This window comes from Oncorhynchus nerka, linkage group LG23 (assembly GCF_034236695.1).
Source record: "Oncorhynchus nerka isolate Pitt River linkage group LG23, Oner_Uvic_2.0, whole genome shotgun sequence".
Taxonomy (NCBI): Eukaryota; Metazoa; Chordata; class Actinopteri; order Salmoniformes; family Salmonidae; genus Oncorhynchus; species Oncorhynchus nerka.
In genome coordinates, this window is record NC_088418.1 from 44,482,978 (window position 1) to 44,535,968 (window position 52,991).

The window sequence follows — 52,991 nt, forward strand, 5'->3', positions numbered from 1 at the left end:
TCTGACCAAACCTTATTGGACTTAAGTTTATCATTCTAATTCATTATATCTGTTACATAATCTTAGAATTACGTTTCAGGGTGGAATAGTTTAGTCATTACCTTAAACATCTAAATTCCCTCATCAGGAAGGCCCTTTCCTGTTTCAGCATGACAATTCACCCCGTGTATAAAGCAAGGTCCATACATAAATGGATTGTCGAGAACTTGACTGGCCTGCACCTCAACCCTATCGAACACCTCTGGGATGAATTGGGACACTAAAGTGCGAGCCAGGCCTAGTCACCCAACAGCCGTGCCCAACCCCACTAATGCTCTTGTGGCTGAATGGAAGCAAGTCCCCACATGTTCCAACATAAAGTAGAACGACTTACCAGAAGAGTTAAGGCTGTTAAAGGAGCAAAGGGAAGACCATCTCCATATTAATGGCCTTGATTTTGGAATGAAATGTTCGATGAGCAGGTGTCAACATACTGTTGGTCATGTAGTGTACTTACACCCATGAAGCATGCCTATAGTGCCAGGTGTTTTTCTAACCATGTGACTTGACCAGGAATGTTTCCTTTGCATCAGGTTACTCTCCTGCAGTGCAACTATTGACAACTACTTGGAGGAAGCAAATCTGTAATGAGCCACATTTAAATGTGTTAACCCTCATAAGGCTACTGGCCCAGACGGCATCCCTAGCCGCGGCCTCAGAGCATGTGCAGACCAGCTGGCTGGTGTGTTTATGGACATATTTAATCACTCCCTATCCCAGTCTGTTGTCCCCATATGCTTCAAGATGGCTAGCATTGGTCCTGTACCCAAGAAGGCAAAGATGACTTAACTAAATGACTACAGCCCCGTAGCACTCACTTCTGTCATCATGAAGTGCTTTGAGAGGCTAGACAAGGATCATATCACCACCACCTTACGGGCCACCCTAGACCCACTTCAGTTTGCAGACCGCCCCAACAGGTCCACAGATGACGGAATTGCCATCGCACTGCACACTGCATTATCCCATCTGGACAAAAAATAATACCCATGTAAGAATGCTGTTCATTGACTACAGCTCAGCATTCAACAACATAGTACCCTCCAAGCTCATCATCAAGCTGGAGGGCCTGGGTCTCAACCCCTCTCTGTGCAACTGGGTCCTGGACTTCCTGACGGAACGCCCCCAGGTGGTGAAGGTAGGAAACAACATCTCCACTTTGCTGACCCTCAACACTGGGGCCCCACAGGGGTGTGTGCTCAGCCCTCTCCTGTACTCCCTGTTCACCCACGACTGCGTGGCCATGCACGCCTCCAACTCAATCATCAAGTTTGCAGACGACACAACAGTAGTGGGCTTGATCACCAACAACAACGAGACAGCCTACAGGGAGGAGGTGAGGGCACTCGGAGTGTGGTGTCAGGAAAACAACCTCTCACTCAACGTCAGCAAAACAAAGGAGATGATGGTGGACTTCAGGAAACAGCAGAGGGAGCACCCCCCTATCCACATCGAAGGGACAGCAGTGGAGAAGATGGAAAAGTTTTAAGTTCCTGGGTGTACACATCACAGACAAACTGAAATGGTCCACCAACACAGACAGTGTGGTGAATTAGGCTCAACAGCGCCTCTTCAACCTCAGGAGGCTGAAGAAATTTGGCTTGTCATCCAAAATCCTGACAAACTTTTACAGATGCACAATCGAGAGCATCCTGTCGGGCTGTATCACATCCTGGTACGGTAACTGCACCGCCCTCAACCACAAGGCCAACCAGAGGGAGGTGTGGTCTGCACAACGCATCACCGGGGGCAAACTACCTGCCCTCCATGACACCTACAGTACCCGATGTCACAGGAAGGCCAAAAGATCATCAAGGACAACAACCACCCAAGCCACTGCCTGTTCACCCCACTATCATCCAGAAGGCGAGGTCAGAACAGGTGCATCAAAGCTGTGACCGAGAGATTGAGAAACAGCTTCTATCTCAAGGCCACCAGACTGCTAAACAGCAATCACTAACTCAGAGAGGCTACTGCCTACATTGAGACACAATCACTGGACACTTTAATAAATGGATTACTAGTCACTTTTAACAATGCCACTTTAATAATGTTTACATATCTTACATTACTCATACCACATGTATATACTGTATTTTATACCATCTACTGCACCTTGCCTATGCCGCTCGGCCATCGCTCATCCATATACTTATATGTACATATTCTCATTCACCCCTTTAGATTTGTGTGTATTAGGCAGTTGTTGGGGAATTGTTAGATTACTTGTTAGATATTACTGCACTGTTGGAACTAGAAGCACAAGCATTTTTCTACACTCGCATTAACATCTGCTCACCATGTGTATGTGACCAATAACATTAGATTTGATGTATCTGGTTCATTGCTGTAAGTAGTTTTCAACCTTTTTTTGGTTACTATAACCACATTTCACTCAGTCTGAACTGAAGTACCCCCTCATGTCCATCTGATAGTTAAGCAAATGTCATCATGCATATTCCCAAACACCTCCTGTGGATAGACCAGGTAGGTACTCCTAGCACAGATTAATAGGTATTTTTACTACATGTACCCCAGTTTGAGAACAACTATTGTAAATCATGCGCTTTGCTGACATCTAGTGGTCTTTCAGTGTATATTGGGGTTCTCTTACAAAATAAATATACATACCGCCTAGCTACATAGTTATACATTGTAACTATGAACTATGAATTCAATTACATTGATATGGTGTTTCTCGTTTTTACTACTTGTTTTACAATAACAGTAAAAGAGACCCATTGTGTCCCCCGAATATGTGAAGTATAGCTTTTAGTTCCTGTAACTGTATTTCTAGACGGGGGCGTTTGTCGGTGACACACACGGGGAACCTGTGTGCGATTGAGATGGCGGTCGGAACAGCGAGCACAACTAACGAATAAATATTACCCCGTCTGAACATAAACTGTGGAACTTGTAGCGCCTTCGCATTTACCCTAAACTGTAACCCGGAACGTAGCATAGCGCTATGGAGAAACCGACAGTCGCACTTGTGTATCAAGCTGTTCAGGCTCTTTATCATGATCCGGACCCCGCCGGCAAAGAGCGAGCCTCTGTGTGGCTGGGGGAGCTACAGAGATCGGTAAGTAAACTTGAGAAATGGGGAGGGGAGGGGGGGGACTTGGAATGGGCCTAGAACAAGACATTGCTAGGCAGGTCGTGTGAGGCCGAAAACAAAACATTGCATCAGAATGCGTAATACCGTGGTGATATAAAACCATTTGATTTGTGTATGCTAACCCAACAGCGAATGAATGAGCATAGATTCACACGCTAGCTAGCAACACATTGCATAGCATTAGCTAGTTAGCTTAGTCAAGCTAGTTTGTTAGATTACCAACTAGTTAGCATTAGCCACACAGTTCCCCTTTCTACTGCTAGCCTGCTAGTAACTGTCAAATGGAAACGGGGATAAATCTATGGGGATTTCTCGGTGCAACGAAGATAATGAAGGCAAACAGTAGCCAGCTTTTTCTCGCGTGTAGTCAAACGATCCATAGTGTTAGAAAATGCTAGCTAGTTAGCCACACACAGCAGATAACTAGTTAACATCCAGTTTTTGCTAGCTAGTTGTTTAGTTAACCCTAGCCAACTACAGTAGCTGTCTTTTACAGAATATGTAGCTCGCGCTAATGACAGCGCCGTTATCCGGTCAAAGCACAGGAAGAGCGCGAGGCGAGGGTGGCTACCATGATAGCGTCCAATACTTGCAAGCAAACTTGCAGTTCTAGCCACATATGGCTAAATTGCTAAGTGGAGGGGCGTGTTGTCTCGCTAGATAACGTTAGCTAAATTAGCGGGTTAACGATATTGCCATGGAGGCTTTTGCTTTGAGTCAGTCAGCGAACGTTAACTTGGCTAGTTACACTAACAACTTCCATTTGTGTTGATACTGTTGGGTAAATGGTAGTGCCGCTGGTTAACGTTAGCCGTCTTTATTATTTCCGCATCTGTTTGTTTTTTTTCTTCCTCCCATGGCGCTGCCATCGGTCTGGTTTCCGCATATTCATTGGTTACTGCCTCGGCTCCTGCAGGAAATGCAATCATTGTCTGTCATCGGACAATCGGTGATTGAAATACGGCCCACCTACATGTTGCTGCTACGTATTCCGACCAACTTTAATTTATTACTGTGATAATTTATATAACAATGACCTGCCAGCAGGTTGCATTGAGAGTAACTGGATTCAAAAACGCAATTTCCCCCCCACTGTCATCCAGTTCCCACAGAAAGGCCTCACAAAGTCAAATATTGATTCTCTAAGAAAAAAATGCAATGTTGCTGAACACGTTTTTAAACCCGTTAGACTGTGACACCAGCAACTTCCTGAGTTTGCTGGCACTTGGGGATCTGAACGGTCTAATTTGGGAGAGCAGGAGCCATCTGAGTGATGAGCACTGTATGTGGTCTGTGCTGTCAGCAGCTTTTTTACCCTGGCTGCCAGGACATACTGGACACTGGGGACAAATGGGGAAGGGGCTTGGCTGTTAAACTTTGCAATATAAATTCTCATACACATTTGACCAGGTTATACTTTACAGTCCTTATACCATACTCCAGAATATCTAACAGCTGACCAACTGTTGGTTAAGGCAACAAGAGCTCTATGAAGGCAGCTAGCTAAAGACACCTGATGGTGAACTCATAGGAAGGGTATCCGATTTGGCCTACTGTATTTGTAAATAGGCCTACTCCCTTTGGGTCTTTGCATGATTAGAGTTTAGACATATTTTTGTGTCTGTAGGGACGCAGAATTGAGCAAGTAAGCATAGTGAGCCATTTACTAGGATTTTGACTGTTCGAGTACTCGCGTTATTGTTTGGGGAGTTCTTGAATGGGGAAAAATATTCATTTTTTAAAAATGCAATAAATACAATGTTCACATTTTTCCTGTAGGCCTATGCCGACATTGCTCAACAATGCCTAATTTATCATAACATTACAGATAACAAATCCTAATTGCTAATTTGCCCCGTGTATATATATATTGTCAATTTATAGCAAGTTAACGAAACCTTAATATCAACTGATTTATATTATATTGTGGAACAGTCTTCAAAAAGGCAGTAACCTCAGCAGTGGCACTTTCTTGTAGAAGCCTATGGCTGTGCAATTGCATAGCCTTGCTTTGTTAATTTAGCAGACAATGCTTATTTCTCGAGACCTTATCACAGTCTACGCTTATTTTATAGTAAAAAAATCATGATGTAACATAACAGAAGTGACGCGCATCTCAAGTCTGCAACAGTTATTCTCAGTGATCATTTGAAACTGGGCTCAATGTGGCTAGTTGAAATGCCTTTTTTTTTTTCGGGGTTACAAACCAAAATCTGTCATTTTGATATACAGATGTTCGATTTAGTTTATTCTGCCTGTTCTTTGTAATTTTCTGAACGGATGAACAATTCCACATTGAACACTGCATGGTGTTGAATTACAGCCATTACATATGTTTTGTGAGTAGGCCTATGCTTAATTATTCTGATGAAAATATGCTCTTTGTCAAACTGTTTTGTGTATTTTTCAGTGTGGATCGTGTCTGTTTAGGGGGTCATAGCCTAGGCTAATGGAGTGGATGAACAGGGACTTTTTGTTGTGACACTTTTTTGACAATGTGTCTTGCTGACAAAAATACCTTTTTTGTAGAAAGAAATGTCGGGACACTTGAAATGGGCCTGAAATTACGGGACTGTCCTGGGATGACAAGTGTGTGTGTGGGGGGTTAAACAAACAATTATGGGTGGGGGTTAAACAAACAATGATGGGTGGGGGTTAAACAAACAATGATGAGGTGGGGGTTAAACAAACAATGATGGGGGGGGTTAAACAAACAATGATGGGGGGGATGGGGGGGTTAAACAAACAATGATGGGGGGGGTTAAACAAACAATGATGGGGGTAAACAAACAATGAGGTGGGGGTTTGTTTTATTTTGGAATAAGATTTGATTTTCATATTTGCCACTGTAGCAGTTATTACAGAAAGGAATGTTATAACTATTTTATTACAAGTCCTACAAGCAGCAATGTGTGTCCTTTCCACCCTGTTTAGTCAGTTGATTGTTCCTGGGTATCCTTTACAGACCATTTAGCTGTGTAGGCCGGTGTGTGTAAAACTGGCGGGTATACCAGTATCCTGTTTTTTGACTTGTTTCGGTAACCTTCAAATCATATTCATTTGTCACATACACATGGTTAGCAGATGTTAATGTGAGTGTAGCGAAATGCTTGACCATGCAATAATATCTAACAAGTAATATAACCTAACAATTTCACAACTACCTGATACACACAAGTGTATCAGATAGTACTGTCTGAATAAAGTTGGTGGAGCTAACTTTTCTCCCCGTCTCCCCTCCCCGCAGATGTACGCTTGGGAGTTGGCAGACCAGCTCCTCCAGCTGAAACAGGATGTGGAATCTTGTTACTTTGCCGCCCAGACCATGAAGATGAAGATCCAGATGTCGTTCTTTGAGCTTCCCCCAGAGACCCATATCGCCCTCCGAGACTCCCTGCTCTCGCACATACAGAGCCTCAAAGACCTCTCCCCCATCATCGTCACCCAGGTAATGGCCGCCTCGCCCGTTGATGTAACTTGGGGTAACGCCCTTCCCATCCAATTATTGTCCACCCTGTCACAGTGACCACTGAAACTCCAGGATGACTTGGATTTCTGTCTGCAGACTTTATGCTCCTAGAATGCTCCCAGGGAATGTCCCACTGCCCATCTAAATGTCCCAAAAGGCATAGCAATGCACAATAGAAATCTAGCATTTACCCCAATGTACCACTACAGAGGAGTAGCTGTGGTACAATTGAACAAGTACAAGATTACGTGGCATTAAGATACTCTAATCCTTGCAAGTTCTTCCTGGTTGCTTGTCTCATTTCTCTCCTCCCTCTCTCAGCTCGCTCTGGCCATTGCAGACCTCGCACTACAGATGGCCTCCTGGAAGGGCTGTGTCCACACCCTCATTGAAAAGTAAGACCCCTCCCATTAGCGCTCAACCACCCATCTCGGATCACAGCTGTGGATAACAGAATGCAAGATTTACGGGATATTAGACCGCTGTAGGGAGTTCCATAAAGTTTAATTCTATTGAAAACAGTTGATGAGGTGGTATGTTTGAGGTGACATTAAGCTTAAAATACATCTCCTTCATGCTCATAACCGACTGCTGCCGTCTCTCCTCCCACTCTCCTTGCCCCTCTTTCTCTCATCGTCTCTCTCTTTTTCCTCAGGTATAGCAATGACGTCAGCTCCATGACGTTTCTGATAGAGATCCTTACAGTGCTCCCCGAGGAGGTCCACAGCCGCTCCCTACGCATCGGAGCCAATCGCAGGACAGAGATCATCGAGGACCTGGCCTATTACTCCAGTACTGTGGTCACCCTACTGGTGAGAGTTCTATCCATTCCTCTTTCTCTTGCCAACACTCTCACATACTAGCCTATTTTACCCTCCTGATTAAGCTGGTCTAAACTAGAGCACCCGCCACCACTCCCCCTTACTGGATAAGCAGACCTCCCATGGGTTCATCATCTCAATTTAAAACCCTGGGGTGTACAGCCTCATTATCACAAAGCTATTCAACTACTACCTTAAGAGGGACAAACTGAACCGCTCACTTTGTAGTATATCTTTCTCTGCAGAATGTCCAAGATTGCCTGTAGATGTTTGTGAGGATTAAGTGTAAGAATGTAGGAGTTGTCCTCCTAAAACAAACAGAACTATACTGTTTCTGTTGAGGGTTACATCAATCAACAATTTGCCTGGAGTCAATATTGATTACACCTGTCGTGACTGTTTTGTTGGGTGAACTTTCTTGTGCATTTGGCTTTGCGGTTTTGATAAGGGTCTGTGTTAGCGCGTGTGTGTGTTGTCACTCTGTCTACAGATGACGTGTGTGGAGAAGTCTGGCAGCAATGAGAAAATGCTGATCAAGGTTTTCCGCTGTCTGGGCAGCTGGTTCAACCTGGGAGTCCTGGACAGCAACTTTATGGCTAACAACCAGCTCCTCATGGTCCTTTTCCAAGTGCTGGTATGTCTGTGTCTCGGTCTCTTTCTTTCTCTCCCTGTTTGTCTGGCTTTCTCTCGCTCTCTCTCTCTCATCACATTTTGGAATCACAAATTAACAGTGCTAGTGACACACTCCCGAAAACAAACAACTTTTAGGATACTCCCAAAGTCTATTGAAAACACTAGCGGTATTTGTTCCTAACCCTTATTTATGCAACAACCATGGGGGGATTGGGGGGGAATAATTTATGCTGGTTTAGAATGCTTGTATGCACAGTGCATATGGTTTATGTTTTTCAGCCGGAACATCTCTTTGATGGACTGTTCTCTCTCTTTTTTTTTTGTCTGTTTGTTTGGCAGCAGAGAGATGAGACGTCCACTAACCTGCACGAGGCCGCGTCCGACTGTGTGTGTTCAGCGCTGTACGCCATCGAGAACGTGGACACGCACATGCCCCTGGCCCAGCAGCTCTTCCAGGGCGTCCTCACGCTGGAGACAGCCTACCACATGGCCGTGGCACGGAGGACCTCGACAAGTACGAACGCGCTACTCTCCTTTTCATACGTACACCAAGATCAGCTATCCAATCACCACACCCCTTCCTGCGCCAAATCTATCCCTCCTCTCCATTGCTCTTGATGTTGAGCTCTTCTGTCTCTTCTCTGCTGTCCTCTGTGTGGAAGAAAAGAGTGATCACTTTTATCCACAAGTCTCTTCTCCTTTTGTTCTCAGAGTGTTGAATTACTGTAGGATCTTCACTGAGTTGTGTGAGACGTTTCTGGAGACGACAGTCAGGAGTCCAGGCCAGGGCATGGGAGACCTGCGGACGCTTGAGCTACTGCTCATCTGTGCAGGACACCCTCAATATGAGGTACACACACACACACACACAAGCGCACACACACTCTGTTGCTTTGGGTGGATTTCAAGTTCTCTTCTGGTTCATCTCAGGTCGTGGAGATCTCCTTTAACTTCTGGTATCGTCTGGGAGAGAACCTGTATAAGACCAACGACCCTGCCCTCCACGGCATCTTCAGACCCTATATCCAGAGACTGCTGCACGGCCTGGCCCGCCACTGCCAACTAGACCCCGACCACGTAAGGACCACCCACCACATGACAAGGAGTCCTTAACCAACTCCAGTGATGCCGACCGTACTCCCCAATACTCTTCTGGTGTCATATCTGATTTGTAGAATCCCATAACCATGTGCGTCTCATTAAGTAGTTCAGTACATCATTTAACTTTGTCGGCACTATATCATTCATTCCCTTTTCTCTATTTTTGTGTTGATCCACAGGAGGGCATCCCAGAAGATACTGATGACTTTGGGGAGTTCAGGATGAGGGTGTCTGATCTTGTGAAGGATGTCATTTTCCTTGTGGGCTCCATGGAATGTTTCTCCCAGGTAGCAACCTTTTGGAAATTACAAGTTCAAATGACGTTATTAAGACAAATGACAAACTATACCGACTTCCTTCTTTTTTTCCCCCCTCTCTCTCTCTCTCTCCTTTCCTCCCTCTTGCTCTATCAGTTGTACTCCACTCTAAAAGAAGGGAACCCTCCCTGGGAGGTGACTGAGGCTGTTCTCTTCATCATGGCCGCCATCGCCAAGAGTGTAGACCCGTGAGTGTCCTCTTCGTTCTGTTAATGAGTAATGATGTGCTATGACTAAATCGCTTCCCCCACCGTGTAGAATGTGTACAGCTACTTGTTGATTTGTATATCCTTCCCCCAAGGTGTTTGTGTGTAACGTGTTAATGCTTCACCCCTGTCAGTGAGAACAACCCCACCCTGACAGAGGTGTTAGAGCAGGTGGTGCTGCTGCCAGAGACTGTCCATATCGCCGTGCGCTACACCAGCATTGAGCTGGTGGGGGAGATGAGCGAGGTCGTTGACCGCAACCCGCGGTTCCTAGGTAGGCTCAGTCGTCACGCTACGGTCAATATCTTAGCTCGGGTCCTGAGTGATTGAGTTCATCAATTTAGAGGTTCATCTTCATGTGTGTGTGTGCCCCTTGTTTTGAACTCGTCTCTATTTCCTTGTCATTTTTCTTTGTTATTTTTCAATTCCTTGTTCCTTCCTGTGTCAAATGCCTGTCACTCTGTTTTGTTATGTCCCTGCTGTGTTACGAATGTGCGCCTCTGTCTGTGCGCCTCTGTTGGCTGCGTACTCTGGATGTGTGCATGACCTTAGCCCCGCTCTATGTCACAGACCCCGTGCTGAACTACCTGATGAAGGGCCTGAGGGAGAAGACCCTGGCTTCCGTGGCGGCCAAGGCCATCCATAACATCTGCTCTGTGTGTCGGGACCACATGGCCCAGCACTTCCAGGGCCTGCTGGACATCGCCCGTGCCCTCGACTCCTTCGCCCTGACGACCGAAGCCGCCGTAGGCCTCCTCAAAGGTAACCTTATGCCACACTTAAGGTGTAGATCAGATCTAATATTGCAGATAGAAGCCACAATCTATCTGTGTAATTGTCTGTCTTTTCAATCCCCCACTTTATTTTGTATGTATATTTTCCCCTAACCCTACCACCCCTCCCCTAATTGTAGTAAATTAATGGACAACGATACTTAGGCTTCTACTTCCAGCTTATACACAGTGTTAACCTTTTACGGACACAATATATTTTACATGACCTTTCTTTTGTTTGTCTTTTAGTCCCATCCTTCAGCTACCCTCAACCCCTCCCATCTATCTCTGAAGATCATCCCGTTTTGACTTCTAGTTGCCATATATACACTTACATACAGTACCAGTCAAAAGTTTGGACACCTACTCGTTCAAGGGTTTTTCTTTATTTTGACTATTTTCTACATTGTAGAATAATAGTGAAGACATCAAAACAATGAAATATTTGTTCTGTCTTTTCTGGTGGATTAAACCGAAATTGAAACCAGCTTTCTATGTCTTGTTTTAAAAATATCCGAAAGTGTGAAGTTGTAATCTGAATGAAGATAAAAAAAAAAGGTCATTCTTGAACACTGGGTGAGCCATTCTTACTAATCTGTTAGAGAACCAGTTCGGGTATAAGTATAGATTTTGTATGCCGAAAGTGAGAGGTCCAATGCTTTAATATATGGTCATTTCTGCCTTCCTAATTCGTATTTATTTATACAAATAGGCCCGTTCCAAATGAAAATAAAAAATAAAATAAAAAGTAATTGAATGTAGGTAGGGCCATGAGTAAAAAGGTCAACTGGGATATGACTAAATAATTAATCGGGTGTTTTTATACATACTTTTTTTCTCCTCAAATAGACAGGTGTTGTCCTTTCCATGGTAGCAAGATCTTCTCTAATTTGGGTAACTTTCTATTGTAGTGAGAATTTATTTATTTTGGGATATGAATACAGAGTATTTCCACTTCACTGTCGGACCATTTTATCGGTAAAATACCCAGTAATGTTAAAGATGCATTTCATTTTTTAATATGATGCATTTATCATAATTCGAGGTTCGAAAATTTTCGAAAAAGGATCTATATCCCGAGGCTGTGCAGGGATCAAAAATCGAATCAAATTTTATTTTTTACATGCGCCGAATACAACGGGTGTGAAATGCTTACTTTACAAGCCCTTATCAAACAATGTAGTTTAAGAAAAAATAGCAATATAACAAATTTAAGGAGCAACAATAAAATAACAGTAATGAGACTATATATTGGGGGTTGTGGTACAGAGTCAATGTGCAGGGGCACCGGTTAGTCGAGGTAATATGTAGGTAGGGGTAAAGTGACACTGCAGGGATAGAGTAGCAGCCGTGTAAAGATGGGGTGGGGAAAAGTCAAATAGTCCGGGTAGACATTTGATTAGATGTTAAGGTGTCTAGAAGCTGTTTAGAAGCCTTTTTGACCTAGGCTTGGAGCTCCGGTACCGCCTGCCGTGCGGTAGCAGAGCAAACAGTCTATGACTAGGATGGCTGGAGCCCTTGGCAATTTATTTTTTTATGGCCTTCCTCTGACACCGCCTGGTATAGAGATCCTGGATGGCAGGAAGCTTGTCCCCAGTGATGTACCCTCTGTAGTGCCTTGTGGTTGGAGGTTGTGCAGGTGATACAACCAGTGCTTTCTGGTGCAGCTGTAGAACCTTTTGCCAAATCTTCCCAGTCTCCTGAGGGGTAAAAGGTGTTTTATGTGCCCTCTTCACAACTGTCTTGGTGTGTTTTGGATCGTTTGTTTGTGATGTGGACGCCAAGAAACCTGAAGCTCTCAACCTGCTCCACTACAGCCCCATCGGCGAGAATTGCAGATTTAAACGAACATGAATCGTCAGCGTACCACGACAACCTTTCTGCTCCACTCCTTCTCTATTCTGTCTCTCACTTTCAATCTCTTGTTTTTACGAATGTCTCTCAATTGCTGGTCCATATCTGTCGGCAATTTGTTCTCTTTGGACTGTGGCTCGACGTTCCGGTTTGTCTTTTTGTTTGATTGCCTACTGAGGTTGATTTGTATTAAACGGTGGTGTTGCTCTGTCACCGTGGTAATGCTGGTTGTTTTACCTTGCAGGTACAGCCCTGGTCCTGGCTCGCCTGCCCCTGGAGAAGATCGCTGAGTGTTTGAGTGACCTGTGTGCTGTGCAGGTCATGGCCCTCAAAAAGGTGTGTGTTGTTCTGCCGTTTGGTTGTGTGTATGAGGTACCTTAGTAGAATTGTGTAACACTAATTGTAGTGTAACAGTTTTGTGGATTGGGTTTTTGTGTGATACCAACAGGTTTGCTTGTTTGTCTCTTATCCTCAGCTTCTCTCTCAGGACCCCAGGAATGGGAAAGCTGCTGACCCCACTGTCTGGCTGGACAGACTAGCCGTCATCTTCCGGTACGCTCAACCCATTTATAACACATTTATACTATATATACATATCCTGGTTGCACAGGTCATGTCTTATGTAGCTATATGGCCGCTATACAGATATGATGATTTGGGTTGGTTGTTTAATATTTTAAGCAGAAATGTTCATCTTAATGTTTTTTTTCCCCCCCAGACACACAAACCCCATCGTAGAGAATGGACAGACACACCCATGTCAGAAAGTTATCCAGGAGGTAAAGCAACTGTCTGTTTTTTTTCACCCTCTAGATTTTTATAGCAATTTTTTTGGTGTTTGGACAAAGCTACCATTGCATACAACCTGCTTTGTTCAACCCATTAATTTGACTTGGGGCTATTCTGGCGCTCAACTACCCTGATGCTTCTCTCCCTTGCAGATTTTAACTTCAACTTGAGGCCATGATTGAGTACAGTCATTCCCGCAGCTTCTCATGCTAAATCTACATTGGGTGTTTCCTTGGTTCTCTGTAGATCTGGCCGGTCCTATCAGAGACTCTGAACACACACCAGGCTGATAACCGCATCGTGGAGCGCTGTTGTCGCTGCCTGCGGTTTGCTGTGCGCTGCGTGGGCAAGGGCTCTGCCTCTCTACTACAGCCACTCGTCACACAGGTGCGCGTCCCTGTGTTTGGTTCACGATACGCCCCATATACAGATGGATAAATCTTGGTTGGCGTCTGTTATTTGTGTATACAAAATCCTTTGCCACCGGGTGCTTGTTGAGCCCAGGGCAGCCGGTGACTGACAGTTAGGCTGAATGTACAGTATAGGGTTTTAACTTTTCCAAACTCCTGGGTTGATGGGATTCCCTGGCTTTCTGATGATTCTCTCTTGAATCTAGATTTCTGGGAATTTACTGGAATTTTTTACTCTAGTATAGGTCCTTAATATAATGTGTGCGTTTTCAGATGGTCAGCGGAATTTAACATTAACGCTTGTCTGCTTGCTCGGGGGAAAGTAAAAAAAATGTTTTTTAAACATTCGGACGAGTGGATTTAAAATGGTCTGAATTGACGAGTGAAAACAATTACTATGAAACAATTGGGTTACTTCGATCATAATTTGATTACTGTCCTCCGGATACCATGTTTTGCTCACTGTCCTCCCAATCTCTGCAGAGACGTCGGAGAACTCTATAATTATTGTAGGCCTGCACCGACAGGCAAAGTGGTCTTTCAGTCATGCAGTCGCGAGGTGTGTTTTTGAGGTCAAAGCGAGCCGCGTTAGAACACTTGTTGATAATAGCTACTGAGCTATTTGCCCAGTTATAGCAAATGTTTGGTCAGTAACAAGAATCCTGGTAAAGTAATGGTGTCTGTCAGCTGTGTGCCAGTTTCCGGATGAGGGAGGGAGGGAGGGAGAGCGAGACGGAGAGTGACATTTTGCGCCGCAGGTAAATAATGATATGCAAAAGACAGTCTAGATAACCAGCCAAACCTCACACAATGTTTTTAATTTGAATCTCGCTCGTTAACTATATTAACTATTAGCATGCATCAAATGTCATGTCTGACGTCCTAAAATAACTTTCCACTGGCAATTCGCTATAACGGCAAATGGCCAACATGCAGTTGATGAAACCAATACTGCATTCTCTAGTTGTAAAACCGTCTCACTCGCTCAAAATTGTCTAGGATTCTCCCCTGGTCAATACTAACAAATATTCTTAGAATAGCCTAATGGACAAGTAACTCCTGTGCTGTCAAGATCTCCCCTGAACACTAAATCATTTAACCTTTACAAATAGATTAACTTCTAAATTGGCGACCTCGCCCACCATAACCATTTAATCCCTGGTTCATTGAATGAAGATAATTATTTTATAAAGACAAAGTATTTGGTTGTAATTGTTATGTTGCAGGGTGGCCAACCCTCATCTGGGAGAGCTACTGGGTGTGCAGGATTTAGCTCCTTCCCTGTTCGAACACACCACATTGCTCAACAGGTCCTTGATAAGCTGACTGGTGTGTTTTGAGCAGGGTTGTATCAAAATCCTGCACCCCCAGTAGTTCTCCAGATGGAGGGTTGACGAACCACGTGTTTTATCCAGTAGCTCATCAGTGCAGTATTTCTACTTTGTGGGGGATGCTCAAGGCCCAACGGTAGGACATATAATGCATGGGATCAGAGACCAGCAGCCTTCCATTGTCAACACCAGGGATTTACAATGCATGTTATTTTGTGAAGCGGTTCCTTGCATGATATAACACAATTTTCAGGAAACTTTTTGGCCTTGGTGTTATATTTTTTTTGTGGGGGAGGGGGGGGGGCGCACACAGACGGAGCTTTTGGACCGGTACAAATTCAGTCACAAAAGTTCATGTCAAGCCCTGGTCAGTGTGTACCAGGTGTAAAGATGTGTGTATCAGGTGTGAAGATGTTGTGTTTCAGATGGTCAGTGTGTATCAGGTGTATCCCCACTCCTGCTTCCTGTATCTGGGCAGCATCCTGGTGGATGAGTACGGCATGGAGGAGGGCTGCAGACAAGGTCTACTGGACATGCTGCAGGTAGGGGAGGCATAGTTCACTAGAGTGGCGGTGGAACTCTGGTTGTTATTGGTTTTGAACTGACTTTGTCCCTTCTCTCTACCCGTAGGCTCTTTGTATGCCCACCTTCCAGCTATTGGAGCAGACCAACGGCCTCCGTAACCACCCAGACACAGTAGATGACCTCTTCAGACTCGCTACCAGGTATGATCAACTGGAACACAGTTCAAACTGTTGCTCCTCTCCCTTCAAAATAATTAGTTCACTTACTTTCAATGGGTCTCGTCTGAGTGGCAGGAATGAAACCTAACCATTGCTGGGGACCTGACATTGGCATTCTTGTTTTACGGCATTCGGGTTATAAAGAAGATTCTCTCTCTCTCTGACATGTCTGTCTTCCCATCTCTCTCTCTCTCTCTCTCGCTTCTTCTCTCTGCAGGTTTGTCCAGCGTAGTCCCATCACCCTGCTCAGCAGTGGCATCATCGTCCACATCATCCAGTGTGCCATCGCGGCCACGACACTGGACCACCGGGATGCCAACTGCAGCGTCATGAAGTTTGTCAGAGACCTCATCCACACGGGCGTCAGCAACGACGTGAGTCAGTCCCAACAGTCAATATATTTCAAGTCCGTTTGTTTGACGTCTCTGTTGCAGAATGCACAGAATCCCTGATCTATAAATTATATTTGTATCCCAAATGATTCCTTATGTCATCAAGATGAGCAAATATGTGCCTTGCCTTGCTCAAACATGTCCCATCAAACACGGGGATTCACTGTTTGACGATCAATCAAGTCTCCTCTGAATAACAATAGTCAGTCAGATTGTCATGTTTCCCCCCCCCCCATTTCAGCACGAGGATGACTTTGAGCTGCGGAAGCAGCTAATAGGCCAGGCCATGGGGCAGCACGGGCAGCAGTTGGTCACCCAGCTCATGCACACATGCTGCTTCTGCCTGCCACCTTACACACTCCCCGATGTGGCTGAGGTGCTCTGGGAGATCATGGTGTTCGACAGGCCGGTGAGTCTCTCACACGTACATTGACACACACACACACACACTTAGCTCTTTCGGTTCTGACAGTACTTGTACAATACATATGCAGTTGAATGTACACATACACTGGTGTCTTCAGCAGGTGCTCGCTGTCATACCACAAGATGGCGATAAGAGAACATCTTTCAACAGGGACCACAATTCATATTCACACACACTTCCAATGACATTGGCATGACTCACGAGATAAGTGTTGTAGTGCTTCAATTGCATTGCTTTTAACGTTGCGGACATGTTTTCTAGACGTTCTGCCGCTGGCTGGAGAATGCGCTGAAGGGGCTTCCTAAAGAGACGTCAGGCGGGGCGGTGACCGTCACACACAAACAGCTCACAGACTTCCACAAGCAGGTCACCAGGTGAGCATATCACAGCCACGCCCCTTCCATGCTTCTCAAGTGTCATCTGGTGCAGTTGTACCCATCAGGTGCATTCCTTCCAGAAATGATCTAACTAGCCTCATAGGTTCAGGAGTTATGTCAGGTGAAACTCTGCGTAGTAGTTGACTCCCTGTCAGCTGTTGATGTTCTGACTCTGGGAAGAGCTCGTGTCACTGGGCGTGCTCAAACAAGCTGCTCCAGTGGAACGCTGGGAAACCGGAGTAGGGAAACCTCATGGATTCCCTGCCACAAGTTCAAGCTCGCCTAGAAGCGTCCCTTCCCTGCCCCAGTTTTCCAGCGCTCCACCCTCCCTCCCACGCAGTGTCTGAGGGAATGGGCGCTTCAGATGACAGCTAAAATCCAATCTGATTTGTCACATGCGCCGTATACAACGGGTGTAGACCTTACACTGAAATGCTTACTTACGACCCCTAACCGACAGTGCAGTTGAAAAGAAATATGGATAAGAATAAGAGAAAAGTAACATGTAATTAAAGAGGAGCACATTTTTTTAACATTTTTTTTTTACAATATATATAGGAGGGTGCCGGTACAGAGTCAATGTTGGGGGCACCGGTTAGTTGAGGTAGTATGTACATGTAGGTAGAGTTAGTGACTATGCATAGATAATAACAGAGAGTGGCAGTGGAGAGAGGAGGGCATGTTCAGGAGGCTTGTGGGTAGAAGCTGTTCAGAAGCATCTTGGACCTAGACTTGGCGCTCCGGTACCGCTTGCCGTGTGGTAGCAGAGGGAACAGTCTATGACAAGGGTGGCCGGAGTCTTTGACAATTTTCAGGGCCTTCCTCTGACACCGCCTGGTATAGAGGTCCTGGATGGCAGGAAGCTTGGCCCCAGTGATGTACTGCCCTCAGTAGTGCCTTGTGGTCGGAGGCCGAGCAGTTACCATACCAGGCAGTAATGGTGCAGCTGGAGAACCTTTTGAGGATCTGAAGACTCATGCCAAATCTTTTCAGTCTTCTGGGGGGGGGTAGGTTTTGTTGCGCTCGCTTCACGGCTGTCTTGGTGTGCTTGGACCATGTTAGTTTGATGATGTGGACACCAAGGAACTTGCAGCTCTCAACCTGCTCCACTGCAGCCCCGTCGATGAGAATGGGGGCGTGCTCGGTCCTCATTTTCCTGTAGTCTACAATCATCTCCTTTGTCTTGATCAAGTTGAAGGAGAGGTCGTCCTTGCACCACACGGCCAGGTCACTGACCTCCTCCCTATTGCCTGTCTCGTTGTCAGTGATCAGGCCTACCACTGTTGTCATCTGTAAATTTAATGATGGTGTTGGAGTCTTGCCTGGCCGGGCAGTCATGGTCAGCGCATGCTCGCAGTACACGTCCTGGTAATCCGCCTGGGCCTGCGGCCTTGTGAATCAAGTCTTCCTGGAACAGCTGGTGCTCTCATGCATGTTTCAGTATTATTTGCCTCGAAGCGAGCATACAATTAGTTCAGCTCGTCCGGTAGGCTGTGCTTCTGTTTTGTAGTCTGTAATGGTTTGCAGGCCCTGCCACATCCGACGAGTGTCCGAGACTGTGCAGAACGACCCGATCTTAGTCTTGTATTGATGCTTTGCCTGTTTCATGGTTTGTCGGAGGGCAAAGCGGGATATCTCTTAAGCTTCCAGTTTAGAGTCCCGCTCCTTGAATGCGGCAGCTCTAGCCTTTAGCTCAGTGCGGATGCTGCCTGTAATCCATGGTTTCTGGTTGGGGTATATATGTGTACGGTCACTGTGAGGACGACGTCATTGAAGCCAATGACAGATGTGGTGTACTACTCAATGCCATTAAAGGAATTCTGGAACATATTCCAGTCTGTGCTAGCAAAACAGTCCTGTAGCTGAGGATCTGCTTCATCTGACCTCTCTTTTATTGATATAGTCACTGGTGCTTCCTGCTTTAATTTAGCTTGTAAGCAGGAATCCGATAGTATTTCTGAGGGAGCACCTTGTTCACAGTAGGAGTCTTGTGAGACAAACTGCAGGCTAGACATGGGTTCATTTCAGTTCAGATTAATATAAAGTGACCTTGACTAAATGGCAAGCCTGAATGTTCAATGACCTTTTCTTTTAAAATTTCATTTGAAATAACCTTTAACATGTAAATGTACCAAATGAATAACGTTGCTCTTTCTCAATCTGTCCATCGATCCAGTGCAGAGGAGTGTAAGCAGGTGTGCTGGGCTATCCGGGAGTTCACCAGATTGTTCCGATAGCCACGCCCAAAGAGCTCTGCCAGAACACCAGGTACAGCATCAACCCAAACAGCCCCCACACTGGGATCGACAGACTCCTCTGGTGCCATGTCTTTAGATGGTTCCAAAAAAAACCATCTGATCGTATTTACGTTGGTAGTGTCAGTAAGATCGCCTTTGTTTTTCTTCCTCAGGTTAAATATTTTGGCGAACATTCAGAGGTGACGGCAAAGAGGCTGAAGACCGCAGCAGACGAGAATCTAAAGGGATCTCCTACTGGACAGATGGGCGGGACTTGGCACTGTGGAAAGCCAATCAAGACGCATCGCAAGGATTGGAGTGACAGGGTGAACACGTAAACGAAACGCGCCTTCGACTTTGGCTGTGTGAGAAGAGACGCCCCCCTTCCGCCCCCCTGCCTCACTGTCGCCACAGTAACAGGTGGCATGAGGGTTGAAAGGGGGCAGGGCAGGAGGGCATGTCCAAGGAGGAACGAGAATTCACCGACTCAAAGAAATGGAATGGGATTAGTTCTGGATCCATCTTCAAAAAGAACAAGAGAAGGAAGGGAAAAAACAAAGAAAAAAAACAAAGGATGTGCCTGGTTGCAAATCATAATGCATCAAAAAAAGACTTGTACGTTTTTAAATTGAGAAATGATTTATTTTCATGGATGTGTCTTTAGAACTTTAACATGGTCTTGCTGTCGGTGCCATATAGAAAAATAAATAGCAAACCCACGATGCCCTTCACAAATTGGCCACCACTGCCTTGTGGAGGAATTTAGGAAATGGTTGAAGGGAATGCTGGGAGATTTGGCGTCACCTTTGACCTTTTTAAACGTGTTGGCTGGAGTTTTACTGTTCTCTATTGCCAGGGAAGGGGAGTTGTGACAGGTCGAGTGGGACTCTGGCAAATAGTATATTCTTTTTTTTTTTTTTTTTTTTCACCTCTGGCATCGTCCATTCTTGGATAGGCAGACACCGTCATGTTGTGAACAACAATAAAAACGACAGTGAGGAACAAACGTGCCCTTGTCTATCATGTTTTAGAGTTTAGACATTTGTTCATCCCAGACCCACAACCCCACTCATCCTCTGGCAGAAACCAGTTAGCCAAGGTGTCATTTGTTGCAGAGCCACTGCTGTCCGTCAGACACGCGTACACACACTGTTTTAGGTGTTGTGTTCTACTTAAATGTCCAGACAGATGCCGACATGCATGTTGCTGTAACATATCCAGAGACATTTCAACAAGCCCCTACTTTTCGATCCCATTCACAATCAACATTTCCAGTGACTACATGTAGAAGTCCATGTCACTCACCACCCTTCCAAGGGTAATTTGCTGACTGGTTCACCCTCATTGCCAAGTCCATGTTTTGGATCATGTCCACAATACAACCTGGTCTGTGTTCAAGTCAAACAGGTTCCCTTCCAGCTGTAAAGTGAACATGGAGGTAGTTGTTTCACTGTTCTGGAATTCCCCCCCCCTAGAATCTGAGGGTGAAGTGACAATACCAGTAGATGCTTTCACCCATTCACAACCTTGATATAAACCCCATTCACAGCAAAAAGTACTAAATTGTCACTTTGCTGATTAATGTAGTCGTTTATTAGTTTATTAAAAAAACATTCCAATACTTTTTACATTGCATGTATGGCTTGAGTCCCATTTTTGGCACAATAGCACCAGTGTCCATTCTCAAGAAAGCCAGTTACGTTCTAGTACAGTAGATTAAGGTGGCTGCGAAAGAAAATGGATAGAAATTAAAGTGACAATTGAGTAATACCTGCCACCATTAAAAAAAATACTGCAATGGTATTTTATTGAAATTCCAAAAAATAATTTAAGGGACCAAAAAAAGAGAGCAGTTTGGGTTTTGACGATGTACAAGTAGTTCTGCCCAAGATGCAGTTAAGATTAGATACAAGGCTCTGGCTGGATGAAGATTCTATAGAATGAGGGAGGCTCAGGGTTGAAAGAAGGCTAATATCCCCACACACGACGTTGAATAAGGTTGTTAATCCAAGTGCAGTGTGCTATTAATAGTCCATGAGCAGTCGAGGCCTTGATCCAGGACAGGCCCTGTTGAAGACCCAGCGAGAGGCCCCTGACTCAGGGTCCGTTGGTGGCCCAGGGCCCCAGGCCGTGCTGACTCTGGAGAAGCCTCTGGAGCTCCTTGAACTGCTCCACCGTCTGGTCCTTCAGGTCTGGGTTGGAGATCTGCAGTCGGATGCTGTCTGTGGACCAGGACAGATCTCCAGAAAACATCTCTGTTAGGATCCGCGCCACCACCGGGACCACCTGGACATAAAATGGATGGACGGGAGGGTCAATGTGATCATTTCGTGTGTATACTGTATCTGTGAAGGGTATGTGGTCAATTCATTCTGCTCACCTGCACAACGATGAGCTTCTTCTCCTTGGGTTTCCGTTGGTCTGGCCAGTCCTCCCCGAAGCAGAAGCAGAGCTCAAACGGGGGTGGGGTGGGAGTTTCACCTTTCTGGAACAAGATGAGCCCTGTTGTTGGTGTGCACGAGAGGGAGAAAGAAAGAATCTCCTGTAATGTGATATCTGTTCTACAGCTAATCCATGTAGATGCCTGGGCTGTGCAACAATAGCAGTACGAGCAATAAGTACTACTCAAGAGCTTACTCACAGAAAGGGCCTGTGACTGAAATATTCAGGGATCAATTGAAACTCAAGAGCCTCAAGTGAACTGAAAAATCATGACAATAGTGTCAGATAACGTTGGACTCCATCATTTGGTGTTGTGATTAATTGATGTCAGATGGGGATTCAAACATGATGAAACTGCCGCCTTAAGATGACTAAAATACCAAGGAATAAAATGGGTTGACCGACTCACCGTGCAGGAAGTTATTGAGGCTGAACACTTTGTACTTCCTCTCCCTCTCCATAGGGTTGGGAGGCCCCTGCTCGTCAACGCCCGGCCCAGACCAATACACCTTGCACTGACACAACCTGATAGCGTATATATCCTGCTCCCAGATCTCCAGGATCAGGCCTCGGTCCATCACATCCAGCAGGTGCTCTGTGTAGAACCGCTGCTTCTCGTTCTGGATGTCGGCCGAGCCAGGGAAGAGAACTTGGTTGAGGTTGACAGGGCCGAACAGGTCCACCTGCTCCGGGGTGGGCTCCAAGTGGCCGTAGTACAGCCGGCAGCCCTGGGGGTTACTCACTGTCAGGGAGCCAATCTTGCGACCCCGATACTGGAATTTCATGTCTAGGTCAGTCACTGAAACCAGAGTCAAATAATGTAGTGTTGGAAGAATTGTAAGCACTTCAACAATAGTGTACATTTAATATAGCTCTTTCTAATCATGCCTAACAGTATTCTGACACCAAGTTATCATAAGACTGAAAAAGGAGTGTTTATCAATGAATGACACATTAGCGCTTTAGCTACAAAAGGGTAAAACTCGATTTTGCCTATTCCAATTAACTACAGAACCTGTCTTACCATCCCCCACACAGCTGCCAGTGTGTTTCATTTGATGGGTGTGACAGGCAGACAGCTATTCCAGACAACTACACTAATGCCTGATAGCCTATAATCCATCGAATGAGGCAACAGTCTTGAGTGAATGGATTACAATGTTGGCATTGTGTTGCATGCAGCAAAACCAAATAAAGTTGACGCCCTGTTTTCATGGTTAGGGGAATTACAATGAATATTTTTTGGGGATAACATGCAAGGAACTATTGCAGAAGTGCCTGACTGCCAAAGTACATAAAGCAGTATTCTCCTCAACAAGGCATGGGTGCTACTCCACTCACACGGCAGGCTGTTCAGCAGGTCATATTTGTAGGGTGGCACCGCCTGCCCTTCTTCCTGGTTCTGGACTCCGGACATGGCCTCCATTGGGGCGACACCTGGGTGAGGGGCAACCGGAGCCGCAGATGCAGCAGAAGGAACCATGGTGGCCATCTCAGTGACCATAGGAGGCTGCATGCTCCCTCCACCCATCCCCAGGCCGTTGGAGGGTTCTGCGGGTCCATGGTGCACAAAGACCCCATGTTCCAACTTCACCACCAATGGAACGTGGGAAGAAAACTCTGGGGGAGCCATGGTTGGCTGAGGGAGATCCGCTGCCATGGTATTGGCCCCGTTGCGATTGGAGTGCATGTTGGGACTGGGGTACATAGGGGTGTGGTGGGAGGTGCCATATCTGTCATTGAGGGGGGAGCTGAAGGGAACGTCTATCCCATGTGAGGTAGGGAATGCCTGATAACTGCGTGGGTCACTAATTCTGGGGTCTGGGAGAGACAAGAGGACAAACACAAACACATAAGACCTTGCATAATGTCAATAGTGACACATTTCAAAAAGGTTTTCTGCCTAATTCACAGATGGCTCAGTAGCAAAGGTGTATTGACACTTACCAATGGAGAGGTCAACAATATTCGGCATCTGAAAACAAAGACAAGATTGAATGTTTATGTAACAAAGCTGATACATGGGTATTGTTCTCAGATTGTTCTGAGATAATGGAAAAAGTCATTGTCTACTTTTCTACACTTACCTCCTCCTCCTCATCTTCATCAACTGTGTCTGAAACCAAATGAAAAAGGAATATGCCATCAACATGAATATCTGAGGGAATTTGACAAGTTCAACAAAGCTATTCTAAAGAACTCAATTAAATTTGAAGACAGACAATCAGATAAGACTTGCAAAGCTGCCAATGAGCCTGCATGCTTATGCACGCACTCTTACCTCCATTGCAGGGCTGGTCACAGACCTCGTAGATCTTGTAGGGCTGGACGGGTGTCTCCTTGGTGCCGTCGTATTTCAGTTTGAACTCCCGGCTCTTGTTGAGGGCACAGCGCAGGTTGGCCTTCCACTTGGCAGGGTCCGGCTCATCCAGACCCTCCTGGTACTTCCCTGTCTCCAGAGCCCAGGCCTGGGGGAAGAGAGGGGGAGGCAAGGAAGAGGTTACATTTGAATGAATCAGAGAAGGAGTCACATCTGGATGGAATCAAATGGGTGAGGGTTAAATTAACTTCAAATCAATTAGTCACAACTAGGGTGCATTCAGAAAGTCCTCAGACCCTTTGAATTTTCCCACATTTTGTTACATTACAGCCTTAAATTGTTTTTTTCCCCCTCATCAATACACACACACCCCATAATGACAAACCAAACAAGCCACTCCTGCGCTGTCTTGGCTGTGTTCTTAGGTTCATTGTCCTGTTGGAAGGTGAACCTTTGCCTCAGTCTGAGGTGCTGAGTGCTTTGGAGCAGGTTTTCATCAAGGATGTCTATGTACTTTGCTCCGTTCATCTTTCCCTCAAGCCTGACTAGTCTCCCAGTCCCTGCCGCTGAAAAACATCCCCACAGCATGATGCTGCCACCACCATGCTTCACCATAGGGATAGTGCCATAGGCATATCCCCCATAGGGATATGTGACACTTGGCATTCAGGTCAAAGAACTCAAACTTGTTTCTCATGGTCTGAGAGTCCTTTAGGTGTCTTTTGGCAAACTCCAAGCGGGCAGTCATGTGCCTTTTACTGAGGAGTGGCTTCCGTCTGGCTACTCTACCATAAAAGCCAGATTGGTGGAGTTCTGCAGAGATTGTAGTCATCCTGGAAGGTTCTCCCATTTCCACAAAGGAACTCTGGAGCTCTGTCAGAGTGATCATCGAGTTCTTGGTCACCGCTCTAACTAAGGCTCTTCTCCCCTGATTGCTCAGTTTGGCTGGGCGGACAGCTCTAGGAAGAGTCTTGGTGACTTCTTCCATTTAAGAATCATGGAGGCCAATGTGTTCTTGGGGACCTTCAATGCTGCAGACATTTTTTGGTACACTTCCCCAGATCTGTGTCTCGGCACTCTACAGACAATTCCTTCGACCTCATGGCTTGGTTTTTACTCTGGCATGCCGTGTCAACTGTGGGATCTTATATCGAAAGGCGTGTGCCTTTCCAAATCATGTCCAATCAATTCGATTTACCACAGGTGGACTCCAACCAAGTTGTAGAAACATCTCAATGATGATCAATGGAAATAGGATGCACCTGAGATCAATTTAAAGTCTCATAGCAAAGGGTCTGAATACTTATGTAATTAAGGTACGTTTTTAAAATGTTTATACATTTGCACATAAAAAACGGGTTCGCTTCGTCATTATGGGGTACTGGTGTAGATTGACGAGGCAAAAAAGTAATTTAATACTTTTTAGAATAAAGCTGTAATGTAATAAAATGTGCAAAAAGTCAAGGGGTCTGAATACTTTCTGAATGTACTGTAAAGGAAGAACAGGGTAATGGCTAATGAGGAAATGACTAGTCAAAAGAGGCAGAGAGTAGGCTATTGCTGCTGTTACTGCAGTGGATATCATGTGGACATCCTTACACATGAGATCAAAAAACACAGAGAGGTTTGACACTAGAGATTCAGTGGAAATGAAACTAAGGCTATTTCAGTTCACTAAAACAGTTGATACATTTATCGCTGAATGGGATAAGGAAGTGTGTGGGTGACATAGTAACTGAGTACCTTAGAAATACTCTTGAAATGTGCTACTTCCTAGAAAAAGTTGATCTAAGTAGACAAAGTAAGCAGAACTTTGGTCTAACTACATTGTGATATCAGAATGACGACATAGAGTTGAAGTATCCAGATCTGTCATGCCATTCTCAACATGGATCCCCCCCCCCTCACCTTGAAGATGGTGTTCTCTTCCTCAGAGGTGGGCAAGTGTCTTGTGGCGTGCCTCCAGGGGATCTGGAAGATCCGGTGGTCCGGGCTGAGCCACTGCAAGCCGGGGTACCTCCCGCTGTTCACCTGGGCTAACAGCCAGGGCTTCAGGCGGATCCTCCGAGGCTGCACACTCATCATTGGGCAGAGCACCACGCAGGGAGGAGAAAGGGGCTTCAGAGGGGGTGAGTGAAGGGGCTGGAAAAGCGAAGGGAAAAGTCACGGTTAAGATGGGTGACTGGGCACTGGGGGTAGGGGAGAGAGTGGGCACTGAGGGATTGTCTTGAAGCGTGATACGATAGTAATGGTTCAGATGGGCGATGAGGCAATGGGGGTAGGGGAATGTGGGGGAGGGTTGAAAGATAAGATACTCCCTACCATCTGCAGGAAGAAGGCTGGGGAAAATGGAGAGAGGATGGGTGGGGAAAAGAGAGGTACGAAGGTGGAGAGAGTAGTCAACAAGTCAGATTTACCGTTTTGATTTATGATGGCAACAGGCCTGTTTAGGAAATGATCTGCGGGGAAACAAAAAGTGTTCTGTGGCTGAAGAATACAGAACAAACACACTTTCAAGGCAATAAAAAAAATAAAAAAACATCACAGAGTTAGGTGAATTAACATACACAACATGCAACAGTTGTAGGCTATTCCTTAATCCTTTACTCTATTTCATGACAGTCCCAAATTTGCTTTTGTCATCCTAAAAATGATGGATTTGATACTAGGACAACAAGCCTAGGACCTCCGGGCACAGATGCAGAGTCCACTGTCACACAATGAGATCACAGAGGATCATATGAACACAGAGGTCTACAGGTAACTCCTTTACAGCCAAAGACCAACTTCTGTCTCAAGCAGCACAGAGTCAAATATAAGACCAACTTCTGTCTCAAGCAGCACAGAGTCAAATATAAGACCAACTTCTGTCTCAAGCAGCACAGAGTCAAATATAAGACCAACTTCTGTCTCAAGCAGCACAGAGTCAAATATAAGGCCAACTTCTGTCTCAAGCAGCACAGAGTCAAATATAAGGCCAACTTCTGTCTCAAGCAGCACAGAGTCAAATATAAGGCCAACTTCTGTCTCAAGCAGCACAGAGTCAAATATAAGGCCAACTTGTATTTGCCACTGGACACGCTGAGACAAACTAATGCATCTAGATAGAATATGTCCTGTTCCAGAGGCTGCCACAAATGTCCTTCTGAGCCCTTGTACCAACACACACACACACACACACACACACGAGTTGAAAAGGGCACGGTAACTTGAATTAGTATGCAACACAGAATAACAACTGGGTGCAGAGGCATCATGGCCATAGGGGGCAAGGGGGCATGTGTTTATTTTTGGCATTAACTAGTCCAGATAGGTTTGCCTTTTTTTCAACTTCATAACTAGCTACCAAGAAGTTATTTCAGGCTATCAATCAAGTTAAGAGTAGCTAGCTTGTCTTTCTCTTAGTTGGCATGCCTGCTGGCAAGGTTGTTAAAGTTTCGAAATGCAAGCAATTACTAAATAAGACTCACATTCCTTTTAATCTTTCATACAGATTGTTGCAGAAATCCAGAGAAGCATATTTCTTAAAATAAATAAAAACAACAGGGGGACACAGGCAGCTCAAAATACTGTACATGCTTTTTAATTTTTTTACATATAATTAAGAATAATGATTATGGCTCTAGATTGCAGGTGAAGGCTGTTTCGGGTATTTGAAACATGCTAAATTGTCCAACTTGCGGACAAGGGGGAGGAGAGAGAGGACTAGCCCCCCTCATTCTTCAAGCTTTGTCAAGTTGGTTGTTGATCATTGCTAGACAATCATTTTGAAGTCTTGACATAGATTTACAAGCCGATTTAAGTCAAAACGGTAACTAGGTCTCTCGGAAAAACATTCAATGTTGCCTTGATAAGCAACTCCAGTGCATATTTGACCTTGTATTTTAGGTTATTGTGATGCTGAAAGGTGCAATTGTCTCTCAGTGTTTGATGGAGAGCAGACTGAACCAGGTCTTCTTCCAGGATTTTGCCTGTACTTAGCTCTATTCTGGGTCTTTCTATCCTAAAAAACACTCCCTTGTCTTTGCTGATGACAAGCATACCCATACATAATGCAGCCACCACCATGCTTGAAAATATGAAGAGTGGTACTCAGTGATGTTGTATTTGCCCCAAACACAATACTTTCAATACATAGCTTTTTAGTGCAGTGTTATTTTAGTTCTTTGTTGCAAACAGGATGCATATTTTGGATTTCTTTTATTATGTACAAGCTTCCTTCTTTTCACTGTCATTTAGGTTAGTATTGTGGAGTAACTACAATGTTGGTGGGGACATGGTGTGCTTTAAAAAGGGGACTTTCCAATAATTTTAAGAACTTAACAATAATTGCACAAGTCTGGATTACATTGTCTAAACTCTAGTTACATTTTTTTAACATATTAAAACAGGAATAGCTTCACTAGGTTTCATTCAGGGTGTGCAGAAGACAGGTTGATTTAAAAAGAAAACCTATACCGACAACAAAAGCTGAAAATAGGCCGCCTGCCTGACACTGACTGATCATGTAAACAATCTTCAAATAACAAAAAAAATGAGTAATCGGTCTGAGAAAAAAAATCTCAATAGGCTACTATAGTTGTTTTAGGAAACAAGTACAACTTTAAGCGGCACCCACCTTTTAACGATATGTCTTCTCCACAAAATGATTTCGTTCCCTTGTATCGAAGAGTTCAAGAACGCTGACTGTAGTGATCCCTCCTTCCACAAACAGAAACAGGCCAGGCAGAGTATGCGCGCCGCCACAGGTAAGCTTTTTACTTGGTAGTCTAATTGCCACAAACCTTGCCCAACACCGTCACAAGTTCAAAGGAGTGTGTGGGAGAATGACAGAAAGTCCCAGGCTTATTCAGAAAACTTTCCACAAACAGCGGCCAAACATGATTTGACTTTAAACATGAACAAACGTAGTGCCTGTGTGTTTGCTGAACCTGCCCAGATACCACCCTTCCGGTTGACAGACAGAAGTAATATGCAAATATTGTTTCATTTTCGATAGGCTACTAGTACTACCCTAGTGGTTGAAAATGAAAAAGACATTTTCAGTGGTGTAAAAAGTACCCAATTGTCATACTTGAGTAAAAGTAAAAATACCTCTAATAGAAAAGTGAAAGTCACCCAGATAAAATACTATTTAAGTAAAAGTCTAAGAGTATTTGGTTTTAAATATACCTACGTTTCAAAAGTAAATGTAATTGCTAAAATATACTCAAGTATCAAAAGTAAAAGTATAAATAATTTCAAATTCCTTATTGTAGGCAAACCAGACGGTACATTTTTTATTTTGTATTTACAGATAGCCAAGGGCACACTACACCACTCAGACATCATTTACAAATTATGTATGTTTTGTGAGTCTGCCAAATCAGAGGTCAGGTGAGAGAAAGTTCCAGACATCATTATGTTTTCCCAGCAGTTAGATTATTGTTTTAGCCAAGGTCAGTGTTGTTGATATGTAAGTACATATTTCATCTTTCAGATGTTTTTTTGTATGAAGACACACTCTGCGACAATAATGTGATATTTATGGTTAAGCTAATTATAGATTCTACTGCAAGCTACAAGTAGTTATTGTGAGCTGGCGAGCTCTGTTTTGGTTGTCATATCATTTCGGGACATTTAACCCTGTATTTGTATAGGATGTTGTCCCCCAGTGCCTCGTTATATGCCCTGTAATTGTATAGGTGTATGTATGGTACATCATTAGATCAGTATTACATTGTATTTCACTGTTTAGAGGTATTCAAATTAATTGTGCAATGAAGATGGTGGTGCTATCCATACTACGTACATTGTGCGTTGCTGTTCCATGCCTGTGCATCTTCAGCGTAATTAAACCACCTCAACTGGAATCCTACCTGCCTGTCATCTGTGCCCTTACCAGCACACGGGATCGAACACCTAAAGTAAAATCTAACCGAAGGAATATACAGTCCACCAAGTCCTCATTTACATAGGGGTCCGTTCGAGCCGGATAAAGGTGTTTACTCCCGGTTCTAGGTGCAGCATGTTACCGGTGAAGCCTGGGCCTGGTCTGATCATCAAAGGTACCAAGCCTCACCTTATCCAAGTTATACTAGCACAGCACAGTATGTCCATTGGCAAGAAGATGACCTTCAGCCTCGCATGGAGGAAGCTGCCAAGGTGACACCCCTCACTCCACCCAGTCCCTTCCTATCCAGCCAGGCCAGATGGGACACAACTCCAGATGAGTGGGAGACATTCAGAGAGTACAGGTCTGTCCTAAACCCCCATCTGACCCACGGGAGCAGAAGGATGAGCCACAGTAAGCAGAGGAAGGAGAAACAGAGGTCTGTCCATGGTCTACAACAGTCACTGGGAACACAGGAAGCCACCTACAGAGCGCAAGCTAGTGAGAGAGTACATCGAGCAAGAGAGAGCCCAGCTGCGGCAGTCCCAGCGGGCCATACAAGTCTGGCTCGCTCAGCTACGTGAGCAACACGAAGAGATGGTACAGCTCTGTGATGCCACAGCTCACATCCCAGTCTATAGCTAGTCTCTCTCCCACTAAAGCCAGCCCCTACAGAGCTCTCATCCAGAGGTACCCTTCCAGCAGATAGATGTCTGCTGGCACCACCACGGTCCGTATCAGAGCTGGTTGAGCATACGAAGCCATCACCCAACAAAGAAGATACGGCTTGCGATGGACAGTATGACAACAGTGAGTGGCCTAACCCCCCAATGTGGCCTCCAGCAAGTGATAAGTCACTACTTCTGTGTCATCGGAGTGACACTCCAAGCTTACAGTGCGGCTACCAAGACCCTCCCGCCGGAGCTATGAATCAAATCAAATTAAATGTTTGAGTTCCCTCAGTCACGGCGCTCACTCCACCTGTCAGGAGGCTACTCCTCCACCAGTGTCAGCTCCTAAACACTCCCAGTGTGAAGTACCAGCCCGCTCCCGGTGCCAGGGTGTGTCTACCCGTCCCTGCCATTGGTTCTTAATTTGCCCTCAGCATGGGTTTTCAGCCTGTTCCTGACCAGATGTTTCAGTCTGCCGCCACAAAGGACCCATCAGACAACAGTAGCCTGCAGCCAGCCGCTGTTCCAGTGTTTCCACCGGCTCCTGCTACAGAGCTGAAGTTAATCAACGAGGTGGACTCTTCAGCTGCTCCGGCTACAGAGCATCAGCCAGCAGTAGCCCCCGTGGTGCTCCAGACCAACATGGTGCTACAGCCCTATCCAGCCACAGGGGCTCTGCCTACCTCTGTCTTGAGGCCCAGACCAGCTACCACAGATGGGGCCCAGTCTGGGGTTACTGGGGTTACTGCTGATCCCTACAAAGCTAACCTATTCTTCCCTCCGGTTCCTGTATGCAACTGACTATGGGGCCTAGTCTACCCCGTGCTCCAGTCTCCTGTCTGTTCTTGCTATACGAGCGCAGCCTACTCCTTTCAAGTCAGACTCACTGTCTGGCAAGCATGAGGAGCAGCGTTCTCCACCCACGGGGGCCCAGACTGCTTCAGTTACCCGGGCAGCCCGGCTGGACCTGATGGTACAACCTGGCCCTATCTTTAGGTCACCAGCTCCTGCAACAGAGAGCCATCGTGTTGCAGCCACAGGCCCACAGACGGCCGTTGATGCAGATCATCAGCCAGCATCTCCCTGGTTGCCATCAGCCGCAGCCTAGGGATCCTCAGCCCCAGTCGCAGTATCTCTGGCACCAGCTGCAGCCCAGGGGCCATCATCTGACTTCACATTGAGTCACCCCTGTTTCAGTGAGGGGGGCTTCAACAGAAGCAAACGACAAGCCCCCCACCTGCTCCTGATGAGGAGCCCAGTTCATCTCCAGCCATGGGCCCACCACTTGGCCTTGGCTTCCAGACACCGGCTGCCCATGCAGTGCAGTTCCCACTTACCTCAGCACAAAGAGACCAGCCCAGCTATGTTGGGGAGCCCCCACCTGGTCTTGAGAGGGAGCCCACCATGGCTTTCTCCACAGGGGCCGCTTCAGCCTCTGCCCCAAGGTCCCATCCAGTCCTTGCCAGCAAGGTCCTCTCCGACCCTGTGGGGGAGCCTCCGTCTGCTCCTTGTCGGATACCTTCAGCGACACCTCCTGAGAGGCCAGAGCTCGACCCTGACATCTGGTCCCTTAAGTCCTCTGCCCTGCAACCTCCACTAGTCCCTGCCTGTGAGGTCCACCCTGGCACCATTGGGAGCCCGAACCTGCAAGTCTTCGAGGACCCTCTGTAGCTCTAGCCCAGGGTCCACAGTCACACCCTGCCTGGGGAGCTCGGCTGTCTTCTCTGGAGAACATGTCTGTCCCTGCTGTGAGACCTCAGCTCAGCCCAATTATCAGCTCGGATCAGGCTCCTGACGCTAAGATCAGGCAGGGACCTCGTCTGCTCTATGGGACAAGCCAGCTCCTGCCAATGGATCCCAGAGTTCTCTCTCCTTCGAGTCTTAGACTGTGTCAGCCCCAAAGACTGTTTCCTCTGACCTGTTGGACCACGTAGTTGGACCTGTCTGCCAGCCTTTACTTGCCGCAGTGTCCTGCCCTTAGTTATTAGTCAGGCCATGTTGCCAGGCCTTTAGGTGGCCCTGTCCTTAGCTCCCCAATCACCAGATACTCAGGTGTCCCTGGTGCCCTACTAGCTAAGCAGTCAGGTGTTCCCCCTAGTTTTCTGCCTTAGTAGTTCGGACTGTTTCCTGCTGTTGGAACAATGCAGCATTCCATCAATTTGCATTCACCCCTCTCCCAGGAGGACATTCTCACCACAGTGTGCCCCTGATGGACTAGGTGTTCCTGCCCGGCTGTTACGGACAACAGCTCCTCTACTCTACTAGTACAGAGAACCCTTTCCATCGTTTAAGTACTGGACTAGAGTTTATTTGTTATTAGTGGTTATACCTAGCCAGGCCATCTGTTGATGGGGTGGCTAGACACCCCTAGACATCTGGTTTCATGCCTGTTAAGTTTGGGTAAGATATGCAAGTAAGAGTTAAGTAAGTCAAGTTTACTATTGAGCCTTTCTTAGGAGTGAATTAAATATAGTGAATTCAGGGGCGGCTGTACAAAAGGCTGTGAAGACTTTGCAGTTAATCATATCAGTAATGTTAGTTCATCATATCAGAGCTGTAGCTCCGCCCAGTGGTGAAGTGGAGCAGAGCATGCGGGGCAATCTCCAGCTCGGAGAAGATCAGCTCATGAGAAGTAAAGTGAGAGAAAGTTCCAGCCATCCTTGCAGCCATTCCCACTAGTTAGATTTCATAGTGTTAGCCAAGGCCAGTCTGTGTCCTTGTTTATATGTTAGTAAATATTTCATATCTTTCAGGTATTTATGTCTGAAGATGCACTTTGCAACGATAATGTCAAATTTATGGTTATGCTAATTAGTCGTTTCTACTGCGAGCTAGTATTGTGAGGTGGCTAGCTCTGCTTTGGTTGTCAAATAATTTCGGACATTTTAACCCTGTATTTGTATAGGATAATGTCCCCCAGTGAGTCATTTATATGCCCTGTAATTCTATACGTGTATGGTACATCATTATATGAGTATTACATTGTATTTGACTGTTTAGAGGTATTCAAGTTCATTGTGCATTTATATCCCTGGAATGAAGATGGTGCTATGCTTTGTAGTACAAGTGCCGCGTTGTGAAGGGTCGTTCGCGAACGATTCGGCTCTAAGAGCCGGCTCTTGTAAGTGAACGTTGGGAGCCGGCTCGCATATCAGAAGAGCCGAATCTATTTATAAAAAAAAATAAAAAATGAAGATATGAATAATCAAAAGATTTAAAATTAATATAATTAACTAATTCAAAGAACGAAAAAATACATTAAATAATATAGGCCTAAATGCTCAAGCGCACACATTCGTTCTGACTGTCTACTCAGACAAACAGCCTCACCTGTTGTTCCTGTCAATCAGACACGCAGTGTCAACCAATGAACCAAAGATACGTGTGGGAGGGCCGAGCCAACTCACTCAAACACCTAGCAGCCAAGGCGAGAGAGGAAGGACAGCTGTGAAAACAACAGCTGGAAAATGAGTCGGAAGCACAGTAGCATCTGGATGCATTTGAATAATGTAGACAATGTTAGAGCACAGTGTAGAATTTGCAAAAACAAAATCTCATATAAAGCCGGTTCTACGCACAACCTAGACCAGCATATGCGAACTGTGCACCCAACTGTGAAGCTAGCTGTAGCGGAGCTTCGAGAAACTAGCGGGCCTGCTCGTGATAGTGGTGGAATCAGCACCTTCACACGTGGAGATGTATCCACTCAGTCAAGTAGGCCTACTCCACATTAACGCAGTCTTCTATGGAACAGTTTATGCCAAAGTCTATGTCTGTCGCAAAACAAGGCAAAATTGATATTGCATTGGCTAAAATTATTGCCACTGATTTCCAAACATTTTCGATCGTGGAGGATAGAGGTTTTAGAAATTATAACAATAGTCTAAATCGAATGTATGTAACGGATGTGAAACGGCTAGCTTAGTTAGCGGTGCGCACTAAATAGCGTTTCAATCGGTGGCGTCACTTGCTCTGAGACCTTGAAGTAGTAGTTCCCCTTGCTCTGCAAGGGCCGCGGCTTTTGTGGAGCGATGGGTAACGATGCTTCGTGGGGGACTGTTGTTGATGTCCAAGCAGGAAAACCCTTTCAAAATCACCTGATTGCAAGAGATGCTCTGAAGGTGATGAAGTCCACTGTGGAATACTTCAACCACAAGAGCACAGTAGGTGCTGAAAAACTAAAAGTCTATACAATGCCAGATGGGGATGCCTGAGCTGAGGCCTAAACAAGACTGCACTACAAGGTGGAATTCAACATTTTATATGTTGAAGCGGTTTCTTGAGTCAAAGGATGCCATCATCTCTACCCTGGCCATTGTCACAAGGTACCTGTTGATGTTCTGACCCAAGAGCAAAGGGAGGTGGTGGAGGAGGTGTGCAGAGTCCTGGAACCCTTTGAGCAGGTCACTGTGGAGATCAGTGGAGAGAGGTACAGTAAGCAGTTATTACTACATCATTATTTAATCCAGTATTATATATGTATATGAGCAGTAGATGAGAATGTAGTATCAGTAGACAAAACATGAACCTGAACTAATAAGTTACTGTTCTCTCTATTCAGCTATGTGACAGCCTCAAAAATGATACTCCTGTGTAAGGGTCTGCAGCGAATCACAGCCAGCTGCCAGAGAGAAGAAAATGTAACCCCAGGACATGTGCCAGTGTTGATGGACACCCTATGTCCATCAATGGACAGAATGGAATATAATCGCGTGCCATCAGAAACCGCTACACTTGACCCCAGGTTTAAGAAGTTAGACTTCAGTGATGCCAGAGCGATTGAGGCGGCTCTTCAAATAATAACCTCAGCAGTAGGGAGGGACAGCCCCAGCAGTCAGCTGGCTCAGGAACCAGGGCAACAGGAAGAAGAGGGTTCAGATGGAGCAGAAGCACCAGCAGTAGTGCTACAAACGTCTGCTGTTTGACGAGAGAGCAACTGGGGATGCAGCACGAAGGAATCCCTCAGTAGATGCCATAATGGAAGTCCGATCCTATTTGGAGGAGCCCCTCCTCCAAAGATCTGCAGATCCTCTGAGCTGGTGGAAGATCAAGGCCTCTGTCTACCCACAGCTTACTAAAGTCATGACAGGGAGACTCTGCATAGTGGCCACATCTGTTCCCTCTGAGAGGGTCTTCTTGAAAACGGGAACAATAATTACTGAGAGAAGAAACCGCATCAGCCCCTCAACTCAGGCAGCTTGCATTTCTGAAAGCAAATCTCTCATAATCTCTCAGCATTGCTGTGTGCTGTTGGTTATAACATGGCAATAAAGGAGAGAGAAAAGAAGGACCAGTTTAATGTTTTAAGTGGGATGCTGCAGTTTTGCACATTGTTATCTATTTTTCTTTGATATGGTGCAATATTATATTATGTTGTTCAGATTGTATTAATTTTGAATAGTTACATTTATATGCACTTTGTTTATATACATTAAAAAGTTATACTTTAAATGCACATGTTTAATAGCATTCTTTTTCATAACAAACCAATGCATTTTTAAATGCATTGTGTTTAAGGTAGAGCATGATATATAATTTAATTATAATTGTTTTAACACCAATCATAGTCAAACTATCTGACTTGAAAAAATACTAAATATATTTTTTAAAGAGTTGTTTGGGAACCAAAAGAGACAGCTTTTTTTGGTGAGCTGAGCCAGCCGAACGAACCGGCTCACTGAAAAGAGCCAGAATGCCAATCACTAGTGCAGCGGCACCACTTTAATCTTAAATTAGTGTCACATTCACGTTTGATTGCGCTGTATGGTCCTGTATATCATTAAGTCATCACAGTCATGTTATAGCCATGCATATTGTTTATAGGATATGTGTTTTGTATTCTGTCATTCACACACGGACCACACACACTTTGGCTGAAGCAAGATGCCAGACCACTAAGAGCCTTATAGCCCATCGACTACATCCATTGTGCGTTGCTGTTCCATGCCTGTGCATCTTCAGCGTAATTAAACCACCTCAACTGGAATCCTACCTGCCTGTCATCTGTGCCCTTACCAGCACACGGGAGTGAACACGTAAAGTAAAACCTAATCTGAACAATATACAGTCCACCAACATCTGCAAGATTTGAGTAACACTAATGTAATCTGTTGTTGAATATTGCTGGCAATAATTTTGGGGGAAATTTTCCACAGTCACGATACCCACCTATGGATAGACCGAGTGATGGGATGATTGATACCGGAGTTCCGACGTAGTTTTCAAAGCACTACTGATCCAAAACAATGTACCGAAGCTTGTTTCAAAGTACATTTCAAAATGCAAGATCCCCCTGAATTCTGCTGTGGTTCCGGGGCTTTCTTCGATTCCAAATTGCTTTCAATCACCTGGGATTTTTTCATATAGTGTCACCTGAACGGTAGCTCAGCAGGTGAACAAGGGAATGGGGTTGAATACCAGTCAATATTATGTAGAAAATCGTTTTATGTGAAACCACACCAAACATTGTTGAAACAATTAGTTTTATTTAGAAAAGTATTAAGCTTATGTCTTGAGCATCGGCAATAATGCCATAGATTGACAGAAAAATTATGGCTATTTGTTTGGAATTCGTTTTTTTTTGTCTAGAAATTAGCTCCAACTAATAATGGCAGAGATGAAAGGAGTTAAGATAGTTCAATCATTTAGTTATTCTCAATAGTAATTAGTGAGAGTAGGTGAGTATATCTGTAGAGAAATACAGTGCATTCAGAAAGTATTCAGACCCCTTGATATTTTCCACATTTTGTTACTACACAACCTTATTCCAAAATGGATTCAATATTATTTTTTACTCATCAATCTACACACGATACCATAATGACCAAATGAAAACATTGTATTTTTATGTGCAAATTTACTAAAAATAAAAAACAGAAATACCTGATTTACATAAGTATTCAGACCCTTTGCTATGAGACTCGAAATTGAGCTCAGGTGCATCCTGTTTCCATTGATCATCGTTGAAATGTTTCTACAACTTGGTTGGAGTCCACCTGTGGTAAATTCAATTGATTGGACATGATTTGGAAAGGCACACACACACCTGTCTATATAAGGTCCCACAATTGACAGTGCATGTCCAAGCAAAAATGAAGGTTGAAGTAATTGGCAGTAGAGCTCAGAGACAGGATTGTGTCGAGGCACAGATCTGGGGAAGGGTACCAAAAAATGTCTGCAGCATTGAAGGTCCCCAAGAACACAGTGGCCTCCATGACTCTTAAGTGGAAGAAGTTTGGAACCATCAAGACTTTTCCTAGAGCTCCCCCGGCCAAAATGAGCAATCGGGGGAGAAGGGCCTTGGTCAGGGAGGTGACTAAGAGCCCAATAATCACTCTTGACAGAGCTCCAGAGTTCCTCTGTGGAGATGGGAGAACCTTTCATAAGGACAACCATCTTTGCAGCACTCCACCAATCAGGCCTTTATGGTAGAGGGGCCAGACGGAAGCCAAAACGCACCTAAATTACTCTGACCATGAGAAACAAGATTCTCTGGTCTGATGAAACCACGACTGAATTCTCTGGAGGAAACCTGGCACCATCCCTAAATCAAATGAAATCACATTTTATTGGTCACACATGTTTAGCAGATGTTATTGCGGGTGTAGCGAAATGCTTGTGTTTCTAGCTCCAACAGTGCAGTAATATATAACAATTTCACAACAATACACAGAAATCTAAAGTAAAGGAATGGAATTAAGAATATATAAATATTTGGACGAGCAAGTCGGAGCGGCATAGACTAAGATACAGTAGAATAGAATACAGTATATACATATGAGATGAATAATGCAAGATATGTAAACATTATTAAAGTGTCCAGTGATTTCAAGTCTATGTATATAGGGCAGCAGCCTCTAAGGGGCTAGTGATGGCTATTTAACAGTATGATGGCCTTGAGATAGAAGCGGTTTTTCAAAACCAGTTTTGAACCAGTTTTTGCTTTGTCATTATTGGGGGTAGATTGATGAGGGGAAAAAAAGCAATTTAATCAATTTTAGGAAAAGGATGTAACGTAATAAAATGTGGAAAAGGTAAAGGGGTCTTAATACTTTCTGAATGCACTTTATTTAGGTGGGCATACTGCGTCTGGCCACTACTACACCTGCACCACTGGGTGAGATTGAAGCTGGCAGTGTTGACAGTGACACTGCACAAATAGGCAGGCACAACACTTCTCCCACCCCCTGCCTTGCATGATAGGGCTTTTTATATACTAGAGCCCTCAAACTACACTCTGGATCTCAAAGCCAGTTCCACCACATTTTGTCATTGTTCCCCTCTCTAATCAGGGACTGATTTATATCAGAGACTGATACCCCTGAATGACATATTTCCCTCAGTTTTCGAGAGGGACAGACACACTGTAATTTGTGATTCACTAAAAGGACTTTGTATTTGACTCGCGTTGTGTAGAATCTTCATTGTTCCTTACAGCCCCTCATATCCTACACATGTTCAGAAGAGAAGAACATCCATAGACATGGAGCTGCTGCAGCAGCTAGACCATTTGCTACAGATAACACACACACACTGTCATAATTTCCACATAGAATGGCTTAAAGTCTGCACTGAGAACCTTATGAGATGTATTTTTGTTTATTTGTGCGTGTGTGTGTGTAGGGAGTGAGGAGGCAGACTCTCATACCCTTTTTCCTCTCTGAAGGGGTTAGTGTACGAGAGCTCTTATTTTCCACCATAATTTGCAAATAAATTCATAAAAAATCCTACAATGTTGATTTTCTGATTTTTTTTTCTAATTTTGTCTGTCATAGTTGAAGTGTACCTATGATGAAAATTACAGGTCTCTCTCATCTTTTTAAGTGGGAGAACTTGCACAATTGGTGGCTGACTAAATACTTTTTTGCCCCACTGTATCTACAACACAAAATCCATGTGTATGTGTGTGTATGTTATCGTGTGTTTGTATGCATGTGTCTGTGCCTATGTTTGTGTTGCTTCACACTCCCCGCTGTTCCATAAGGTGTATTTTTAACAGTTTTTTTTATCTAATTTTACTGCTTGCATGAGCTACTTGATGTGGAATAAAGTTCCATGTAGTCATGCCTCTATGTAGTACTGTGCACCTCCCATAGTCTGTTCTGGACTTGGGGACTGTGAAGAGACTTCTTGTGGCATGTCTTGTGGGGTATGCATGGGTGTCAGAGCTGTATGCCAGTAGTTCAAACAGACAGCTTGTTGCATTCAACATGTCAATACTTCTCACAAATACAAGTAGTGATGAAGTCAATCTCTCTTCCACTTTGAGCCAGGAGAGATTGACATGCATATTATTAATGTTATCTTTCTGTGTACATCCAAGAGCCAGCCTCGCTGCCCTGTTCTGAGCCAATTGCAATTTTCCTAAGTGCCTCTTTGTGGCACATGACCACAAGACTGAACAGTAGTCCAGGTGTGACCTGCCTTGTTGATTGTGCTGTTAAGAAGTTAGAGCAGCACTTTTTTTATGGACAGACTTCTCCCCATCCTAGCTACTGTTAAATCAACATGTTTTGACCCTGACAGTTTCCAATCCAGAGTTATTTATTGGAATATTTAGTTTAGGTTTAGGGTTTAGTGAATGATTTGTCCCAAATACAATGCTTTTAGTTTTTGAAATACTTAGGACTAACTTATTTCTTGCCACCCATTCTGCTCTTTGTTAAGTGTTGCAGTCATCTCAGTTACTGTGGTGGATGACATGTATAGTGTTGAGTCATCCACATACATAGACACACTGGTTTTACTCAAAGCCAGTGGCATGTCATTTGTAAAGATTGAACAATCTTAGTTACCTGTTAGACAGGTAACTCTTTATCCACAATATAGTAGGGGGGTGTAAAGCCACAAACACATACGCTTTTCCAGCAACAGACTATGGTCGATAAGTTCAAAAGCCGCACTGAAGTCTTAACAAAACTTGTGTGCTTGTGTGTGTCTGTTGTTTTAGTCTGCCCTACTCATAATACTCATAAAAGTTCATTTTTTTTGCGAGAGATGAACGTGTTCACGGTCCTATGAAGTTGATGCTGCCTCATGCCTGCATTAGTAACGGGTCAGCCGTCAAACGACCTCCACTCATCACTGTCAAACGCTCCCTGAAACACTTCAGCGAGCAGGCCTTTCTAATCGACCTGGCCCGGGTATCCTGGAAGGATATTGACCCCATTCCGTCAGTAGAGGATGCCTGTTTTGTTTTTTTAAATGCCTTCCTCACCATCTTAAATAAGCATGCCCCATTCTAGAAATTTAGAACCAGGAACAGATACAAGCCTTGGTTCTCTCCAGACCTGACTGCCCTTAACCAACACAAAAACATCCTATGGCGTTCTGCATTAGCATCGAACAGCCCCCGTGATATGCAACTCTTCAGGGAAGTTAGAAACCAATATACACAGGCAGTTAGAAAAGCCAAGGATAGCTTTTTCAAGCAGAAATTTGCTTCCTGGAATACAAACTCTAAAAAGTTCTGGGACACTGTAAAGTCCATGGAGATTAAGAACACCTCCTCCCAGCTGCCCACTGCACCGAGGACAGGAAACTCTGTCACCACCGATAAATCCACTATAATTGAGAATTTCAATAAGCATTTTTCTACAGCTGGCCATGCTTTCCACCTGGCTACCCCTACCCCGGTCAACAGCACTGCACCCCCCACAGCAACTCGCCCAATCCTTCCCCATTTCTCCTTCTCCCAAACCCAGTCAGCTGATGTTCTGAAAGAGCGGAAAAATCTGGACCCCTACAAATCAGCCGGGCTAGACAATCTGGACCCTTTCTTTCTAAAACTATCTGATGAAATTCTTGCAACCCCTATTACTAGCCTGTTCAACCTCTCTTTCGTGTCGTCTGAGATTCCCAAAGATTGGAAAGCAGCTGCGGTCATCCCCCTCTTCAAAGGTGACACTCTAGACCCAAACTGCCTCAGACCTATATCTATCCTACTTTTCTAAGGTCTTCGAAAGCCAAGTCAACAAACAGATTACCGACCATTTCGAATCCCACAGCACCTTCTCCGCTATGCAATCTGGTTTCAGAGCTGGTCATGGGTGCACCTCAGCCACGCTCAAGGTCCTAAACGATATCTTAACCGCCATCGATAAGAAACAATACTGTGCAGCCGTATTCATTGACCTGGCCAAGGCTTTCGACTCTGTCAATCAGCACATCTCATCGGTAGACTCGATAGCCTTGGTTTCTCAAATGATTGCATCGCCCGGTTCACCAACTACTTCTCTGATAGAGTTCAGTGTGTCAAATCGGAGGGCCTGTTGTCCGGGCCTCTGGCAGTCACTATGGGGGTGCCACAGGGTTCAATTCTTGGGCCGACTCTCTTCTCTGTATACATCAATGATGTCGCTCTTGCTGCTGGTGAGTCTCTGATCCACCTCTAAGCAGACGACACCATTCTGTATACTTCTGGCCCTTCTTTGGACACTGTGTTAACAACCCTCCAGATGAGCTTCAATGCCATACAACTCTCCTTCCGTGGCCTCCAACTGCTCTTAAATACAAGTAAAACTAAATGCATGCTTTTCAACCGATCGCTGCCTGCACCTGCCCGCCCGTCCAGCATCACTACTCTGGACGGTTCTGACTTAGAACATGTGGACAACTACAGATACCTAGGTGTCTGGTTAGATTGTAAACTCTCCTTCCAGACTCACATCAAACATCTCCAATCCAAAGTTAAATCTAGAATTGGCTTCCTATTTTGCAAAAAAGCATCCTTCACTCATGCTGCCAAACATACCCTCGTAAAACTGACCATCCTACCGATCCTCGACTTCGGCAATGTCATTTACAAAATAGCCTCCAATACCGTACTCAATAAATTGGATGCAGTCTATCACAGTGCCATCCGTTTTGTCACCAACGCCCCATATACTACCCACCACTGCGACCTGTACACTCTCGTTGGCTGGCCCTCGCTTCATACTCGTCGCCAAACCCACTGGCTCCAGGTCATCTACAAAACCCTGCTAGGTAAAGTCCCCCCTTATCTCAGCTCGCTGGTCACCATAGCAGCACCCACCTGTAGCATGCGCTCCAGCAGGTATATCTCTCTGGTCACCCCCAAAACCAATTCCTCCTTTGGCCGCCTCTCCTTCCAGTTCTCTGCTGCCAATGACTGGAACGAACTACAAAAATCTCTGAAACTAGAAACACTTATCTCGCTCACTAGCTTTAAGCACCAGCTGTCAGAGCAGTTCACAGATTACTGCACCTGTACATAGCCCATCTATAATTTAGCCCAAACAACTACCTCTTCCCCTACTGTATTTATTTATTTTGCTCCTTTGCACCCCATTATTTTTATTTCTACTTTGCACATTCTTCCACTGCAAATCTACCATTCCAGTGTTTTACTTGCTATATTGTATTTACTTCGCCTCCATGGCCTTTTTTTGCCTTTACCTCCCTTATCTCACCTCATTTGCTCACATCGTATATAGACTTATTTTTCTATTGTATTATTGACTATGTTTGTTTTACTCTGTGTAGTGCTTTGCTTTATCTTGGCCAGGTCGCAATTGTAAATGAGAACTTGTTCTCAACTTGCCTACCTGGTTAAATAAAGGTGAAAAAAAGAATGTGTGTTGTCAGTTGCGTTTGATTTCATCTCGTTCCCAGACACTTTCGCCCAAATGTGCAAACAGTCTGGTGGTTCAATGCGACAAACTGTGGTCAGAGGATTACTGGATTTCGGTTTCGATTGCCGGATTACTTTAGCAAAAAAAATATTTTCTAAATTCAAACGGACCCTCTGCAACTGAACAAGGACGTTTTATGAGACTCCTGGTTCCACAAATTGAGGATGAAGACTTTATCGCTAAAGTTGGTTGTGCTACACCAAACAGTACCTTTCCTGAAACTCTCAGTAATAGATACCAAAAATCTTTGGTTAAATCACAATATCTGGTGTAACAATCTGTAGCTACAGTTCTCTACACTTTACTAGACCTGGGACACACTCAGACACACTGAACTGTACTATACTGTTCATACTGTATTTACACATTTTTTAAATACATTACCATATAATATTCTTATTGAATACCCAGTTCTCTTTTTGAGTTAGCATTAAATAGTGTATTTTAGATTTGGAGAAATAAACATAGGATATATCTGAATGTCTAACATCTGTTTGATGCTACAGAGCCCTGTACAGCTTATGTAAACATATAATGTGAATCCATAAAGGCAGGCAACTTTCGAAGACTGATTTTTATGGTGATTCTTTGGTATTATGCACTGGCTGTGTTTACATAGGCAGCCCAATTTGCATCTTTTTTACACTAATTGGTCTTTTGACCAATCACATCAGATATTTTTCAGAACTGATCCGATTGGTCAGTAGACAAATTAGTAACAATCTTAGCCGTCAGCTTGTAAATAGTTTTGCCAATTTACCTTCACCTTGTGCAGACCTATGGGTTGAAGGCACATGCTGGTTGCTCCACCTTTTTGGCTTGATGTTTATTCCTGTTTTTGATTTGCTTCCTGTTTCTAAGTTTGAGGTGGTGGGACGGGTGCGCCATCGTCCGTGAGGAGATGGCACAAAGTACATATGGACCGTCGGTTCCGGGGATTGGACTGGCCAACACGGTGCGCTTTTCTTGGCGGGGAAAAGAGATGGAGCCTTGGGGGAGAGAAACCTTCGGGAGGAACATCCTAATGGGGCACCTAAAATTGAAGGTTAAAGATGTTCTATGCCTTCAGGGGAACCCAATGGAGAAGGGGTTTGATGTAACCCTATATTTGGAAGAAAAACACAATGAGATTATGAAGACGGTGACGGAAGGGAAAGAAGAAGGACCCCTGTGTCATTACACGGTGACCAGCCTGGCAAGAAACAACTTCAGGGTGGTCACCGTAACCATGTACAATCCGCACGTGAAGGACGAAGAAGTGAGGGCCTTTCTGGGGAGGTACATGGACAATGTCTCCTCAGCGAGGTACCTCAGGGACTCCCTGGGTTTCTGGAATGGGAAGAGAGGCTTCCAGGCGTTACTCAGGGAGTCCCCGAAGAGTGTGGATGGCTACCTCCATCCTCCGGCAATGTTCTCCCTGGGGGCTGACAGGGGAACCCTATACTATGCACGTCAGCCCCCGTTCTGCAGGCGTTGTATGGCCTACGGCCATACCCTGGCCTCGTGCAGTAACAAGAAATGTCGGTTTTGTGGGTCGGAAGAGCACGAGGCCAGAGAGTGACGAGCCCAAGGCTTGCCACGGGTGTGGCTCAAGAGCACACCTGTGGCGTGATTGCCCGGCTCGTCACAGGTCATACGCGTCTGCAGCTGGGGGGGGAGGAAAGAGAGGACGCATGCGGATTGTACGGATGGCACAGGGGAAAGGACGGAGAAGGACGAAGAAGGGAAGAATGAAGAGGCGAAAAGAAAGAGGAGAGAAGATGGACCGAAGGAAAAAGAAGGAGAGAAGAAAAAGAAGGCGGAAGAACGGGAAGGAGCAGAGAAGAGGGAGAAGGGGACAGTGGTGCGAGAAGGAGTGGAAGAGGGAACGGTGACAGTGACGGGGACGGAGGGAGGTGTGGAGGTGGGAGGGGAGGGGGTGGGAGGGGAGATGGGGGAAGGAGTGGGGGACAGCCTGCCAAGCTTCCTCGAGGACGAGACAAGGGAATTGGTGGGGGTTAGCGGGGATGGGACGTTGTGTCTCCCCGCTACCTCCTACACCAAAGAAGAAGGGGAAGAAGAGGGAAGTTTGGCAGGTAGTGAGAGGGAGGGGGTGTGGAGGGGGAGGGGGCTAAGAGAGTGGCGGGGAGGGGAGGGGTAATTTGTCCTCCCTGTTTGCCTCAGCCCCTTGCATTTTAGTGGATGACTCCAGTGAGGGGTCGGTGGGCTGTTTGCTAGAAGGATCCCAACTCCTCTTTGAGGAGATGGGGTCCCCTACATGCAGCCCCGAGGCAAACAGGGAGGGGGATGGTGGGTGGGGAGGGAGGACCCAACACACTGCCTGGGTCATGGGTTGGGATGGAGGACGGGGGCGTCAGGAGTGGAGAGGACGTCCCCGCCGGTGGAGATGGACCAGGGGAGCATTGGGTGAGTCTCCTGTTTTTTCTTTGGTTTTTGGGGTTTTATTTGTTGTTAATAATTAAATGAATAGTTCTGTTTCTTTTTTAGTCTAAATGTTAGGGGGATAAGGAATAATGTTAAAAGGAGGGCGGTTTTTTGTTATTTAGAGGGTGTGGGTTTGATTTCTGTTTTTTAGGAGGAGGTTCACCTGAGGGATGGTGGGGATGTGTGTAGATTTAAGAGGGAGTGGGATAAGGGGGAATCTTTTTGGGGCATAGGAGGGGTGCACTCAACAGGAGTAGGGATTTTGTGTGGGCATAGAGAGGTTAAAATAGAGAACACTTTTGTAATAATGCAGGGTAGAGTTTTGGGGATAGATGTTAAGTTTAGAGAAGCTAGATATAGGTTAATTGGGGTGTATGGGCCACAGGTGGCGGCAGACAGGAGGGAGATGGTGGACTGTCTGGCGCCCCTGTGTGTTACAAACAGGCACTTGGTGATAGGAGGAGACTTTAATATAGATTTAGGGGTAGGCGGTGATAGCAGTGCAGGTGCCATCTCTGGGCTAATGGCTTGCCATGGTCTGGTTGATGGTGGCCTGCACACTACTCCGGCAATGGTCGGTCCTACATGGCGCAACTCCAGGGGGTTGCGCGGAGGCTCGACTACATTTTTGTATCCAGGTCTTTGGGTCAGTTGTCTGGGCGGCTGTTGCCTGTTTTCTTCACGGATCACGACGGGGTGTTCCTGCAGGTGGGGTCGCCAGTCTGCCTCTTCGGTAGGGGGTACTGGAAGTTAGATCGGGATATACTGGAGGAGCAGGCTTTCGTTGACGCATTTTTTGTTTCTTTCGGAGGCTTGACGGCCTCCGGTCTATGTGCGAGGGGTGTTAGAGTGGTGGGATTTAGTTAAGGGGAGGATAAGGGCTTTTATAATAGGATATTGTAGAAGGAAAAAAAAGGGAGGAAAGGAGGGAGGTGGATCGTATCCAAAGGTTAATTGAACTCGAGTACGAGGCAGGCAACCTCGGCGGGTCGATTGACTGGGAGAGATTCGCAGCCCTAAAGGCGCAGCTCAGGGAGCTGCAGGAGCAGAAGGCTCGAGCTTTCCTGGAGCGTGCGCATAGTGGCTTTCTAGAACATAATGAGACTTGTTCCGCGATGTTCTTTAAGTCGGTTAGGGCCAGGCAGAGTAGGAAGGTAATGCATGGAGTTAGGGAAGAAAATGGTAGTATAGTAAGTAAACCAGAGGAAATGGTCAGGGTGACAACTGATCATTTCCAAGGTTTATTTAAGGAAAGGGAAATAGATGTAGAGCAGGGAAATGTGTTTTTAGAACACTTGTCCCTGCGGTTGCCAGAGGACATTAGAGACGTGATGGAGGCCCAGATCTCACTAGAAGAGGTTGAGAGCGCTCTTAGGAGGATGGGAAAAGGGAAGGTGCCTGGGATGGATGGGCTGCCGGCTGAGTTTTACCTCAAGTTTTGGGGTATACTTGGACCAGTGGTTCTCGAAGTCTTGAAGGCCATCCTTGAGACGGGGTCCCGGGGATCAATGGCTGTTGGTGTGCTGTCACTTCTTTATAAGAAGGGGGAAGCAACTGACCTTGGCAACTGGCGGCCATTGACCATGCTGTGCGTAGATTACAAGATTCTTGCAAAGGTTTTAGCAGACCGGTTGCGCACAGCCCTTCCCTACGTCGTCCACGAGGATCAGACGTGCGGGGTAGAGGGCCGCTCTATAAGATGGAACCTACAGTTGATCAGGGATTCCATCGCTTGGGTCGAAGATAGAGGGCTGCCTTTAATGGTAGCAGCGCTAGATCAGGCGAAAGCTTTTGATCGCGTGAATAGATCTTTTCTATTCAGGGTGTTAGGTAGATTAGGATTTGGGGAGAAGTTTATAGGATGGATCCGTACTTTATATGTCGGAGCGGGGTGTCGAGTTAGTGTAAATAGTCACTTAGGTGACGTTTTTGACCTCTCGTCTGGGGTCAGGCAGGGATGCCCACTCTCGGCTCTCCTCTTCATACTGTACATGGAGCCTCTGGGGCTGCCATTAGGGCAGACACAGGGGTGGAAGGCTTGTTGATCCCTGGAAGTGGTGGGCTGCGTGTTAAGATGACGCAGTACGCCGACGACACTTCCTTGCTGTTGTGCAAGGACTCGTGCCTGACAAGGTCCCTTGCCATCTTTGGGGATTTTACCCGAGCGTCGGGAGCAGTTCTGAACCATGCAAAGTCTTCCGTCAAGTTTTTCGGAAGATGGCGCGGTAGAACGGATGTGCCTGGGGGGTTATCTCTCTGTGTAGGGGCCCAGAGGATTCTCGGGTTCATTTTGAGACCTCCGGCTCAGCGACGCTAAACTGGAACATGCGTATCGCAGTGGTACAGAGGAAGCTAGCAATGTGGAAGGCTAGGTATTTGTCTTTTATGGGCAAAGTCCTGGTCCTAAAGGTGGATGTGTTGCCGTCTCTTTTGTATTTGGCATACATCTACCCATTGCCGGCTTGTCTGAGGAGGCCTCTAGTGAGGCTTGTGTTTCAGTTTATGTGGAGTGGCAGGTGCGAGTGGGTCGCCAGGGCACGCATGATCTGTCCCATCGGGGAGGGAGGTAGGGGGGTACCACATTTCCCCCTCAAGCTGGACTCAATTTTTGTTTCTTTCTTGTTAGCGGAGCTTGCTCAGCCAGTGATACACCCGTCCGGTTACCTCCTGCGGGTGTTCTTCTCGTACCAGGCGAGAAGCGTAATGGTGTGGTCTAACGCGGGTCCTCGGGCGGAACAGCTGCCGTGGCACTTTGGCCATGCGGCCAAGTGGCTGCGTGCGCACCCCGAGGTTGAAGTTGCCCGAGTAGGTTTAGACCACAGGCACCTGTACGAGGAGGTCAGGCAGGCAGGGAGTCCTGCGCCTGTAGCGGGCATCTCGTCAGTGGTCTGGGAGGGAGTGCAGGCGCGGGGCCTGGACAACGGGCTCAAGGACCTGAATTGGTTGAGCCTTCATAAGCGCTTGCCGGCACGTTCCATCTTGTACCGGTATAGTTTGGTGCAATCCCCCACCTGTCCAAGATCCTCTTGTGGCAGGGAGGAGACTGTGCGCCATGTCTTTTGGGACTGTGCCTTTGCCGGACTAGTCTGGGCTAGGGCACGGGTGATGCTAGGTGTGGTTAGGAGTGATTTTGTTTTGACATGGGCTAGGCTAGAGAGAGGCGTAGGGAGAGCAAAGGGAACGGATAGGGACAGGTTTCTGCTCTGGCTTCTCATGAGTCTCTTTAAAAGGGACTGTGGGAAGCCAGGAAGAATTTTGTCAAGACAGGGAGAGATTGGGGGGTGGAAGGGATAGTGAGAAGGGTGGAAGGTGATTTGAGGGGGAGGATGAAGAGGGAGGAGAGGAAGTGGGGGAAGCATGCGGCACGGGAGAGGTGGAAAGGGGGTTTAGGGCTGGGAGTGTTAGAGTGAGTTTGGTAAGGGGATAGATTAGGGAAGGGGAGATAGGGAAAGGGTTAGGTATTGGTTAGGTATGACGGGGAGGGACGATGCTCCCCTGAGGTTTGTTTTTGTTTGGTGTTTGGTGATTTGGTTTTGTAAATAAAAGTAAGTAATTAAGAATGAATGATAGATATGATTTTGTAAAGTGTGAATGGTATTGATTGTAAATAAATTATTTTAACCACATGCTGGTGGAATCAGATTATGTACCCCATACATCAAAACAAACAAAAAGTGTTGATCTGACTGGCTAGATAAGCACACCTAACATTGTCATTTCAATATTGTCAGCTAGCGTCACTAAATTGGCAGCTGAGAACCAACTCATCAATCATTGCTACCAACACACAGAGTGAGTTAGCTATATCGTCAATGCTATTTTTAGTAACTGAGTGTTTTCCAGACAAGCATGGAATAGATGGCTACCAGTTTGAGCTACTCTTATTTGCTTACGTTAGCTAAAATTAGTCAAAAATAGAACAAACAAACGTTTACTCTGCCGAATGTAACAGTCTTAGCATTTACTATGGCATCAGTTGAGGATTTAGGTCAAAACCGCCACTGCATGGCATAGTCGACATTGGTTGAGTGTGTATCCAATAGATAGCTAGCTATATGATTTAGCTGATGGCTTTCAGAGTTAAATACATGATTGTAACGTTAGGTAGCTAACTTACCTAGTCCAGCTATGCTAGCATGCTAGCTAACGTTACATTACCTCTAAATGAGAACCTTCCGTTTTGTTGTGAAGGGGGGAAAAATGATTATCACATCACATATAAGCTGTCATCGAAATTGATTACAAATCAGTTCAGCCTGAAAATCCCACTGATAAGCTTTAGTCACCATAAGCATGATTACTGATAGCCGCAAGCCACTGGCAGCATCTGGGAAATTTTCAGGTAGGTAGAACGGTGAAAAATAACTCATTTTTGGGCTTGTATGTAATTAGCATAGCCAAACACAAAACACCACATGGGCATGAAGACACATTTTTAGGACATATATATTTTTTTAACATTTTGCCTAGAGAAGTTCTGAGATAATTGCATGTTGGTCGTTCAAAGTAAATAATTATCACAAATGTATGGGCACGCCTCATCTACCTAGCAGGGCGGTATCTGCATTCGCTATGAATGCTGGACTTTGTGGTTGACTGTGAGCAGGAAGGTGGACAGTTATGAGATGGAGGTGTAGGTATACCGAGCCACAAGCAAAGTCGGGAGAAGAGGAATATTGGGACAGGGACACAGAAATGTGGATTTCTGAGGAGTAATGAAGGGGGGAAAAGAGAAATAAGAGGTCAAAGAGAATAAGCTCGGAGCCCAAGCCTGGCATCTATGGTCATGATAAAGAAGAATCTGGTCCAGTTGGAGTGACCTTTTTGGAGAAAGTGGATCCTTTCATTTTGGTGGGTGGTAAAAGAGTTGGGTGAAGGTAACCTGGAGTGGACTTGTGATATTTGTTTGTGGTTCTTTGGTCTAGAGGGAGCGGTCGCTCCACGTTACGCAACTTGGGTCAAGATCTATTTCTTGCATTGTGCTTAAGAATAGGACATTGAAAGGAGTGGTTTCTGGAGTAGCGTTAAGTGTGTTGGTAGAGCAAATTATGTTGAAGATTCCTGATGTTTGTGACATCCTCTGTTTTGTGCGACGCATACCCGGTGATGCGTGTGGTGAAACCGAGGAGTCACTGTCAGTCCTTTTTGTTTTCGAGCATTTTACCTGACAAAGTCATGTTAGAATATCTCAGTTATCCTGTTTAGAGTTTTTGTGCTGAATCTACTGCGGTGTTTCAGGTGCAACGTTTATGGTCATGTCGCAACAGTGTGTAGGAGGGAGATTTCAAGATGTAGGAAGTGTGCGGGAGGGCATGGGCCAGAGGATTGTGTAGTTTCGGTGGATAAAGTTGTGTGTGTGTCAACTGTAGGGGTGCCCATGTTGCTGGGGATCGGAAGTGTCCGGTGTGAGAGAGGCAGGTGGAGGTGGGCAGATTCAGAGTAGTGGGTCAAGGGTGAGGGATCCTGAGAGGATCCCTGTGAGTAGTGGATTTGTGACAGCACAGAGGGATCAAGCCAAGTGGTACCGTATATGCTTCTCAGCGTTCATAGCAATGGTTATCAACTGTACTGCAGAAATGGAGTGTAAAATCACAGAAAATATATGTTGTGGTGATATGGTGCAGGAGCAGATAGGGTCAAAGTAGTGGAATGAGGTAGTGGGTTTTTAATGAGTATAGGATTAGATGGAAGGGTGCTTTTTAAATATATATTTAACATTATTATTATAATAAAAAAATATATAATTTTGTATCACAAAGTGTAATGGATTTATATTACAGTCCAGTTGGGGCCAGTAATGCAACATATTGGAGGCCAACCTCTATTAAACCCCAAATAAGAACACTATGAGCAGCCAAATACACAGGGAGTCAAAACGTCACAATTCTTCCAGTGAAAGGAAAATGCACAAAAGCGCTGGTTCTAGCTTGTGGTTTTCATAATGGTGATGTTTATGACAGAAACGTAATGTTGTTAATAAAGTATTCACTCTGTGCCGTGACAGAACCAGGGTGAAATGTACCTTTTAATTCAATCTTGTGGATTAACATAGAAAAATGAATTCATGAAGTGAAATGATTATCTGTCTTCATTGTTTAAGTTTGGATATTGAATGAACAAACCGTACACTGATCCACCTCAGACTACTAATTATTGTGATTCCTATGGTCCAACTCAAGGTGTAATACAAAAAAAAGCCCCCCCCCCCCCAACTTTACAAATATTTTCACATGATCCTCCCCTTGTACTGTAAAATAAATGGAATACCCCCCCCCCCCTCATAGAATTAACTCAAAATAATTTTAGACCACAAATAACAACTGTGTTTGTGTTTAAAAAAACATGCATATCAACTGTGACACTTCAGCATTCTTTTGTGGCACAGTCGGTGCCACGAAGGGCTATGGGGCAGAAGGTTGAGGCTTTGCTGACCACCACAGACAAGCTCACACTCACTGCCTTTCATTACTTCACGATCAGAGCCGGTTGCAGACAATGATCAGCTAGGGGCAATCAGATGTTCAAAATGTTGATGCCATGTTTATAATTATATAAAATATATGCAACAAATTTTCCACCAACAGGTTTCTGTGCCAATGCACCACACAACCAATGAACAAAACATACCGACTTCGGGCACTTCAATATCATAGTTTGAGTTGTCTCTTTCCATTCATCAATTGGCCTCTGCACAGTTTGGATTGCTTGATTGATTTTACTTGTCAGTAAAAAAAAACATACATTGTGGGGAGAACAAGTATTTGATACACTGCCGATTTTGCAGGTTTTCCTACTTACAAAGCATGTAGAGGTCTGTAATTTGTTATCATAGGTACACTTCAACTGTGAGAGACGGAATCTAAAACAAAAATCCAGAAAATCACATTGAATGATTTTTAAGTAATTAATTTGCATTTTATTGCATGACATAAGTATTTGATCACCTACCAACCAGTAAGAATTCCAGCTCTCACAGACCTGTTTGTTTTTCTTTAAGAAGCCCTCCTGTTCTCCACTCATTACCTGTATTAACTGCACCTGTTTGAACTAATTGCCTGTATAAAAGACACCTGTCCACACACTCAATCAAACAGACTCCAACCTCTCCACAATGGCCAAGACCAGAGAGCTGTGTAAGGACATCAGGGATAAAATTGTAGACCTGCACAAGGCTGGGATGGGCTACAGGACAATAAGCAAGCAGCTTGGTGAGAAGGCAACAACTGTTGGCGCAATTATTAGAAAATGGAAGAAGTTCAAGTTGACGGTCAATCACCCTCGGTCTGGGGCTCCATACAAGATCTCACCTCGTGGGGCATCAATGATCATGAGGAAGGTGAGGGATCAGCCCAGAACTACACGGCAGGACCTGGTCAATGACCTGAAGAGGGCTGGGACCACAGTCTCAAAGAAAACCATTAGTAACACACTACGCCGTAATGGATTAAAATGCTGCAGCGCACGCAAGGTCCCCCTGCTCAAGCCAGCGCATGTCCAGGCCCGTCTGAAGTTTGCCAATGACCATCTGGATGATCCAGAGGCGGAATGGGAGAAGGTCATGTGGTCTGATGA

At 45.3% G+C, this 52,991-nt stretch overlaps 2 protein-coding genes across 3 annotated transcripts; one reads left to right on the forward strand and one right to left on the reverse strand.

The window, feature by feature from the left end:
• The first annotated feature begins 2,851 nt into the window (after positions 1–2,851).
• LOC115106894 (transportin-3-like) lies at positions 2,852–20,043 on the forward strand. Its single transcript, XM_029630087.2, is given in 24 exon segments — positions 2,852–3,121; positions 6,405–6,605; positions 6,948–7,021; positions 7,282–7,438; positions 7,938–8,081; positions 8,420–8,576; positions 8,579–8,594; positions 8,792–8,930; positions 9,011–9,157; positions 9,361–9,468; positions 9,595–9,686; positions 9,839–9,978; positions 10,275–10,466; positions 12,576–12,667; positions 12,807–12,883; positions 13,050–13,110; positions 13,367–13,507; positions 15,287–15,403; positions 15,492–15,586; positions 15,822–15,978; positions 16,238–16,405; positions 16,685–16,797; positions 18,977–19,068; positions 19,211–20,043. Coding segments are annotated over 23 exon segments (2,763 nt in total). The 5' UTR covers positions 2,852–3,007; the 3' UTR covers positions 19,038–19,068; positions 19,211–20,043.
• Positions 20,044–20,607: 564 nt separating this feature from the next.
• Positions 20,608–28,761, reverse strand: LOC115106895 (interferon regulatory factor 5-like). 2 transcript variants are annotated; one of them, XM_029630089.2, is made up of 10 exons: positions 28,418–28,761; positions 26,217–26,258; positions 25,708–25,941; positions 23,761–23,947; positions 23,567–23,595; positions 23,427–23,454; positions 22,821–23,300; positions 21,889–22,278; positions 21,418–21,539; positions 20,608–21,323 (listed from the first exon to the last, which is right to left on the reverse strand). In XM_029630089.2, exons 3-10 carry the CDS (start codon positions 25,882–25,884, stop codon positions 21,135–21,137), a joined length of 1,602 nt encoding a protein of 533 aa, XP_029485949.2. In that variant the 5' UTR covers positions 25,885–25,941; positions 26,217–26,258; positions 28,418–28,761; the 3' UTR covers positions 20,608–21,134. The 2 variants fall into 2 exon arrangements, with proteins under 2 accessions (XP_029485949.2, XP_029485950.2); XM_029630090.2 differs by lacking the exon at positions 26,217–26,258.
• Positions 28,762–52,991: the final 24,230 nt, after the last annotated feature.

What these genes read in the sequence shown, in the direction of transcription:
- LOC115106895 (XM_029630090.2), bottom strand. Translation starts at nt 25,884, where the DNA reads ATGATGAGTGTGCAGCCTCGGAGGATCCGCCTGAAGCCCTGGCTGTTA. An exon ending in AAGAGAACACCATCTTCAAG is followed by an intron (nt 23,948 to 25,707) that starts GTGAGGGGGGGG and finishes CTCTTCCCCCAG; the next exon opens with GCCTGGGCTCTGGAGACAGG. An exon ending in CCTGCTGAACAGCCTGCCGT is followed by an intron (nt 22,279 to 22,820) that starts GTGAGTGGAGTA and finishes CTCTGGTTTCAG; the next exon opens with TGACTGACCTAGACATGAAA.